Source organism: Leucopleurus acutus (genome assembly GCF_964270905.1).
Source record: "Leucopleurus acutus genome assembly, chromosome: X".
Lineage (NCBI taxonomy): Eukaryota > Metazoa > Chordata > Mammalia > Artiodactyla > Delphinidae > Leucopleurus > Leucopleurus acutus.
In genome coordinates this window covers 12,177,886-12,235,868 of record NC_139148.1, presented here as the reverse complement: position 1 = coordinate 12,235,868, position 57,983 = coordinate 12,177,886, and the positions used below count along the sequence as shown (strand labels likewise).

General features: G+C 42.1%; 2 protein-coding genes across 2 annotated transcripts; both read right to left on the bottom strand.

Annotated features, from left to right (window-relative positions):
* Window positions 1-2,308: 2,308 nt before the first annotated feature.
* Window positions 2,309-28,382, bottom strand: ZRSR2 (zinc finger CCCH-type, RNA binding motif and serine/arginine rich 2). Its single transcript, XM_082864564.1, is given in 12 exon segments — window positions 2,309-2,350; window positions 2,354-2,799; window positions 4,879-4,988; window positions 5,767-5,822; window positions 9,532-9,745; window positions 16,069-16,187; window positions 16,795-16,833; window positions 19,648-19,734; window positions 19,928-20,036; window positions 24,122-24,212; window positions 27,699-27,778; window positions 28,180-28,382. Coding segments are annotated over 12 exon segments (1,419 nt in total). The 5' UTR covers window positions 28,221-28,382; the 3' UTR covers window positions 2,309-2,323.
* A 6,812-nt stretch (window positions 28,383-35,194) lies between these two features.
* CA5B (carbonic anhydrase 5B) lies at window positions 35,195-55,954 on the bottom strand (the record flags this gene model as incomplete). The annotated part of the gene is given in 7 exon segments (XM_082864345.1): window positions 35,195-35,389; window positions 40,487-40,642; window positions 41,705-41,764; window positions 44,198-44,239; window positions 44,241-44,305; window positions 47,365-47,703; window positions 55,516-55,954. Coding segments are annotated over 7 exon segments (999 nt in total). The 5' UTR covers window positions 55,658-55,954.
* Between the last annotated feature and the right edge of the window lie 2,029 nt (window positions 55,955-57,983).

The following is a 57,983-nucleotide window of genomic DNA, read 5'->3' as shown; positions in this document are numbered from 1 at the left end:
CATGCAGCTATCTCTTCACTGAAAACAGGCATATGGCCTTCTGCTGGCAATGTAGAGTTGGAATTTTTGAATCATAAATAGTAATCAAATTGTAGGTTTAAAAAAGGCATTAATAAGTCTAAGTTCAAGATGGACATTTATCAGGATAATGACCCAGTCAGTGGTTTAAAAACTACTTCCTTCCATCCCTCTCATACTACCCATTAACACTTGAGGGAAAAGTCACCAACATCTCTACCTTGAGGACAAGCTGGTGTTCATCTCGTTTTTTCCTCCATGAGCTATTAAGATGAATATTCAGCTTTGAATGCCCACATTTAATTGTGTATGTCTTGGCTGTATTTAGAAAAGGATTGAAAAATTTTGAATTTAGTGAGAATTATTCAGCATTTGTAAATCCATTAGATACTTACAGAAAATTTTCAGTCATTTTTAGGGTAGAGGCATTTAAATTCTGGAACAAATCAAATTTTCTTTTTCTTTTTTTTGGCCACACCACATGGCCTGTGGGATCTTAATTCCCCGACCAGGGATTGAACCCCAGCCCACGGCAGTGAAAGCGCTGAGTCCTAACCACTGGACCACCAGAGAATTCCCACATTATCAATTTATTTTTTTCCACATATTAATTTTTAAAGTAAAATGTATTCTGGACCACATAATTCCTTTCCTTTAGACTACAGATTTAAAAACTTTCATTTTCCACAGATACCACTCAGAAATCCCAATCCTGAAGAAATTTCTTTTCCTATTTCTGTTAAACTCAGTATTTTGTGCATCCTTAAGTCCTTATTTCCAAATCTCAAGTTGCCAAATGCCACATACTCGGAAACTCGAGATCTCCAGTACGTCAATGGAGAGGAGGTTACCAAGAAAATAAAAAACTTATAAGGAAGTATGAGAGCATCTTTTCTTTTTTATGATCTGAAACCTAAGAATGATATTTTGTCTTAAGCTTTTTATTTATTTTTTTGGCCATGCAGGGTATCTTAGTTCTCCAACCAGGGATCGAACCTAGGCCCCTGGCAGTGAGAGCGTGGAGTCCTAAGCACTGGACCACCAGGGAAGTCCCTAATTTTTTTTTCAAGCAAGTTTCTCTGACCACTCTTTTTTACCAGAATTGCTTTAACACCAGGCATATTCAGTAGCAACGAACTCTGTAACACTGTAAAAAAGACGAACATCCTAATGGAAAACTATGGGGTAGGAGGGAGGGGAAAAAATTGACTCCACCCTTTAGTACTTTAAGAAAGTGAATTTTAAAGTAAAAAAGCTATTCGGCTATTAACATGTAAAAAATCTAACAATTATTAATAATTTGGGGCAAACAACCAAACTTAATACCCATTAAATACGGAAAAATGTGTTTGGCTCAGCCAATATGTGCAGAGATGAATAAACACATAAAATTTACCAAACCGGCAAAGGTTACAGTAATTTGGTGCAGGAACAGCAAAATTTACTGTTGACGGTAAAGTGTTTTGTAGTCTTTATGGAGGGCAATCTGGAAAGACTTATGTATTCATATTTCTTGATGTAATTTATCCTAGGGAAATGACCAGTAATGTATGAAAGTATTTAAGGAACTCCACCACAGGATTGTTTATAGCACAGGATTCTTTAATAGTTCAAAACTTAAAATAACTTAAAAATCCAACAATAGGGATACTGTTAAATTGTTAGATCCAAACTATGCAGCGAGTGAAAATAACAGTAACACTAGGGCTTGATGAAATAGGACAATGTTTGGTGTGAAAAAAAGTATATTCAACTGCAGATATATATGTTATCTTTGTGTTAAAAAAATGTGTACACACCCATACACCCATAAGAGAAAAAAAAGACTTAAAGCAATGCTCCAGTGTTAATTGGTTTTATGTTTTGTTTTGTTTTTTTGCGGTACGCGGGCCTCTCACTGCTGTGGCCTCTCCCGTTGCGGAGCACGGGCTCCGACGCGCAGGCTCAGCGGCCATGGCTCACGGGCCCAGCCGCTCCACGGCATGTGGGATCTTCCCGGCGGGACACGAACCCGCGTCCCCTGCATCGGCAGGCGGGCTCTCAACCACTGCGCCACCAGGAAAGCCCAACCGGTTATATTTACGGGTCAGGAGTATAAATAATTTTTGTGTTGTATACATTTTATGTTTTCTAGGTTTTCTATAGTAAGCACACAGATTACCGGAGAATAGAAGTATTTTAAAATAGGGTTCCAGGCTACATAGGCTTTTGCCAGACTTGCTAACCCACGTGAGCTGAGAGCCCTCTATCCAACTACGCAGCCGCCATAATAAAGGGTGTACAATCACTGAAGGACATGGTAAGTTTATTTGGATTTGGGGCTGTGCAGAGTTCAGTCTCGGCTCCCCGACGTCCTCCTGCCGCGGCTCCTGGACCTGGAGGAGCTCCGGCTGTGGCTGCGGCGGCTGCGGCTGCCCCGGCCACGGCTGCGGCCCCTTTTTCTTCCTCTGCTTCGGGAACTGTGCCTCTCCCGGCTTTTGGACGCGTGCTTGTGGGATTTCTTGCCCCCGTGGCTCCTCCTCCTCCTCCTCTCGGCCATCCCGTTCCTCTTGTAGGAGTGGGCCGGCCCGGGGCTCCTCCTCCTCCGCGGCCTACTGTAGTAGTCGTCGTGGCGGCCCAGCCGCTCTCTCCTCTCTGAGTTCTTACTGAAGCAGGAGCCAGTCCGATCCGGAGACAGGTACATGTCTCGATTCGCTTCCCAAAATTCATTGTTGGGATTTCTGAACACGTGAAGAAAGTTGCAGTGTTTCCCTCTTGGACACTGCTGTATTTCAAATAAACCTGCAGGGGCACAGTGAGGAAACGGCATTTACTGCTCGCACTTCATCCTTTTCAGAAGGTACATTTCTGATGTTCGCTTGTGATAGGACTATTTTCTCCTTACGTACATTGATGTCATAGTTTGGTTCTCCGAATTTCAAAAATATTCAATGCTCTAACAAAGGGCACTGTGAAAAGTAACAGATAAGAACTTTTAATTAACCAGAATGCCCTGTTCCCCTACTGGATTATGGTGTGGAGTGCAACCGAACCAATGGCGACCACATTATCTTTTCTAGGCTTTTACCATCCTGCTGACAATGCAGATCCCTAATTAACAGTGAAGAACCAGCCCTGGGAGTCCCCCTGGCAACATGCTTTGAGGGCACGGTGGTGGGAGGACCAAACCACTGACCAAAAGAAAGAGCCTATCGTAAGTAGAAGATCCTCTATTTTCTTATACTTCAAGAAGATGATAAACACTGGCCTAATGCTTTAAATTTACCAGGTGCTTTTAACATGGAAGATTTTTGTCAAAGGTGAAATCTACTTGAACAATTTAGAGATCTTTTGGGGATTTTCAAACTTTTTTAAAAGCGGTGAATTCCCTAAATATGTAAAAGAGTTAAAAGTGAAATACCTCCATACCACACACTATATACAAAAAGTCAGTCAAAATGGATCAGAGTCCTAAACGTAAGCTATGAAACTATAAAACTCTTTGAGGAAAACATACAAGTAAATCTTTGTGACACGGGCTAAGCAATGGATTCTTAGATATGACACCAAAAGCACAAGCAAAAAAAGAAAAAAAATAGAAAAATTGGACTTCCTCAAAATTAAAAATTTTTGTGCTTCAGAGGACAACATCAGCGTGAAAAGACAACCCACATGATGGGAGAAAATACTTGCAAATCATATCTGCGATAAGGGACCTGTCTGTAGAATATATCAAGAACTCTTACAACTCAATAAGACATATAACCTAATGAAAAATGGGCAAAGCATCTGAACAGACATCTGTCCAAAGATGATATACAGTGGCCAATAATCCAATAATAAGGACACGACAAAATGCTCATTAGTTACTAGGAAAAAATAAAGCTGTTATTTAAAAAATAACAAGTGAAATAAATAGTTTCCTGCTTTGGGGGAGTCAAAGTCACATTCAGAAGCACCTCACTGAAATGGAGAAAACAGACCCATCTCTTTCAGCACCCCAGTCTTTAAATCAGGCATAATGGTTCTTCTGGTTTGCCAAAGCAAGGAATTCTAAATTCCTTTTTCTTCTCCCTTCAGATAAATGGTTTTTAAGTGAGAGCATCCATTAAGACCGGGCTGCCAAAGATTCAGACTTTATAAATTATAGATTTTGAAACAAGAGGTTTTAAGCAGGCGAGTATAAAGCAAAGCAACGCAAAGGGTAAGGGAAGTGGTCCCGTAAGGCATGGGCAGCTCCTCTCGTAGCTCCCGGAGCACTTCAACAAGAAATGGTTCGGCAAAGCCCATCTGATAGAAATCAAAACAGAATGAGCCCTTCAAAATTGCCAGCTACTCAAAGGACTGACTCATTTCCTGACTTGGCAGCCACTGTCTGATGAGTCAGCCTGACTGAATGTGCCCTGACCAGGTTCTACAGCTATAATCAATCTTTACGACACAAAAGCTTGTATTTCAATAAGGCAGGAAGTGTCATAGGTAATGTTTTAGGTGGCAAAGATGACAGAAGGTTCATTAGGGATAAAGATGGGAAAAAACCCAGCCCAAGTGAGGAGCCAATGAATAGAAAACACTTCTGAGACTGCAATCAGGAGACGGCGTCCCTGATAGACACAACTTCTCAGGCTTCCTGCAGAGCCCAGGACTTCGAGCACTGACTCTGTCACCTATACATTGTGACCCCAGTCACCTCATCCATAAAGTGGCCCACAAGGTTGGTTACAGGTCTAAACTGTGATGTGCTTTACATAATGATCTCTGCTCATCTACCAGGTGAGGCAAAAGCTATGCTTCACACCTTGAAAAGGTTGGTTTTTTTCCTAAAACTATTCCTTTATATGACAGTGGAACAGTGGGGAAAAAAGTCACGTTGTATTTTACCACAAATTGCCATTTTCCATCGGGTCACTGGGCAGAATTCGCACTGAAGCTGTCTTCCCGCGTACCACCGTCCATTAAACAGAGAAAAGGCTGCTTGGCATTCTTCTTCCCTTGAAACCACAAATTAAAGGATGCACTTTAGAGTAACTTTCTAATATGCAGATTAACCCTACTGTTAATTAACCCTTGTATTTGTTTACTGTAGGACCACCTAGTTCACTGCCTTTGTGCTACCTAGGGAGTCCTTATTACAGCATTCAAGGTCCTGAAGCTCACCTTATTCAGGAATCGTTTTGTTTTTTAGTTTTTTTTTACTAACCCTCCCAGAGGTTTTGATGCAAGGAAATCTACTTGAGTCAAAGCTTCTTAAACCAAAAGATTGGACCATTAAAAATGCAGAAGTGTTTTCCATTGTCACTGCCTGTTCCTTCTCAGCTCAGATCGCTGTCCTTCCTATTATTCAATACAATGGTTAATTTATCCCATTAGCCATGGCAGCACAGGCAAACAGCAAGACGAGCAGAAACAACACACTAACTGCTTGCTCTCTTAGCGGGCCAAATGCACACTCAAATTATTTGGGGCTTTTATTTGGGGTTCTCTATTCTAGTTATCCCTTTTCAGTTTGTGTTTTAATTTTAAAATTATATAAGTAAAAAATTAACTATAATGCAAAAAATTAAAAACTCTCTAAGTATACGAAAAATGAAATACAAATATACAGTTTTCTAATCCTTTCCATATTTCTAGGTCAGCTCTTAATATTTACATTTTTAAAAATACCATGCATATGAAAGGTATATATTCAGTGGAAAAATCCCAGATGTCAATGTAATCACAACACTATATTGTGACAAATGTGAAGATGTTTATGTTTAGAATACTTACGATTGATATTGAACATACACATTGCCCCTCAGATGAGGTTCCAAGTTGCAGCTGACCTAAGGAGCAATGAAGAATTCCATCATTAGAAAACAAACAAAAAAGGCAAAAACCTAAGGAAAAGAAGCCCTCCAGTCATCAAACGCATTTTTTGTCCAGGCCAACATTACCAAAAGTTGTTATCAATCAAAGATTCCAAAATTAAGATACTACCCCACTCTTACGTCTATTTAAGGCATACTTCAGCAGACGGTAGTGTTGCAGGCCCCAATTACCTGATCCCTGTTGATCCTGATTCTTTTTTGTCCAAAGATATGAAATGCTTCACACATGCATAAAAATACAGAGACTATTTTAAAAAAAGAAAAAAAATACAGAGACTAGAAATCAGCCCCTATATACACCACCCAGATTTAACACTAACATTTTCCATTTTTGACTGAGAATGTTTAAATACATAAAACATGAAAGACCCAGTTGAAGCCCTTTCATCCTAGTCTTCTCCCTCCTCCATCACATAGGTGGAACACTATCCTGAGGTTGGGTGTAACCTTCACATTCCAAACACACACACACACACACACACCCCTATCTACACAGACACAATACCCACAGCCATACATACACACAGACAGGCATATACACATATATCATATGTGTGCCATAAAATATATACATATATTATGTACAGACATACAAAGAAGTGTGTGTCTGTTCTGTACGTATGGGTATACACATATTTATGTACATATATGCTAAGAAGCACGTATATATATTGATAAACAATATACAGTATGGCTTTGTACATTTTAAAATTTTATATAAATAATATTTATTTCACATCCTTTTTTCAAGATGTAATCATGTAAACTTAATGACTCATTTTAAACTACTAAATACTGGCTATATCAAATTATCAAATATATTTATCCACTCCTCTAATGATGCATATCCAAGGTGCTTCCAATTTTTCATCAACAAACAGCGATGCAGTCAGCATGCCTGAACGCCTCTCTGGGCAGTAGGACTTTGTCTAGTGTGCATGACCGGAAGTAGTATGCTGATTTGTAGGTTCCATGTACTTTCAACCTCACTAGGTACTAACAAACTGCTCTCTAAAGTGGTTTTACTAATTTACACAACGTCGCCCATGCTTGATATTAGAATTCATAATTTTTTTCCCGATGGGTATGAATAACATCTCATTTTAATATGCACTGTTCCCATTACTTGTGAGGGTGAACATTGACCATTTGTCTTAAAAAATGACAAATCTGATTTCGTTTTACATAACGGTATAAAAAGGTCCTTAGGGCTTCCCTGGTGGCGCAGTGGTTGAGAGTCCGCCTGCCGATGCAGGGGACACGGGCTCGTGCCCCGGTCCGGGAAGATCCCACATGCCGTGGAGCGGCTGGGCCTGTGAGCCATGGCCGCTGAGCCTGCGCGTCGGAGCCTGTGCTCTGCAACGGGAGAAGCCACAACAGTGAGAGGCCCGCGTACCGCAAAAAAAAAAAAAAAAAGTCCTCAAATACTCATACTAATGTTTAGCATTTCTTTTCAAAATGAATCTATCGATATAATTTTACAACTTAGTTGCAGAGTATTTTTATTAGAGCATCCCAAGAGAGGCAGGATGCGCACTGACTGACAGTACTGACTGACACCATCCTTAGAAGAAAGACTGGGGGGGTTTACCTAGTGGCACAGTGGTTAAGAATCCGCCTGCCAAGGCAGGGGACACGGGTTCGAGCCCTGGTCCAGGAAGACCCCACATGCCGTGGAGCAACTAAGCCCGTGCGCCACAACTACTGAGCCTGAGCTCTAGAGCCCATGAGCCACAACTACTGAGCCCGCGCACCTAGAGCCCGTGCTCCACAACAAGAGAAGGCACTGCAACAGAAGCCCACGCGCCGCAACGAAGAGTAGCCCCCGCTCACTGCAACTAGAGAAAGCCTGTATGCAGCAACAAAGGCCAATGCAGCCAAAAATAAAATAAATAAATAGATAAATTTATTGGAAAAAAAGAAAAAAAAGGAAGACTGGGGACTTTCCTGGTGGGCCAGTGGTTAAGACTTCACCTTCCGCCTTCCAATGCAGGGGGTGCGGGTTTGATCCCTAGTCAGGGAGTCGGGGAGCTAAGATCCCACATGCTTCTCGAAATCTTTAAAAAAAAAAAAAAGAGAGAGAGAGAGAGAAGGAAGACTGAAAGGCCCCAGGAGGCCATGTGAGCCGCACCAGGGCCCTTAGAGATCATTTAAGCCAGTGGTTCCCAAAAACCCGTTATTAATTTTCCATGATGAATTTGATGTTTTGGAAATTTTTCTACTAAAAGTTTATTAAACAGCTTTCCATTTATAACTGCCAACGTGATTAGCATGAGCCTGGCTGACAGAATTCTCAACAAAAGAAAAAAAAAAACTCCACGGTTAGTAGGTACGGCCTGTTGCAGATAATGGGGGTGATTTCCATTAAGCAGCCTGAGGTGTTGAAAGCTCCAGCACTAACTTCCCAGAAGCGGTATGATGTAGGGACCCCATGCGGGAAAACACTGATGTAGTCCAGTCCTCGCCCTTCAGGGATGAGGAAAAGGCACAAAGAGGCAAAGAGCCCACGGCTAGTCAGCACACCAGCTCCTCAGCGGTGCTTCTCACGTGGCACCGAGTCGTGTGTGGCCAGGCACTTAGAAGTACTGTGAAGACGGGAAAGTGCATGCAACAGAAAGAAAAGGTAAAGGGGAAAGAGAAATTTTGAAAGAATTTTTTAAAATCTTGAAATCAGTAGTAAGAAGGATAGCCTTGAATTTCACGAGGGCCGCAGTTGCTCTGTTTCTTAGCTGTTCCAAATTTCCACTGTCATTTCCAACTAGCAGAAAAAATTCACAGCTTTATTCCTATCTCTTTCCAAATTATGGGCCATTTCCCCCATCCTAACATAACAAAATCATTCAGGTTCGGATCTGATCAAATTGCAGACAGCAGGAGACTTCACTGTGCTAGGATTTGACCACTGGGCCCAGGAGCAGCAGCCATTACACCTGACTTCACGCTTGCTTTAAGGAATGTTTTAAAATAACTCTGTAATCTGAACACTTCTTTTACCCCCTATGCTGCATCACAAACCATGACTCTGGGAACACTATTTTCAGTATTGAGAGTATTCAGTGAATAAAAACAAAGTAAAAATAAAAAAGGAAAAGGAATGAAGGTTTATGTTCTTGGGGAGCTCCAAAAGAACATGCACCTTGGGTGGAAGCTGCAAGCAGGCACCATCAACACAATACAGTAACAACAAATCAACCACCTCGGTAGGTGGAGTAAGTAGACGATTGTCACACTCTGCTCTCCTCGGCTCTAGGGGAGACCAACCACGGGAGGGAGGGCATTCCGCATCATACGCAGCCCCTAAGCGAACGCTTGGATACCTATTTGCAGAGGACCTTATGCAGAGAATTCACAGGCTGCAAAAGAATGGGACCATAAAGGTACTGAATGGATGAAATATCTTTTCCCATCAAAACCTCAGAACCCAGGAAATGTCATGCTAGTACCTGTTTAAGATTTCAAGTAGTACCTCAACCGTACTGGCAATGAGGTGGATGGAGAGAGAGAGAGAAAGAATTAACATTTCCTTCCAACATGGCGCCAGGCCCTCCACCATAGCGCACGTCCCACCCAGGCAGAGAGCCTGTGCCCTCGCTTTCCCATCCCATCTGGTGCTTCAGAAGGAGGCGAACTAGTCCCGTCCTCCACGCGCACTGCATGTGCCCACCTTGAACTGTATCACCTTCCCCACGTTCTTGAACTCGGGGAGCACGTCGTCATAGAAGTCCAGGAACTGCTGGTAGGTTTCCTCTTCGCTGTACTCCAGACTTGCGTCGGGGTCATAGTCGTCCCTTCTGCACTGCTCCATCCCAAATGTCGTAAACATGCTTTTAATAAGAAGGGTGGGACTTGATGCCGGGAAATTGTGTTTACGTGAACACCTGCGTATGAAGGAAAAACTTCAGCATTCCAATGGTGAGAAATTACACATAAAAGGCTTGCTTTAAACTGTGAGATACTCAAGCAACTTAGCTGTTTCAACTGAACTGTAAGATGATAAACCCCATTCAGACTTTAAATTTCAACACTTAAAACTGTTCTAGGGCTTCCCTGGTGGCACAGTGGTTGAGAGTCCGCCTGCCGATGCAGGGGACACGGGTTCGTGCCCTGGTCCGGGAAGATCCCACATGCCGCGGAGCGGCTGGGCCCGTGAGCCGTGGCCGCTGAGCCTGCGCGGCCGGAGCCTGTGCTCCGCAACGGGAGAGGCCACAACAGTGAGAGGCCCACGTACCGCAAAAAAAACAAACAAACAAACAAACAAAAAACTGTTCTAAGGGCTTCCCTGGTGGTGCAGTGGTTAAGAATCCACCTGCCAATGCAGGGGACATGGGTTCGAGCCCTGGTCCGGGAAGATCCCACATGCCGTGGAGCAACTGAGCCCGTGCACCGCAACTACTGAGCCTGCGCTCTAGAGCCCACGAGCCACAACTACTGAAGCTCGCACGTCAAGAGCCCGAGTTCTGCAACAAGAGAAGCCACCGCAATGAGAAGCCCGTGCACCGCAACGAAGAGTAGCCCCCGCTCGCCGCTATTAGAGAAGGCCCGCGCGCAGCAACAAAGACCCAATGCAGCCAAAAATAAATATATTTAAAAAAATAGTATCCAGCATTAAAAAAAAAAAACTGTTCTAAAACTGACCAATATATTGGGTCTTATTAAAATGTAAGGTTGGGAATTATTTCCAAGTTCAGATGCCATTCAGCTGCCTTTTACTGAAGTTCAGGAAGGCTTACACATGTGGAAGCACCGGGAAAGAGATGCATGGGCATGACGGAGCGTGATGAAAGGCACACAGACACCGAGCATGGGACTCCGGACAAGGCGAGAACAGTGCAATCCTGGTTCCATACAATCGCCAACAAACCCGACACTTAGAGAAAAGGGTATTCTGAGAGTTTCAGCTAAATGGATCGCATTTCATAGTTTTCATGGCATTTTTATATTCTTTTTCTGATCCTTGCAAACTGTTAGGACAGCCAGGGCTAGTATTTTCTCCACTTTGAAAGAAAGAAAGTGAGGCCTAGAGAAGCACACGTACCCAGGTCACATGGCTGGGGAGAGAAGATCCCAGAGATCCGAGCTTATCGACAGTCTACTGCCTGTGTGTTATATGATGTGCTAAATGTAAGGAATTTCTCTTTAATGAAGGTTAACCATTGTGAAGAACAATTTTCTTTTCATAGCTTAAACTGGACCGGGTTGTAACTCAGTAATTTTAAAAAAAAATCTTTTATATGAGTTTACTTTCTTATTTACTTCCTTCTCCTCAAGTAAAATGAAGGAAAAAAATGCAGTTTAGGATTCCAAATCATCAAAATTTTCCTGATTAAATTTCTAGTTTAAAAATTAGTTAAAACAAGAACTTTAGAAAAAAAAATCCCCAGAACTTTGGAAGAAAAAAAGTTGAAAAACAAGGCAGGTGTTAGAAAAAAAAAAAATGGCCCTGAAATGAATAAATGTTTAACTCATGCTCACTTTCCAGTGTCTGTAACATACATCTCTGTACACCTAGTGAGACAATGCACACAGAATGCCCCGCATACACCATGCCCAGCTCAGAAATGGGCAATCTGTGTTCATTAAAGTGAAATTTTCTATTTTTCAAAGGACCCTCCTAGATTATTCGGTCAGAGACCTTGTAATGAGATCCATCTTCCCAAGGACAAATACCCACAGAAAAAAGAACGAGGATTCAACCTGGTTGGCAGTGTTAGCAGAACCAGAATTTTACAAGTATGGAGCACATACAGAATTAAATGAGAAACCAATTTAACAAGGTTAAAATTCTCATGGGATTATCATAACTGAATGAACTTGGCTCTATAGTACCCAGGATGTCAAATGAACATTTGTGAGTTTTGGAACAGCGCCAAAGTCCCCATCTAGGGAAAAATCCCACTTGGCCTAGAGATAGTCCATATAATCTGAGTGTATTTAAGGCCAGCCCTATAGGTTCTACTGAAAAGTCAGCTAAGACAAGAGATATTTGGGAAGGCAGTCTAAAGTTGTGGTATCAAACCCATGTGATTCTCAGAATCACCTGGGAAGAACTGAGATTTCTCAGGTCCTGCCCTAGACCATCTGTTCAGACCTCCAAGAGTGGGGAACCCATGTTTTCAGAGTAACTTCCCACCTGGTCCTGAAAGTTAGCCATGTTTGGGGACTCCTGGTTTAGGCCATGCTATTTACTCAGATCCTTGAATCAAGTAAGACTGCCACAAAATCATGTAGCTGGACATTACCTTAACCGAAGGACAGCCAATAAATGGCATGGGTCTCCAAATGCCCCCTCAGGTAGAGCTAACTGACTATGCCTCTTTTTCTTTTTTCAGGGGAGCACTCCAGGCACCCACTACCTTTGTCCTTTATAGAATCAAGCTACATGCTAAAGGTAGACTGTGATTATTTACTGAAGGTCTTTGTGAGAAATATTCTCATGAAAATTACATATGCAACTGTTAATAAAACATCTATCAAAGTTACTGTCCACCTTCCTACTCAATGTCTTTATACAGTATTCCACGGGAGAAATATTTAGACTCTGATGCCTGGAAAATCTTTGTCTTTCCAGAGATCCCACTCATTTCCTTTTTGGTAAGAACTACATAGCTCATTTCTGCCTGGGATGGATACAACTCCAAAGCCAAATGTATTGTACGTTCACAATAACTCACTTTCTTCTCCTTTCCTTGCTTTCAATTTCTTTTATTTTATTAAACTTAGTGTAGTAGATTGTGAGCCTTCTTTATTTTATTTTTCATAAATTTATTTATTTATTTATGGCTGTGCTGGGTCTTTGTTGCGGTGCGCTGGCTTCTCATTGCGGTGGCTTCTTTTGTTGCGGACCACGGGCTCTAGGCGCACAGGCTTCAGTAGTTGTGGCACGTGGGCTCAGTAGTTGTGGCTTGTGGGTTCTAGAGCTCAGGCTCAGTAGTTGTGGCACACGGGCTTAGTTGCTCCGCGGAATGTGGGACCCTCCCAGGCCAGGGATCGAACCCGTGTCCCCTGCATTGGCAGGCGGATTCTTAACCACTGTGCCACCAGGGAAGCCCTGTGAGCCTTCTTTAAATCACTTCTGGAAACAAGTGAGGTATAAATAACTACTCTGATTAATAAATTTTACTTTTCATCAGTGATTATGTTCTTTTAGGACCAAAAAATAAATAAAAATTGAACTCCCCTCAAAGCTGTGACTCCAAGTGCAAAAAGGTTCTAGAATCAAACTCGTACTAATTACAAAAACAAAGCAACCAAAGAAATGCTTAGCTTACGGGAGTGCTTGATGTTGTGACAGACCTTAACAGAAAAGAACAGTTGTATGATCTGGAGCAAGTCACTGGGGCTCTCTGTGAAAGGGGGGCAGTATCTTTGTTTGAAGGGATGGTGCTGGATTTTATAATTGCTGGTTTCATGGAATCTTATTTCACAACTGATCACTTGAATCATGCAAATACCCAAATTGCTCTCATACTTTTTTTTGATAGTTGTGATGGTGAAATTTCACATGCCTGTGAGTATATTAAGAAAGGTTCACAAACTAAGCCGACCACCGTCAATATTTCCTTGAAACGGCCCTCAGGGATGGGTTTTGAGAGCCTGACAGTCCATTCCCCTTTTCACAAATAAGTACTGTCAACTGATTTCCTGAAACCACTTAGGACATCTCCCCTTCTCTCACTTATGCCCAGCAGAAGACTCCAGAATCCGATGACCACAAGTCTTCACATTTAGGGAAATGTTAGAAACATATCATAATTGAGGACTCCTGCAGCTGGGAAACCTTACATACAATTTGGTTCAATCCCCCACCCCTACCCCACCCCCGCCAATGCAAAGGTGACTCACATTGAGTCTCAACTGTCTTTCAAAGCTAATTCACTGTACACTTTTTCTTTGGTGGGGGATGTTTTACATCAATCATTACTTTTTTTTTTTTTTTTTCGGTACGCGGGCCTCTCACCGTTGTGGCCTCTCCCGCCGCGGAGCATAGGCTCCAGACGCGCAGGCTCAGCGGCCATGGCTCACGGACCTAGCCGCTCCGCGGAATGTGGGATCTTCCCGGACCGGGGCACGAACCCGTGTCCCCTGCATTGGCAGGCAGACTCTCAACCACTGCGCCACCAGGGAAGCCCCAATTATTACTATTTTGATGAAATTAAACATACATTTGGGAAACACTTCTAAGGATACGAAGGGGGATAAAGTCTTTCTCCCCTCCTTAGTTCCCAGTTCCTCAAGAGGAGACTTTCACTATTGACCGGATCCTGTGAATCCTTTCACAGATATTCTGGGCATATACAATCCCAGCTATAAAATATAAGAGGAGTCACAAATACTACATTAGTGACTCTCAATCCTGGGCCCATCAGAAACACCTGAGCACATTTCAAAAATTAGGGTGCCCAAGTCTCAGAAACTCTGATTTAATCAATTTGAGGTAGGACATAATTTTTTTCAAGCTTTCTAAATGATTCTAGTGTGCATCCAGGGTTGAGAACCACTGTTCTTAAAAAATGTAAAATGATGTGAAGGCTTAAATTAAAAAAGAAAGAGAAAGCTAGAGAAGGTTCATATTTTCAAAGAAGGAAATAAAACAGCATGGATAATTTTATGAATAAAATAAACGAGAGACAACATATAGTTTCTCACTAAATACATATGAGTTTTCCTATTCATACCCCTTTTTATGATGAATAGGACACTAAGATATAATTAGATCTTTTCTTCTGCAGAATGAAAATAATTAGATTTTGCCTCAGATGGATTTACTCACCATTATGAATTATTTATCTACTTTAAGCTGTTCATAAACAAGCCAAATTATAAAACTCACCATTGCCTGGCATACGGTTGGTATTTAAATATTTGCTAAATGAATGAAAACATCAACACTTAGTTTTCCACATGAATGTCTTGTTTTAAAATCATTGATCCAAAAGAGGGAGGGAAGCAGAGTGTCTCAGAGAATAAGGGCAACAGTAACGAAATGAAAATACGAGCAAACACTCAGAACTTGCCATGGGCCTGCCACGTTCTCCCTGCTTTCCCTGCATTCACTCACAACTGCCTTAGACGAGGGGTACTGCTTTTTTTTTTAATTTTATTTATTTATTTATTTAATTTAGTTATTTTTGGCTGTGTTGGGTCTTCGTTTCTGTGTGAGGGCTTTCTCCAGTTGCGGAGAGCAGGGGCCACCCCTCATCACGGTGCGCGGGCCTCTCACTGTTGCGGCCTCTCTTGTTCCAGAGCACAAGCTCCAGACGCGCAGGCTCAGTGGTTGTGGCTCACGGGCCTAGTTGCTCCGTGGCATGTGGGATCTTCCCAGACCAGGGCTCGAACCCGTGCCCCCTGCATTGGCAGGCAGATTCTCAACCACTGCGCCACCAGGGAAGCCCGAGGGGTACTGCTTTTAATCCCCATTTTACAGGTGAGGGAACTAAGGCACAGAGGGCTTAAGTAACTTTCCCACCTTGACAGCCGCTAAAGCCAGATGTTGAACCTGGTGTCTGTTCCTGACTCAGAGCAGACTGAGAACACATATTAGAATTTTCCTCTACTCAACTTGGATCCTGTCTTTCACAGATATCCCTTTGGGCATGCCAGTTTTTGGTTTTTATTTTTGCGGTACACGGGCCTCTCGCTGTTGTGGCCTCTCCCGTTGCGGAGCACAGGCTCTGGACGCGCAGGCCCAGCGGCCATGGCTCACAGGCCCAGCAGCTCCGCAGCATGTGGGATCTTCCCGGACTGGGGCACGAACCCGCACCCCCTGCACTGGCAGGCAGATTCTTAACCACTGCACCACCAGGGAAGCCCGGCATGACAGTTTTTAAAGCCTCTTTTGTGTACAGTGTTTGCCATTCAAAAAATAAAGCCAGACTGCTCCAGTCTTTTGAAACAGATTATTTCCCCATCCCAGGTGTCCTATGTGGACTAATACAAGTGCAGAAAGGAAATAAAAGCAAAAGGTCTTCAGATAGCTGTGGGAGGAACGCAAAGGAAGCCCTGCCAGAGAACTGGACGAAGCCCACCCAGAGAAAAGGTATGGGGATGTGGAGGAAGCAGGGGATGCTCAGCTGGGGGAACCGGAGCAGCAGCAAGAATGCAGCAGATGCCTATGAACATTTCAAACTCCAGCCCGTGCCAACTCAAAAACCTCAACATTTTGAGTCACTTAACTCTGACACAATAAAGCAAAATTGGTTACCTATCTCCGAATCTGCAAGCTCCTGTTTTACTGTAGAATGGACAATTAGCTCGATCTTTTTCCATTATCCTCAATTCCATGGGTGGTTCTGGGTTTTGCCATGTGGTGCCATTTTCCAACTGTTAAAAATAACCATGACTTTACTTGGTGTTAAAAATCCATGAAGAAGTAAATGTTTAAAAGGTATTCGAAATATTTGGGTCAAAAATAAAAACAGATTCATGTAAGAATATACACATTCAAGTTGTATCACACAATCTAGACTCTACAAACAATTGTCGTGAGACAGGGGCTATATGTCTCTCCTGGCTCCCAGTCACTGCCCATCATCAGGCATCGATATGGCTACCAGGAGCAGTCACCAAAGTTTCCCTTCGGTCCATCCATTCCTAAAAGGGTTGAAGGACTTCTTAGGGAACCACCCCCTGAGACCAATCTAAGTTACTGTGAATCAAGTTAAACCATCCATCTGGGCGTAAGTGTGTGTGATGCTGGTTACACACACTTTAAGGACTATAAACAAGTCCAGTCCACCAGGGTGATCTTTGCTTTTGTTCATCAGTTCAATTTTGTTGTTGCTGAGGTACAAAGCACAGAGCCACGCAGGTGATTCCCACATTCAGACAGGATCTAAGTAGCTTACCACGAAATTAACATTATTGGAAATATTGTTTTTAAAGAAATGTTCATCGGTCTCAAGTTCTTAATGAAAGGTTTTGAAAATACCTCATTTTCAGCCTGCTCCAGCATCTTCTGCACAGCTTCCTACAAATGGTGCAAACATAGGACTAATGAAAACCTCAAAGTCAGGTAAGTCACATCTGGTTTCTCTGGTTAAGAATCTCATGTGTCACAATTTAAAAAAAAACTTATGCACACAAAAGGCTTCAGGTTCTAATTTGCTTTCTACAGCACAGATCTTCTGAAAAGCTTTCAAAAGACATATAGCTGAGAATCTTCATTCAACTAGGACATTTAACAGCACACATTGCAAAACATAGTCTTCTAATAATTTCAGTAAGAGTAGGATTTAGTAGATTTGAACATATATTCCACATTCTAGTTTTTAAGATGAAGTATTAGTGAATATCATAAAAGACAATGCTAGCTGAAACATCACAGACATTTAACAGACGCTACATTATGACATGAACAGCAGCAACTGGGATTGATAAAAAATCTCAAACTTTCCGATAAGGCAAAGTCAGTCCTGAAATATGCCAGTAAATTTTGACCTCCTTGGCATTTAAATAAGTTTTAAATTATGTTCGACAGACTTCTCTTCCCTAGCTCCTTAAAGCATTACATAGAAGACTCATATGTCTAGCTGCTTACTTGATTAACTCTGCCTGGCCATGTAAGGGTCCTCAGTAACTTAACGTGCTCAAAACGAACCTCACTCTTGCCTACCCCTCGCCCATCTAAATGCCCATCTCAGTAAACGGTGTTGCCATCTGACCACCTGCTCAAACTAAAAAGCTGAAAGTATGACTTGAATTCCCTTCCCGGTCCATTCAGCCTACCAGCTAGAGTTCCGCTGACTGTGCCACGACTCACCCCAAATCTCTGTACTTCTCTGTATTAAGCACTACTGTCATCCAAACCACCATCATGTCCTGTCTGGAACAGCAGCCTTCTAACTGGTCACCATATATCCACTCTTGCCTCCTTGGTCACCACTCCCCACCCCCATCCCCCATTCTTTATACAAAAGTCAGAATGATCTGTTAAAAGTAACGATAAATTAGATGAAGTCAATCCCTGATTAAAAACCCTTTAATGGCTTCCCATGACACTTCAGGTAAAATCCAAACTCGTCCTTCCCACCCAGGAGGCCTTACATGAATGACCCTGCCTACCCTCCTGACTTCCTCCCCACCCCTGCTGCTCTTTCCTTTGGTCTCTAGGATTCAGGCACCCTGACCTCCTTTCAGCTCCACGCTCAGGGCGTCCCCCCTCTGCCTGGAGCCCTTCTCTCTGAGATCTCTGCATTCAGGCGTCAGCTCACACGTCGGCTTCTCCCTGGAGAAGTCTTCCTTGACAGGCAATCGAAAGAAGTACTTTCCTACCCCAATCACTCTGTCACATGACATTCTGCCTTCTTTCTTTTTTTCTTCTAATGCTTTATTCCTTTATACCGCTTAACATTACCTCAGAGCACTTCAAATGACCTTGCTTGCTTATATTCAGTTCCGCCATCTAGAAACCGAACTCAATGAGTACAGATCTTTTTCGCTGCCCTATCTCCAAACCCTAGAGAAGCATCTAGCTTACAGGAGAAACAAAGAATGCAGATCCCTTTATATATGCTTAGAATCGACTTCATTTTACCCACTTCTCCTTAATGTCTCACCAGACTTCCTTTGAAACAAAAGCGTTAGCTTTTATCTGGTGCCAGAAAGACCTCAGTTGAAGAACATTCCACTGTTAAAATGGGAATTTATTACACTCTACTAAAAAAATAACAAGCTCCAAAAAATTTCCTGCCCCCTAAAAACTTAGCATGATCTCGCCTCATCTGGAAAGCAGTACTCAAATAAGGGTGGTTAAAATTTGCACTGGAATTAACTGATGGCCTGAGACAAAAGAAACAAAGGTTGCTTCTACCCCATCATGACCAGGATGTAAACAAATGCATTTTCCCCCGTAATCTGGTGATTACCCAATTTTATGCTATTCATACATAGCATTATCACAGAAAAGATACATCCTGATGAATCAGTCAAGGAAAGATGAGCTGTGATATCTTTGAAATAAATACACTGTTAAGGAACAGCAGCAAAATAGACCAAAGCAATCTTTAAAAACAATCCTGGAAGATATACAGGATATATACATATACCTTATAGATTCTTTGTGTGTGTGAGCAACTATAGGTTAGCTACAATTGCCTTTATAGCACAAGTTAGAAAGGAAGTCAAGATTTAATAACGAAAAATATTTCCTCATCCCTCAATATTTGAGTCTGATTTCTTTCAATCTATTAGTTCTTGCTGACATGTCCAAAGCAGTGAAGTCTCTTATGAATCAAACAAAGGTGGAAACTATATAAAATAGTATTCTCTAAGTAAGTCAACCCATATACAGCAAAACCTCCGAAGAACACCATTTGCTCTAGAGTGGTACAAAGTGTAAGGCAGGGGCCAGCTGCCGGTTTTTAATCAATACAACAATAAGGTTTTATTAGAACATGTCAACACCCTTCATTTTCGTGTTACCTATGGCTGCTTTCACGGGACACTGGCAGAGTTGGACATTTTCAACAAAGACCATACAGACCATAAAGCCTAAAATGTTTACTCTGGCTCTTTACAGAAAAAGTTGGCCAATCCCTGGTATAGAGAGTAAGATCGGCAGAGATGAAGAAAAACCTTCATTTAAGGCATCTGCCACAGCACCCACCCAAAGAAGAGCATCATAAGGAAACGCTAGTGTATATCCAAACTAAAAACATGACTCTAAAGAAAAAATCAAGTCCAAACCTGACATGCCTATAGCTTATCCTTCAAGCCTATCACCCGCCCCATCCGCTCACTAAGAGGATACGCAGTGCATCTATCCTCCTGTGACTGGAATCACCTCTCTTTCCTTCTTCTCCTGTAGCTTCTGCTGCTCTTCTTCTCTCTCTTTTCTCTGCTGTTCTTCCCATTCTTCCTTTAACTTTCTCTTTACAGAGGAAAAAAGAAAGAAGAAAGGTAATTATTTTTCAGACTCACTTTTTTACAACATTTCACATATGGGGCAAATAAATGAAAAACTTCAACACTGGTAAAATGGATAATATCCGATTTTTAAAGTTCAAGGTATGTAACTCAATGAGAGTCGTTTTGGTTAACTGGTTATCTGATTAATACCATACCTCTTGCTCTTCCTGCCGTTTTCTAGCTGCCTCTTCCTTTTCCTTCTTTATTCTGAATTCTTCTTGCGCCTTCTGTTCCCGCAGCAACCACTCCTCATGTAATTTTTGCCTATTGATGTAACGATGTGATCAGATAAAAGAAATGGGCACTAATCTACAAATACATCCACACACATATATGATAGCAAATGGGATTTTGGGAATGACGAAAGTATCATGAAAGATATTTTCTAGAAAGCAGTTAAGTGGAGGTAAGAGGATCAAGAGATGCGTAGTGATATTGGAAAAGCACTACATTTTAGCATGTCCTCCTAGAGGGTGACAGCATAAAATCACTACTTCTCCATTTCCTATCTGTAATATCTTTACACAAAACAATGATACTCTAGCTTTCCCTTTAGGTTGACCACAGTGATGTGTAGGTGCCAATAAAGTGAGTAACATCCAGCTTTTCACATTCAGGAAGTATTACCCTTCCTGTTCTATGCATTTTGAAAGTGCCCGTCGCAGGATTGCAGCATGATAAAAACCTGACATCTCCTGCTGTAAACCCTTGGACTGCTACTCTTCACAGCTGAGAGACTCCTGTGGTTTGCCCCAAGCACCTAACTGCTGAGAGAAGAAAAATAGAACTACATCGTGATCGTGTCTTTAAAATAAAGAAAGCTATAGGTTGTAAGAAAAGATGACAAAGAGTTACAAAAACAGATTAGTGGGTGTCTAGTTTATTTTTAGAAATGACCAATTATAAAGAGTGATCTTATCTTAAAATGGTGTCTCAGATATCCAATACCACAAGTTTCCGACTTAAAGATGGGTTATATTTCAAAAGTTTATTAGCCGATTAAGTGTTTAAAACCTAGACTGCATTTTCCCACTGAATTTGTAAAAGGAAAATGAAATATGAGAAACTGTTCTATATTACTTCAGGGACATTAGCAGTTAAATAAGGTTTTATGTCTAGTCTGGGGACCCAACCACAATTTCAAATACTTGATGGGAAAAAGTATTCCATTTCCAACTACAGATTCCAGGAACCCATCTTTTAGCCATAGTAGACACTGGCATGTTGCATGTGTCAACGTTCCTGTGTATGTCATAGAGTATATGTAAATGTTTCAGTGTGCAGAACTCTGATTCATGAACCTTTTGAGGAAGATATTCATTGTAAATAAACTGAACCAAAGTGTATATATATTTAAGACCACAAAAGAGTAAAATATTACAAACTTTAAAACTCAGTAACTTGGATATAATACTGAGAACTCTAGAACTCTGGGCACATAACTCTGTCAACCCCCTGCACTAAGAGACTTGAGCAAACTCTAGCATGCCTTTTAGCAGCATAAGGCTGTGTCCCTAGGATGACCCCATCACCTCCCACCCCCCAAGACATTAAAATGCCTGCCTGAGAAAACTCAATGCTGCCTAGAAAATGGACTGTTTGCTCTGGCCAACACCTGATAATAGGCCTCTGCCTTCCCTCTCCTAGAGCATTACTCAAAAGGGCTCGTAATTATGAATATGTGTCTCTAATTATGAATATGTGTCTCTAATTATGAATATGTGTCTCTTACAGCTCATAAGGGTCTCTCTCAAGGGCCTGAGAGCCATTCCTGGGAAATGCAGTCATTAAGAAGGATGAGGCCTCTGGCTCCCAGTCTCTGTGGGAGGATAAAGCCCTAACTTCCCTAACTGCCCACTAACGAACACAGCTTCCTGGTCACCTTCACAGGGATCAACTCCTGGTACTGTTCACTTTCCTCATTCTCCCTTTTAAATGCCCAAATCGCCTCTGCACAAACCAGAATGGAGCTCAGGTCTTCCCCTACTGTCAGGAGTTACTGAATAAAGTCTGTTCCTGCACTTTAATGTCCGGCTCTGTTTACCTTTGACACTATACACCTCCTTTTAAGTAGTACATAAAGCCATTCAGTATTTTCAAATAAGTTTCCTGCTTTTCAACAATAAAGTATTATGCAACTCGTATAGGAATAAACAAAAATCAAGGGAACACAAAGACATGTGTATGTGATTTAAAAGAAGCATCTAAGTAAATGGGAAAGCAAGAAAAATGACTTCCCTATTTCATGCTATACATATCATCTTTATCATTACAGAAATCTCTAGTAGTAAGAACAACCAGAGATATTACAGCACCTCCTATCTGCTCACACTACGTTAAGCGCTATACACTTACCACCTCATTAATCTCATTTAATCTCCCCAATTCTATGCTGTAGGTACTATGATTGATGGGTTTTTTTTTTTGGCTGCATCATGTGAGATCTTAGTTCTCCAACCAGGGATCAAACCCGTGCCCCCTGCAGTGGAAGCGTGGAGTCCTAACCACTAGACCACCAGGAAAGTCCCTGTTTATGTCCATATTTAAGGCGAGGAAATTGAAGCTTAGAGAGATTAAGCAACTTGAACACAGCTAGTAAGTAGCAGGGCCAGGACTGCAATGCAGATCTGGCTGAATCCAACTCCCTGTTCCCAATCATTACTACTTTTTTAAAATTTTTTCAGCATTTTCATATTTCCACCTATTTATGTGCTTATTTGGGTAACAGGAACTAATTACAAGAAAAGAAGCAACATTTCCAGTGAACACACTGAATAGCTAGACAGGACCTATAAAGTTTTTTCTCCTTTAAAAAATTATTTATTTATTTTTTATTGTGGCAAAGTATACATACCATAAAATTTACCATTTTAACCATTTAAGTGTACAGTCGAGTAGCATTAAGCAGATTCATATTACTGTGTACCACTTGGGGAATAAAAAACAAACTACCCCCTGAAAAATACCAAAAGAGAAAAAGAGCAGAATATTTTTGTCAACTTGGGATGGGGGCGGCCTTTTGAAATCAGACATCAAGGCTAGATATCATGATGAAATTGACGACATGGAGATCAAATTATGTGAGTAACACGATAAGCCAAGTTAGGACTGATGACAAATGAGAAAAATATACATCACACACAGGACAGATAAAGGATTAATATCCTTAATCAAGTAATAACATTGCTTGCACAACAAACTTAAAAAAAAATGAATCCCAAAAGAGAAAGGTGCAAGAACTAAGCAAGCTACAAATAGATAATATATAAAAAGATACTCAACCCTACTAATTAAGCAGTGTACATTTGAACTCTTCTCAATACTCTGTAATGGCCTATATGGGAAAATAATCTAAAAGAGAGTGGATATATGTATATGTATAACTGATACACTTTGCTATACAGCAGAAACTAACACAACATTGTAAATCAACTATACTCTAATAAAAAATTTTTTTTAAATGTACATTTGAAACAATGAAATATGACTTTTCACTAAAGGAGTTTTAAGAACTGATAATGCCTAGTGTGAGTGAAGGTGTGGAGAGATGGGCACCTTGCTTCACTCTTGGAAAGGCTGCAAACTGCAATCTGGATGCCCTTTCTACCTGCCCATCTACCTTTTACGTGTACTTCTCCTCTAGGCATTTTCCTAAGGAAATAATAGGACAATTACCATGGATTTATAATCATGGATACTCACTGCAACTTTTTTATAATAGTAAAAAGCCTGAATGTAAAATAATAATAAATTAATAGTAAATAAGAGTAAATTAATAGTACATGGTAAGTGAATGTTATTTAATAGTAAATAACCTGAATGTCCATCAGTAGAGAACTATAAATTATGAATAGAAAATAAATTATGCCAGTCATACAATGGATACTGTGTTGCTATTGAAATGGTTGAATTAGATCTCTGCACCAACACCGAAATAAATGTCCTATATAGCGAAAAAAGCAATTTATAGAAAAATAGGTATAAATATCATCCCACGATAGAAATATACATATATACTACATCTACAGTTTCTTTCTTACCTTCTTATTGGGGCTATCTTTGGTGTGTTGAGTTTACTGAAGCCCTTTCACTGTTTACACTTCTTAATTATTTGGATTTTTTTTCAAAAACATTTACCAATGAGCAAAAAGAGTGAATAATACTTTTGTTTTTAAAGACAATATCTTTTTTCAGCCCATCAGCTAGCGGTTTAAACAGTTTATCCAGGGTATTTTATAAGACCTATTTTGTATAAGATTGTATAAAGAAGACCCGCCCTAGTTAGCGAAGATTTAGGATATTCAAGTAAAATAACTGGGTTCGCAGGAAGCGCTTCAATCAGTGCTGACCTCTCTCTCTCCAGCAGCCTCTCTTCTTCTCGTCGTTGTTCTTCAATAAAGGCATCCGCCGCTGTCTCCTCCTCCTCCTTCTGTGAGAGTCCTGAAGGAATGTCAGTGTTTTAGTACACTATCTGTATATTACAAAACCTTGGTCAATAATTCAGGGAAAAACTTACATACAATTTTTCATCTTTACAATTATGGTACAAACCTGTTTTTAAAACTTGCTAATAATAAAGGGCCCCAATCGCCCAAATTGGAACAATGTGAACACTGAAAAGAACAATAATGGTAGTAGATAACACATTAAACTTAAAAAATTTATTGATGGTTCCATAGTGATACCCCAAAAGATGGTGAGGTGTGAGAGGGAACATCCACCTGTATAGAAGAATGGCAACTAAAAAATGTAGAAAGACTTAGGTAGAAAAGTCCTCACTTCTGCACCCCACTGTAGGAAGAGGATATTTATTTGGGAAGAGAATATTTATTTACACTATCTCAAAATATCAGCCCTCAGACGAGTACTAATTACAAAGGCAGGAACATCTTTTACAATGGAGCCATCTGATTGGCAACACTTAGACCACACTTGCATCATTAGGAGTGGAACAACTTGACATGAGAGGCCCCCTGATGTATGCAATGAGAGCTATACAGCATCAGCTTTGTAGTATTTTGCTATAGAGTGTAACCTGAAGCCAATCAGAAGACAGACTAATCTAGAATGCAGAGCATTCCACAAGACAACTGGCTTGAGCTTTTCAAAATAATCAAACTTGAATTGGGAAAGTTTAAATATGGCCTGTATATATATTACTGAATTAATGTTCCTTTGTTTAGTACTATGGTCCTTATTCTTAAGAGATGCAGGCTGAAGTATTTAGGGGTAAGGGGTATGGATATGCAACTGATATGCAAAGGGTTCAGAAAAAATTTGTACATATGGATCTATCTATATATAGAGAGAAAGTAAGGCAAAATGTTAACAATTGACAAATCTAGACGAAGGGTTCATGGATGTTTATTGAACCACTTTTTCAACTTTCTGTACATTGGAACATTTTCAAAATAAAAACATGGGGGCTTCCCTGGTGGCGCAGTGGTTGAGAGTCCGCCTGCTGATGCAGGGGACATGGGTTCGTGCCCTGATCCGGGAAGATCCCACATGCCGCGGAGCGGCTGGGCCCGTGAGCTGTGGCCGCTGAGCCTGCGTGTCCGGAGCCTGTGCTCCGCAACAGGAGAGACCACAAGAGTGAGAGGCCCGCGTACCGCAAAAAAATAAAAATAAAATGAAAACATGGGAAAATAAGTTTTAATATAATAAAAATTTATATCCTCTTCTACTCAGAATTTAAATGTGAGGGAAAAAAAGGAGGAAAACTGAAGTGATCTTAAGGAAATATAACAGAAGATCTCAGGCTAAAAGGAAAAAGATATTGTCTGTCACATATATTAAGTATAGGTCTAACCAAAGACTCACCCAGTCCTAGATAATCACCATACAGCTGACCCTTGAACAATGCAGTGGTTAATGGGCACTGGCCCTCCACGCAGTTGAAAATCCATGTATAACTTAGAGTCGGCTCTCCACATCCATGATTCCTCTGTATCTGTGGTTCTGCATCCTTGGATTCAACCAACTGCAGACCATGTAGTACAACAGTGTTTACTATTGAAAAAAATCCACATATAAGTGGACCTGAGCAGTTCAAAACCCATGTTGTTTAAGGGTCAAATGTATATCTAATTGTATTATACATGTAACTGTATATGGAATCATGCTACAATTTTGCAACTTGCTTTTTATCCTTCATGTTACCTTAATTTCTGATAATGCAGCTCGTTTCAGATTATTTCAAGTAGAACTGGGGGCTAAAGAGGCTACCTGTAATAGAGAGGTTGATACTACAGAAATTTCTACTAATCACTTGCCAATTCACTCTTATAGCAATCCTTACAGAATACTTCTATATTCTAGCCTTCTGTAATGTTTGCCCATGCAACGTGTGCTACAACCCACAGCAGCATTTGGTAGACCACACTATTCATGAAGCACCACTAAGTAAAGAATTGTGAGTTGGAGTAGGCCAAAGCAGGAGCAGCCATCCAGAGACAAGCGCTTAGTCTTGGATCTGCCATTAGCCATATATAATCACGAGCAGACCAGTGAGCTGCATCCTTCAATTGACTAAACTGCCAAAGGACACATCCACCTGCCTATTCACAGAGGCTCACTCCAAATGCACTTTACAAAGTTAAAGGGGAATAAAAAATCAATGGAATATGTTGGATTTAAAATATGTAAAGAAAAAGAAGAGTTTTTAAAAGTGGGGGCATGTTACAAGAAAACAGGTTAACAAAGTAAGGAAGCTGAAAACTTCAAGGAGGCTGGGAAATCACTAAGGGCATCAATAACGCCAACCTAACCTGTTTTTCCTTTTATCCCTGATGCTTTATCCTGCCTCTAGTGGGCCAGTTTTGAACGAATAAAACAGAGATGCTAATACAGGCTGCAGGGCAACGCACCGCCCCTTCCATTCTAAGTATCCCAAGTAATGCTACTGAAACAGTTACAAGGTAACTCCAATGGTAAGTAAAACCTCCATGGCTATTTTCTCAAGGCTGGAGAATCCTGGTTCCTTGAGTCTGTGGACTCCAAGAATTGTCTAGGATAATTTAACAGGCATATTCTGGCTAATGTGTATGGTAACCATTATAACTCAGTACTCCTGCGTGATTTCAGTGCTTTCGTCTGCATTTATAACTACACTATACAACTTTACAACTAAGTTCATTAAACAGGTAGGTTTAATATACAAATGTTAGATTCTGCCATGAAGGCCAAATGACACCACCATCAGTACAGATGAAGGTTCCACAGTATTTTAATAGGAAAAAAAAGTGATAAATAACCACAGGGCAACAGTAGTAGTGGCATTCCAAACTCCACTCAGTACCATATCCACGTTGTGAGCATCTATTTCCCATCATCCCTAACACTACATTAATGTAGATATGGGGACTTCCCTGGCGGTCCAGTGGTTAAGACTCTGAACTTCCACTGCAGGGGACTGGATGTATAATTGTATAATTTCACTTGGTTTTGTGATTTGTAAGTATATCGCTTTATAAGTCAAGTAAGTTTCACAACTAATTTTATGCATATATGTTTAAATAATGTCAACAAGGGGTCTCTCATGTTAGTGAAATTTAAGAAAAACTTGCAAAGTGTCTAAAACTGTCGACTCCTGCTGGTTTTACAAAGAAAACTATTCATTGAATACTTACTACGTGCAAAGGCTGGGCCAGCTACTGTAATTCGTAATGCCTGCACCTGTAATATTAGATACTTCATAAATACCTAACACGTAATCAGTGGGTGATGATTCACCGTGACTTCCCCCCCCCACCCCTTGAGTACGTTAACATTGTTTCTGACATGGGTCTAACACAACTTTTTGAGAGGCCGTGGCCACAGCAATTCTTTTTCGGATACGGTACTTGCTTTCCTTCTGACACTGGGGCCTCAGGACGGGAGTCGGGGGAGCAGTTGCATACACAGAAAACAGGATGAATCCATTACCTGAGTCTCTCAGTCGAGCGAGTTCCTGCCGACGTTTCTTTCGTTTCTCCTTCTTCAGGGCGGCCCTGTACTTTTTGTGGCTGGAAAAACAAGACACAAACACACTCCAGCGTCAGTGGCCGCACCTGCAACGGTGCCTGAGCTCCCCTCTCCTCCGCGCCCAATGACAGGAACTCGTTTGGGCGCTCGAAAGTGAAACCTTGCTTCCCGTGTTTTAATTACAGAGCATGCTGTTACCATCGCCTCGCCATCCCATGCGCAGACGGCAGGTCTTCTCCATCCCATCACCTGTACCCCTCCTCGCCTCCCTGAGCCCACAGACGCCCGCGGACAGTCCGGGGCGCGCCGAGGGAAGGGATCGAGCTGCCGCGGTGGCTTATCTGCTTGGCCCAGCTCCCTTTCTGCCTGCAAATCCTTCAACCCAGCCTCGGTCCGCTCCGTCCCCTTTTCTTGTCAGCTCACCTCCCCCAACCCAGCTCACCTTAGCTTCTCCGGAAACATCATTTTCTCGGACGCCGCCATCTTGCCAGCACCGCCACGCCCCGCAACGGTCGGCCGGAAGGGGCAGGCTTGAAGGCGTCCGCGGTCGCGCGCAGTCGCGGAGTCGCGGTCGCTGCGCGGCCTTTCGGGCTAGAGGGGCGGTAGCCTGTCTCCCCCTTGGCTGACCAAAGACGGACGACGGGAGGTAGGTAGCTCGTCTTCCAAAATCCTGCACAAGTAAATGTCTCCTTCTCGAAAAATCCTCTGGGCTCCTAACCCGTCTTGTAAGTACTTTTTCCCTCGTAGCGCTTCCCCAGTGCGTTATCACTCCCTCTCCCCACCTCATTGTGAGGTGTCTTGTGGCCAAGAAGTTAAAGCCACACCTCCCTCTTTCTCGTCCATTCACAAAGCCTCATCTCTCACGCTGCTCGCCTTGCTTTCCAGTCCGAGGCTCTGGTTCCTTCCATAGTTCGACCTATCAACGCCTTAGACAAAGCTCCTTACGCCGCCCCCTTCCATTCACACCTGCCGGCTCTATAGGCGAAATTAACTACCGAGGCTGCAAAGGTGCAACCTCTACTCCCAAGGAATTTACAATCTAGAGGCAGAGAAGGACCAATTCATAGATTAGATAATATGGTACAGGCAACTAAGATTACTTAACATAGTCCGCCTGGAGATTCAGGGAGAGCTTTCTGATGCCTGAGTTGCTTTGAAGGCAGACGACCTTTACTCAGGTGGAGAGGGTGGTAATGGAATTGCAGGTAAACCAGCATAAGCAAAGGCACTAAGAGGTGAAGCAAGGTGGGATCTGCCAGAACCGCGAGAATTTTGGCCATCGAATATAAAGGGCAATTTGAAAGTTTCAAGGAATACAGCGGTATTCCTTGAATACTGCTGCGGCTAGGTTGTGGAGGAGGGCCATTCCAAGAAGCCTTAATTATGCTCTGTAGGGAACAGAGAACCATTGCAAGATTTTAAGTTGAGGCTTGTTGTGATCATATTTGTGTTTTAGGTAAATTACTCTGGTTTGCAATATAAAGGGTACAGTCGGAATAACGCAATCTAGGTGAGAGGTGACAAGGAATTAAACTGGGGCAATTGGGTAAGGGACTGAGAAAACAAAATAAACCCTTCTAATAATTAGACCGTGATTTACACATACAAGGCCAGGGACAAGACCAAGAAAAAAGTGTTTCTCCCAAGGACAGGTTGCGACTGCAAAAGGATTAACAACCCCCATCTTTTGATAATTGGATAACTTCCCTGGCTTACCTTTTTCCCTCTCTCCTCCAAATCAAAATTACTGAGATACCCAATTACTAAGCTGCCTGTTTCCCTAGTCCCTCCTTGAAATCATTCAGCAGAAGCCCAAACTCTTCATAAACTGCCCTACTCCCTCTTAGAAAGACACTTGCAGTAACAAGCCTCCAAGTGGAGCTTGTCCAGCTCAGTGCATCGGTAATTAGGGACATAGACTTTGGAGTTGGATGGACTGGGAAACTCAAGGCTTGGCTCTCTGATCTTGAGTAAATTCCTAATTTTTTTTTTTCTGGCTGTCCTAACCACTGGACTGCCAGGGAACTCCCAGTTCCTAATGTTTAGTCTTCAGTTTTCTCATCAGTAAAAATCAAGGGAATGCTATATGTTGGCATAGTGCCTGGCAATAGTTAGTGTCCCCAAAACTTTATCTGTTATTAACGGCAGAGGCAGCGTGAAAACTTCCCAACCCCCTCAAGAGTGGGTTAGGTGCTTGTCCTGCGGGTGCTCTCAGCACAAGTATTTCACCTTTTATAACACCTATCACACTATACTGTACTTTGTTGCCTTCATAAGACTGCATCTGGCACTAAATCTTAAACTTCTTGAAGGTGAAGACTTGGCAGTTACGGCCTCTAACTAGAGAATGCCCTGGGTGGCACAAAATATAGCTGTGCAAATCTCCAATTTTGCTGGTTCCTGTGACCAGGGCTTATGCTGAGAATTGCTGCCATTCTGAAAGCATCAGTGTTTGGGTTGCTGTAACATTGCTTATGAATCAGACCAGACTTTCATGTCAGAATAACTAAGAATGTCTTCTAGGAAGATACTTCTAATTAAAAAGAGATACAGATTTCGATTTTATTCTATTATGATTTAGAAATGAATGCAAATCTCCTTTTATAGGAGTTAGAGGTTTATCTTCAACAGTTAACGGCTGCGTTCATTTTCATGAATAAGCTTAAATTGCTCAAGTTAATTTCATTACAGAAGTTACTCTAAAAGCCAATTCCATTTCCAAACTACAGTTACCATCATTTGAATTCGATAAATCATAAGATAAAAATAAGGTATGTAAAAATGTAATGCAAAGATACATTCTACTATGATATTCTGATAAATAGAACAAATTTATCTTTGTTCTGCAATGTAACATGTATTTTCTCTTTTTCTTGGTGCCTGAAATACAACATCTACTTATTCTCAAATATATATGTTTTGGTTTATCCCCTCTCTATGGGAAAAGGCCTAAACTTTTGTCTTATTTTGTCAGTAGAAAATAGCTGATTGTTCTTAAAAAGTTAAAGAAAATATTTTACTCATATAAATGATGTAATAGATACTGCTATTACTAAATATGAGGGTTTTGTTTTGTTTTTTTCTCGGACTAGGGATCAAACCCATGTCCCCTGCAGTGGGAGTGCGGAGTCTTAACCACTGGACCACCAGGGAAGTCCCTAAATATGAGTCTTAGTTATTATAAAGTGACCAAAGAATGATCCATAAATGTATTTTTCATTTATTGCAAGCATAAAGGGAGAGCAAGAAATGTCTACTTTCTGAATGCCAGGTTGGAACTCTTTAAATTAATTTGTTTTTTTTCTTGCTCTAGTAGGACAATGGTACTAGGACTCACCGAAAGGTCAATGCAGAAATTCTCAGGAAAGAACATTTCATTTCTCACCTACCATTAATTTCAGTATTAATCACCAGATTTATTCAAGGACATACAGTGGGGTCTCAAGTCCTCTCCAACACTCATTGCTATGCCAAAGGCTTTATATATTTTCTAGATTACAGTTATCACTTAAAATAGCAAGATAAGATACTTATAAGTGCATATTAATATGAAAATGCATGCAAATCTATATTTGTGCAACTGATTAAAAGTTTTCTTTGGACCAGGGAACTATCCAGTGGTAGTTATTCTTTATTCAATCAATTCTTATTCAGTTATTAGTGAATAAAGTTATTCTTCATTCAGTTAATATTCTTATTGATTCTTTTGTCCAGTGATAAGCTCAAAGCAACACAACTCCTGGAATGGTGGCAGAGTTGATATCCCCACCTAGAACTGAAACCAAAGTACCATTTTCGAAGAGTAGATTGAATTTGATAAGCAGGGATCAAAATGTACACAGGGACAAGTGTCTTAGTCTGTTCGGGCTGCCATAACAATATACCAAAGACTGGATGGCTTATAATAACAGGAATTTATTTCTCACAGTTCTAGAGGCTGGGAAGTCCACGATCAAGGTGCTGGCAGATTCAGTGTCTGGTGAGTACTTCCTTACTGATTCATAGATGCCCATCTCTCTGTATCCTCACATGGTGGAAGGGCTGAGAGAGCTCTGTGTGGTCTCTTTTATAAAGGCACTAACCCCATCATGAGGGCTCCAACCTCATGACCTAGTCACCTCCCAAAGGCCCCACCTTCTAATAGCATCACATTGGGGGTTACATTTCAACACAGGAACTTTGGGGGGATACAAACATTCAGTTCCTAACAACAAGAATGCATTACTATTTACATGCAAAGTAGCCAGTATTGTTAATATGTACTAATTACATGGTCAAATTGAGCTTATTTGCTTAATTGAACTGTTACCATTTTGATCAATAAAATTTTGCATGAAAGAACTTAAAGTTGAATTAAAAAGACAATAAAACATTAAGTAGAATAGGTATCAAAAGTTGAGTCTTCTAGTGAACAGAAAAATACCTAAAGTGATTACAATACTGTAGTTTTGCTAATACTGTGCCAAAAGAATGTGTCCCCAAAGTGAGCAAGGGAAGGACATCTTCCTAAACTGTTTTGAGGTGGATGCCTGGTTTTAGAATAGCCAACCTCACCCTAACCCATGTAGCCCTGGGAAAGGAGAAAGGGGCTAGAAGCTTGCCCTGATGTCAGCAGATTGTGCACTGGTTCCATAGTGAGCTGAGGAGCAGCGGGTGGATCTTTCCATTCCTGCCTCTCTAGTAAATCCCTCATGAGTTTTCCAGTCACTCTCTGATCTCACCTTGTCTCGCTAATTGTATAGATACCTTACATGCTCAAAAAAACTAATAGGAAGAAAAAGTCATTAAACAAATATTAATAGTGTAAAGAAAGGGTTTTATTATATTATTTAATGAAGATAAGCAGCAATTTTAGTACAGAATTCTTTCTCAAGCCCTTTGACAGCCCTCAAGCCCACTTTCCCCCTTCATGTCTAGGAAGGCACAAGTAAAACACTTTTTGGAGGCAGAAAAGACTTGAAAAGTTTCTCCTGAGGGTGTATCAGTAGCCAGGGAATTTACATCACCCCCTTGGGGGTCATCTGACTAAGGCATGGAAGAAACCACATCCCCAAGGCAGTTTCCATAACCTCTGCAGAGAAGGTGACCAAGAATTTGTCATGCAAAGCAGGACATGGTTGAGAGTGAAAGAGGGTGCTGTTAATAACTATACCAGAACACCAGATGTAAGTTGATCACGGGTGGCCAGCAGGGACACACCCTATGAATACATCCTTTGTATCTCTGAGATAGAAGGGCAAGTCAGGCATTCTGTGAGTCAATTTGGAAGACTCACTGCAATTGAATTTTGCATTAAGAATTTGCAAGAGACCTAGGAGGGAAGCCTGTGTGCCCTGAAAAATGCATATCTTGTGTGTTTACCTTTTAAAGATAACTATGGTTTAAAACAGAAAAAATATATAAAGTTAACATAACTTTTTCCCCATATTAATCTTTTAAAGGATTTTATTCATTTCCTAGAGCATATATGCTTCCCTTTTCCAGAGAAGGCATGCACTCTAGAAGCAATGCCTTTACCCCCTTCCTTTTTTAAGAGCAGAGATATGCCCCCAAACTTACACATACAACTCCAACCCTATTTTTTTCCCTACTGAATTTATTAGTTATTTTTAATGGTGGTAAAATACACATTAAAATAAAATTTGCCATCTTAACCTTTTTCAGTGTATAGTTCAGTAGTGTTAAGTATATTCATCCAACCTTATCTTGCAGATCGGATGACTAGCATACTAATGAAAGAAATATACTAGTAAATGCAGTATTGAATTTGAACACAGGCATAGGCAATTAAAAACATTCCACATATTTACAAGCAAGGGCAACAGTGGCATGGATTCCTCAGAATATGTAGAATTATCTAGGTTTTAGCCTATTTGACAGGTTTCTTTCCCTATTATTATAGCAAAAGTCTTCTAAATGTTTATTTTATTATTTATTTATTTTATTTTGGCTGCACCAGGTCTTAGTTGTGGCATGCAGCTTCTTAGTTGCGGCATGCGAACTCTTAGTTGCGGCGTGCATGTGGGTTGTAGTTCCCTGAGCAGGGATCAAACCCGGGTGCCCTGCATTGGGAGCGTGGAGTCTTACCCACTGGGCCACGAGGGAAGTCCCTGCAAAAGTCTTCTAAACCACTGTATAAATTAGGAGATTTATGTTGATCACCTGCCTTGCACAGAACCTCAACTAATGAAATAAGGTTCAGATAGTTTTAAAGGGAAGTCAAGATAGTTCTGTCATTGTGGAAAATATTGTATTCTATGAAACAATGTACAAACAATTCAAAATAATATTATAAACCATAGACTATTATATTACTAGCCTTTTGAAAAGTATTTCTGTAAATGGATCATGAAAGAATTTTAAGTTCTAGGCACTTAAAGCTTTTTCTTTAAAATATTCTGCATATGCTTTCTATATGATCAAGCCTTTAAGTAAAACATCTGACTTTCAGAAGTGCAAAAGGATTTCCAGATATAAGTAAACCCTTGTGTTTTTAGGATTACAAAATATTTTTTCTTTTTTTTAAAATAAATTTATTTATTTTTATTTAGTTTTGGCTGCGTTGGGTCTTTGTTGCTGCGCACAGGTTTTCTCTAGTTGTGGCAAGCGGGGGCCACTCTTCGTTGCGGTGCGCGGGCTTCTTATTGCGGTGTCTTCTCTTGTTGCGGAGCACGGGTTCTAGGCGGGTGGGCTTCAGTAGTTGTGGCATGCGGGCTCGGTAGCTGTGGCTCACGGGCTCTAGAGCGCAGGCTCAGTAGTTGTGGCGCACGGGCTTTGTTGCTCCTCAGCATGTGGGATCTTCCCAGACCAGGGCTCGAACCCGTGTCCCCTGACTTGGCAGGTAGATTCTTAACCACTCCGCCGCCAAGGAAGCTCACAAAATATTTTTTCTATATTATAAATTGATAGTAAGTAATCATGTCCTGTACTAGTAATGACAAGTGAAAATCGAGGCAAATATACCCATTGAGAAGGCCTTATAAAAGAATACTCATTCATGTTTTAAAATAAAATATACCTAAAACCATAGCCAATGTTCAGCCAAGAAGTACCAATCTGGGTCCTGTGGCTGTTTCTGAAAAGCCTGCATTCTGGATGCTCAGTGTCTGTGCCTTACCAGTTGTTAAATATTTTGATTATCATCCCTACTTATAACTCTGTAGAACCACCAATTGATAAACATATCAGTAAAAAGACAGCTCAAAAATGTCACACATAGAAAGACATTACAATTACCAGCAGGTTGCTATAAGAGAAATCTGTGTCTCTTGCTGGTACTTAATGATAAACATCATTATCAATAAAAGTAAGAATTTGTTTACCAAAGAGCTTCCCTCAAAGACTAAGGAGCGCTGCCATACCAAGAAAGGCACATCCATAATTATTAAATGCAGGCATTTAGAAGAGTCTAGTTAGCAATTTTTAAAGAACTAGTATATATTTAAGCAAGATACCACCTAGATAATGGCGTCTAAGGGGGTCACTTGGCTGGTAGACGACTTGGGTTTTGCTTGTATGTTCAGCACATAGTCGTGAGGGAAGGATGAGCGGACAGTGCAATTCATTAGGGGCTGAAGGGGGCGGAAGTTGTCCACCATTCTTTTCTCTTTCTCCCCCTCAGAAGTGAAGAGCAGGGTCCGAAATTGCTCAAGCTAGAAACAGAAACAGGAAGCATAAATAATTTCAATAGAAAAACAGCTTTACTTCATGAATAAATTACTTTCATTTTTACTACCCTGAAACATTTGTCTAAAATTGGATACAGAAGGAGAATTTACTTCTGGGCAGGAATCCCTTCACTGCTGGACAGGGAATAAAATGTTGTGTGAGGAGAGTAGCAGGACGTGGTGAAGCCAGTGGGGCACTTGGGATTCAAAGACTGGCGATCAAAGGCCCTGTCCCCCACGTATTAGCCATGTGCCAAGTCCAAGTTACTTCATCTTTGGTTCTCAGAAACCTCATCTTTAAATGGGCAAAAATAGCCAGGCTACAGGATAATAAATAAAAGGCTTGATGCATATAGTAACAGTGCCAAAAATGTTTTGTTTTTTCAAAATTTAACTGAATCCTTAACATAACGTAGTCTTGATTGCTTACCGCACCTGGGCATTGCGGACAGGGCAATGCAGGTGGAGGTCTTAACAGGCAGTGGGGTGCCTCCTGCCAGCACTGTCCAATAGAACTCTCCGTGGTGAAGGAAAGGTCCTAATTACAGCAGCCACAGGCCACAAATGGCTGGCTGCTGAGCACTTGAAATGTGGCCATTGTGACCAAGAACTAAATTTTTAATTTAGTTTCAATTTAAATGTATTTATACTTAAATTTAAATGCCCACACGTGTCTTGTGGCTAAGGTACTGAACAGTGCAGCTCAGTATAAAAGGAGTGATCCCAAATCAAAGGCTTGTTTTCCAGTGTGGCAGTAGCAACAATCAGTAGCCCCTTGGCTTTCTGAGCAAACATGTTATAGAACACTTGACTTCAAGCCAGCTGGAAAAGCTCTTTGTAGCATTTTCCTCACTCAATCAGGCACACTGTAGCTACAGAGAGGACAGCCTAGGGCACAGCAGGCAAGCATGGGAAGATTTGTCTGGATTAAAGACTTCAGGCCAAGTAGGCCAAGGACAAGCACCCAACACAGTGACCGTACTTGCAAATCACACATATACCCTCATTAATTAGGAACGTGTCTGAGTAGTTCAGGTTTATTTTTATGTGGCTAATTGCAAAAGATTAGAAATAGCCCAAGTATCAATAATATATTTCATTAGAGCTATAAAATGGGCTAGTATATAGCCATTAAAAATGATATTGAAGGTAATGTTTATTATCTATAAAATGTTCCACACATCATCGAGTGAAAAGAGCAACAAAATGGCATGTACAGAATGATTCCATTTTGTTCAAAAAATTGTATATATTTATATAGATGAAAGAACAGAAGGATTTATGTGTATCTGTATAAGTAAAAGACCAGAAGGATTTATCCAAACAATGATTAACACTTAGTGGTAAGATTGTAAGCAACTAGGATTATTGATGACAGCTAACATTTTTTTCTTACTGAATTTTCTATGTTGAAATTTCATTTGAAAAGTCCTCACATGGGCCACTGACCCTCTGATTTATTTATTTAATTTATTTATTTTTCAGTGTTATGTCAATTTTTAAATATGAAGGATAGTAGCGGAATAAATGTATAGGCCACCAAGCCCAGGCTTATGAGCAAACTCTGTATTCTGTCATTTGTTTATGGTGGTTTTCATGACACAGATTTTTTTTTTTTTTTTTTTTTTTTTGCGGTACGCGGGCCTCTTACTGCTGTGGCCTTTCCCGTTGCAGAGCACAGGCTCCGGATGCGCACGCTCAGCAGCCATGGCTCACGGGCCCAGCCGCTCCACGGCACGTGGGATCTTCCCGGACCGGGGCACGAACCCGTGTCCCCTGCACTGGCAGGCGGACTCTCAACCACTGCGCCACCAGGGAAGCCTGACACAGAATTTTTTTTTTAAAATTATGTGGTCTACCTTACCAGTTGCTATCTCTGTGACTTCTGGTTTTGATATATGGTTAGAAAAGCTTCCTCCATTTGGATGTATGAAAAGATTTTCCTATGCCTATCCTAGTACTTTTATGGCAGTATTTTTAATATTTAATATGTCTGGAATATATTCTTGTGTAAGGTTTGAATGGTCAATCCAACTTTTCACCCCCAAATGTCTGCTCGATTGTCCCCATCGCTCTTACTGAATAATCTCATCTTTCCCTTTCACTGGGCTGAGATGCAACCTTTATCATAAACTAAATTCTCATATGTACTTGGACATATTTCTGAATCTACAGTTTTCATCCTATGATTGATCTCTTTATTTGTGTACCAGTACAGCACTATTTAACTATTGAGGCTTTATAACTTGGTTGATTTAATCATCTTTCATTTTCTCTTTCACAATTTTCCCTGGCTTTTTATTTATACTTTTCTTTTTCCACATGAGGTTAGAAGTAGCATACCTATTTTAAAATCCTATTGGTATGGGCTTCCCTGGTGGTGCAGTGGTTTAGAATCCACCTGCCAATGCAGGGGACAGGTTCAAGCCCTGGTCTGGGAAGATCCCACATGCCACGGAGCAACTAAGCCCGTGTGCCACAACTACTGAGCCTGTGCTCTAGAGCCCACAAGCCACAACTACTGAGCCCGCGTGGCACAACTATTGAAGCCAACGTACCTAGAGCCCATGCTCTGCAACAAGAGAAGCCACTGCAATGAGAAGCCTGCACACTGCAACAAGGAGTAGCCACCGCTTGCCACAACTAGAGAAAGCCTGCATGCAGCAACGAAGACCCAATGCAGCCAAAAATAAAAAAAAATTTTTTAAATAAATTTATATTAAAAAATCCTATTGGTATATTTATCAGGATTATATCAAATTTATGAAGAATAAACAATTCATGGCCGATAACAACTTAAGGAGAATTGACATCAAAGGTGTCTATGATGTCTTCCTATTCAATAACATGGAATGAATTTTATCAACTCAAATCTTTTGTGTCCTTCAGAAATGTTTTAAGTTTTCTTGTTAAGCTGATTCCAAGGTGTTTTGTATTTTTTTTCCATTATAAATAGCATTCTTTCTTCCATTATATCTTTTTTTAAAATTCATTTATTTTATTTACTTATTATTTTTGGCTGCATTGGGTCTTTGTTGCTGTGCGTGGGCTTTCTCTAGCTGCGGCGAGCGGGGGCTACTCCTTGTTGCAATGCGCAGGCTTCTCATTGCAGTGGTTTCTCTTGTTGTGGAGCACAGGCTCTAGGCGTGCGGGCTTCAGTAGCTGTGGCTCGCAGGCTCTAGAGCGCAGGCTCAGTAGTTGTGGCGCTCGGGCTTAGTTGCTCCGCGGCATGTGGGATCTTCCCGGACCAGGGCTTGAACCCGTGTCCCCTGCATTAGCAGGCGGATTCTTAACCACTGAGCCACCAGGGAAGCCCTCCATTATATCTTTTAACTGATTGTGATGTATACATGTCCAGTGTACTGATTTCTAGAAATTAATATTGTACTCCACTAATTACTCAGTTATCTTTGCAGTAGTTCTTTTTGTTGTTTTTCTAATTTATTTTTTCTTTTCTGGTCTAATTATATTGACTACTTCCAAAATATAACTTCAGTTAAAATTTAACATAGTAATACTCTTTTCCGTATTAAGCATACTATATACTTTAGAACTGAGATCAATCTCTTTTATCAAGTTAGGGAAGTCTCCATACATTCCTATTTTATTGAAAATTTTTTAAAAAACTGAATGTTGAATTTTGCTACTGCTTCTTAAGAATCTATGGAAATGATTATTTTTAAAATATATTTAGATTCACTGATATGATGAATTAATATCATTCGTAATATTGAACCATCCTTGCATTACTGGAATAACTACTACTTGGACAAAATATATATTTCTTTTTTTTTAAATTTATTATTTATTTTTGGCTGTGCTGGGTCTTAGTTGTGGCATGCGGGATCTTTTTTTTCAGTTGCGGAATGTGGACTCTTAGTTGTAGCATCTGAACTCTTAGTTAACGCATGCATGCAGAATCTAGTTCCCTGACCAGGGATTGAACCCGGGCCCCCTGCATTAGGAGTGTGGATTCTTACCACTGGACCACCAGGGAAGTCCCTTTTTTTTTTTTTTAATTGGAGTATAGTTGCCTTACACTGCTGTGTCAGTTTCTGCTATACAGCAACGTGAATCAGCCATATGTGTACATATATCCCCTCTTTTTTGGATTTCCTTCCCATTTAGGTCACCACAGAGCACTAAGTAGAGTTCCCTATGCTATACAATAGGTTCTCACAAAGTATATATTTCTTTTAAGGTACTGCTGGCTTCTGTTTATAAAATATTATTTTAGCTTTTTTTTTTGGCCATGCCATGCAGCATTCGGGATCTTAGTTCCCCAACCAGGGATCGAATCCATGGCCCCTGCATTGGGAGCGTGGAGTCTTAACCACTGGACTGCCAGGGAAGTCCCTATTTTAGCTTTTTAGCTTTTTAAAAAACATATCCTTCAGACATACCAGTCTGTACATTTTTTTTTTTTTTTGGTCTGATCTTTGGTGGGTGTTGGTGTCAGTTATCCTGGCTTCATAAAAAAGGTTCTGGAACCTTTTGTTCTTGTGAAAATGCTTTGTGATTAATTAAAATCCCATAAAGCAAGCATAAGCAAATATTATTGCAGTTCAGTTATGTTATGAATTAAATAGAATATGTGCATTAACATAGTAATCACCACTTAGTTGCTAAGGAAAAAATAGACTCCAGGGTCAAAACAACTGACTTAAAATTTCTGGACAGACATTGTTGGGTTCTGCTTTTATCCTGAGGTTCCATAGCAAAATTCCCTTAAAGATTTTACAGGGTTTGAGCACATCCATTTTCAGCCTTCATTCTTCCTTTTAAAAGGGTCTTGTTTATATAGAGATTCATATTTATATATAAAATATACAATGCATAAAACATATGTCATTGTCAAATATGGAAGTAAAAAGCTTATGTTTCCTAAGTTTTACCTCTTCTCTCTAGTTAATTTGAAGCATTTCCTAATTCATATCCAAATTAACACAAGATGTTAGCGCATTTTAATAAAAATGTATGAGCATTACAAGATGTTAAAAACTGATGCCAAAGTTTGAGCCCAGCCTTGTTTTAAAGGGGCAGACTAGAATTTCCTTACATAGAAATGTGGAAAGAACGTACCTGATCATGATCAACCTCTATGGGCTGCTTCTTAATGATCCAAGTGACAGACTCAGAGAGTGGCGGGATAGTCAGGGACCCTGAGTAGGTCCAGTAATCTGGGCAGGTAGGCATCAGACAGGAAGGGTCGAATGACCCAAATTCCACAAGCATGTCCTGGCCAAGAGAAGGGATCATCGAGTTATCATTTTATGCTGAAAACCACTCAGGAATCAGATGATGTGGTGATGATTCTAGGGGAGTCTGAGGACCAGCAGTGGTCCAGATGAGCTCCAGGTACCTCTGGGCACCTTAGGACAGAATCATACCCATGCTTTGTTCCTGCAATTAACTATGTATTTCTGATAGTCCTCAGTGGGAACACAGCAAAAACCATTTTCTCCCTTCGTTCTAGTGAGCTTATAGCAGGTGCTGTCCTCTGAACTCTTTGGGAGGCATTAGGTGGTAGCTGGTGCATAAACAAGGAGGCTTTTCCTTTTCAAGAGAGATTAATAGAATTCACCTTTCTAAAATGCAGTGCAAATTACGAGGAGACAGGATCCTGGACAGAGAGAGGGACAGAGGGGAACAGGGAGGGAGAGAGAGGAAAGTAGATGGGGGTGGAGTGGGGGTGGGGGAGGGAGGAGGAAAAGGAGGGAGATGGAGAGGGAGGGCAGGGTGGAGACAGAGGCAGGGAGGGGAGGGAAGACAGACTTGCAGAGAGCAGCCCCTCTGGGATTCTGAATATTGAACAATTAACCTTGACAGCTGGACAGAGGTATCCACCCTGAAGGATGTGGGTAATTGTTCTGTAAAGCTGGACAAGCCAAGTTTCTGTCAGACTTTTCTGTGCCCCCTGCGTATGGGAGGGTAGCTAGAGCCCAGAAGGCTTCCCTGAGTGTTTGCACAGGACTGTGCAGGAGCAGCGGTCGGGAGCAGAGGAGGGGACTCATGTTCCTGAGTTTCTGAGTGCTCATTGGCATGGCAGCCAAACCAGAGCCGCCGTCTGTGCCCACCAACAGAATCATGTCTCTCCTCTGCAAAGTGTCCCAGGGCCAGGGGCTCTCTCAACACAAGCATCATAAATGGCAAGTTGTCTTAAGGGGCAGCTTTCAAAGAGAGCCTGAATTACACTGAGGTGAATTAACATTTTCCCTTTCAAAGTGCCGTGCTAGCGTCTCCACTCTGAGATTAAAACATAAAATATATTTCAAGGGATTTAGGGGGAAAAATTACCTAATGCGTAATTGATGCCGTAGTATCCACCAGTTTCTGTTGCTCTTTATGATATTTGCCTAGCTAAAGAACAATAGATGAGAAAATATTAAAAACAATTGACATCTCACTCTAGAATTGTAATAGAACGTGAATTAAAATCAGACACCTGGACTTCCCTGGTGGTGCAGTGGTTAGGAATCCACCTGCCAATGCAGGGGACACGGGTTCGATCCCTGGTCCGGGAAGATCCCACATGCCATGAAGCAACTAAGCCCGTGCGCCACGACTACTGAGCCTGCACGCTAGAGCCCGCGAGCCACAACTATTGAAGCCCACGCGCCCTAGAGCCCACACGCAACTACTGAGCCCATGCCCCACAACTATTGAAGTCCACACGCTCTAGGGCCCACGTGTCACAACTACTGAAGCCTGCGCGCCTAGAGCCCGTGCTCCGCAACAAGTAAAGCCACCGCAATGAGAAGCCCATGCACTGCAAGGAAGAGTAGCCCCCGCTCGCCGCAACTAGAGAAAGCCTGCGCGCAGCGACGAAGACCCAACTCAGCCCAAAATGAATTAGAAAATAAATAAATAAAACATATTATTAAAAAATAAGATAAAGTCAGATACCTGGTGATTACCTAAAAACAGTCCACAGTACTGGAACTGCACTTAAATTGACAATTTAGAATGTTATAAACATCACTGAGTGAAAGTAGATACAAAACAAATGAGCAGGCTGTTTGCTGATAGGCTGGAACCCACAGTCTGCAGGAAAAGGTGTCCCTTACTCCATCAGCTTCCCCCTCTGGGTCTCACTGGTGCTTGGCGCACAGAGGCTCTGGAGGCTGAAGCTGTCAGGGCAAGCCAGCGCGTAGTAAGGCCCAGCTTTCAGTTCAGGCCCCTGAGTCCTGAGGAGCTTCAGTGCAATAACTATGTTTTCCAGTTTCTATATTTGATGCTTTGATATCTGAGGCCTTGCTGATGCTAGAGGGATCACCTCTCCCAGGGTTAGTCAATTGCTAGAGAGAACAAACAACAGGGAGCATGCCTTTCATGTACAAACCAACCAATCCAGAGCTCAGACCCCAACGACTTCCTTTTTGGGATTCTTAATACTCTGAGCTACTATTCCTCTGCCCTAGTCACCCCAGGGCCACATACCAGACAACTGGGGGAAGCCTCTATGCCCAGAGCCTGCTGAAATTATCCAAAGTGGCCAATCCTAAGCCTGCTTATGTTGTCTCACCCATTCCTTCCCATGGAAACCACAACAAAGGTTCTGTCCATGTCTTCCCCTGCCCTCTCTGCCTCCTGACCACCCCTGGTCCTTCCCCATGTGGCCATGCATGGCATGCCGTGTCTCCTCTTTTTAGGTATTTGTGAGTATAATAAAATTCTTCCTTCATGATAGCCATTTCCATGTGTGTGTGTCTTACCATACTTGACTAGACTAAAACCTGGGTATCCTTAAAACACTCAGCATCCAGAGTGGACTAAGGCAGGGAGCCTGCAGGAAGCCTGTACCTATGGAACCTGCAGGAGCTCAGAGGTGCTGTGCAGAGTATGGTCCACAGATCTCCAGTCTAGTTCTCCAGGTGCTAGCTGAGTGACCTGGCAGGAAAGCACTTAACCTCACTGACCTTTACTTTCTCCATCTAAAAACGGAGATGAGGGTCCACCACAGAGACTTCTATGGGAGATAAATGAAGCACTCAGCAAATGTATAGTCACATCACACTCTTAAATGTTTAGTTCCTTTCCTGAATTTCCCTTAGTTGTTTGCCTTTATCTTTTTACTCCATTTAAAATACATTCTTATCAAATCTCACATTTTAACTGATATTTAGTATTATTTGCTTTTATCCTTTTATACCAATGCCTAAAAATAGAAATGTAATGCAAACCACAGAGGTAATTTTAAAGCTTCTAGGAGCTCCATTGAAGAAGTTAAAAAACAAAAAACACACAGGTGAACTTAATTTTGAAAACATTTTATTTTACCAAATATATTCAAAATATTGTCATTTCAACATATAATCAATGTGAAAAGTTACTAAGTCTTGAAAATATGTTGTGTATTTAATACATACAGCACATATCAATTTGGATGCTAACTTTTCATCAGAAATACTTGATTTGTATATTTTACACTTGAAAATGTAGATAACATACCCAAGCTGTCCCAAACATTTTTAAGTTTTCCAGTAACTGAATTGTCAGTTCCTAAATTTAAATGACAATCAACTGAAGCAAAATTTGAAGTTCGTTTCCTCACGTACAGTAGCCACATTTCAGGTGCTCAACAGCCACACATGACTTGTGGCTACCATATTGGACAGCCCAGTTTCATACCATTTGAAATATATTCTTAACAGTCTTGTATTTTAAGCATTGTTTATCTTACCAATGTATTGATCCCCATATTCTTAAAGTAAATAACAATATTCTAATGTTCTATCTTTTCATTCTAGAATACAACACATCATTTAAACTTGGTAAGGTTTTTAAAAATAGTTTAAAAAATATTCCTACCATAGCCAAACCATCTTCCTCCAGTTGCTGCATCCTCAAAGCTTTCAAATTGGATTGCATTCTGATGTACCAAGTACAGTTGAAACACCACTAAAAGAAGTACTGCCTGACCATATAGGATTGCTCCAAAATAATTCAGCAGCCTTATTCAGCATACACTATTTAAACATGTTTCCCTACCTAAAATAAAGCCACTGGGAAAGACATGACAATCTGATGCAAAATGAGATAGAAATAGAGAACAGGAAGAAACTTATGCTGGAGCAGCAATTAATTCCATGTGGATTAATATTACTTTGGAATAAAGGGATTTATTTGGGGAGAAAAATTTTTTTAATTATATAGTAAAGTGAGTAACATTTCAGTGAGGGATCAACATTTGTTCATTCCCATCTTGATTTGCAGGAAATACTAAAATCCAAAATCCATTTGCATCAAAAGGAGAGAAGATGCTTATCTTGAGAGAAATAGATTCTCCTTATGGGAATTGGACAGGAGTTGAAGACACATTTCTTTTTTGAGGGGTAACCACTTAAAATGTGTTTCTTTCTATTTTTAACGTAACATTTAAAATTAAATTAGGGGAAAAGTTGTAAGAAGAAATTTTATTTCCTTATATGCTCCCTATACTTCCCTACAAATTATCCTTGTCCATCATTCATGAACTTTCTGGCATTGCCATCCCCAGAGCCTCCCAAGTGAGACACCTCAAGGTCATGGTTAACTTTGCCTTCTCACTTTGAAGCCTTCTCGTCTCCAAGTTCTGTTGCTTTTATTTTAAAAATGCTTGCTAAAACTTGCTCTCTCTCTTTCAACTGCCACAGCCTTCATTTAGGCTCCCACCGTCTCGCATGTGGATTAAGCTGTCCTGCACGGTTGCCTGGGTCAATCTCAAAAAATAAAGCAATTGACCAATTATTTAGATGATATCATGCTATGCCACTCTGTTTAAAAATAACCAGTGTCTCATAAGCCTGCCTTCCACCTACCCTCTTTTTTAAAAACTATATATTTTTTAAAATTTTATTTTATTTATTTATTTATTTATTTTTGGCTGTGTTGGGTCTTCGTTGCTGCGCGCGGGCTTTCTCAAGTTGAGGTGAGTGGGGGCCACTCTTCATTGTGGCGCGCAGGCTTCTCACTGCGGTGGCTTCTCTTGTTGAGGAGCACAGGCTCTAGGCGCGTGGGCTTCAGTAGTTGTGGCACACGGGCTCAGTAGTTGTGGCTCACCGGCTCTAGAGCGCAGGCTCCGTAGTTGTGGTGCACGGGCTTAGTTGCTTCATGGCACGTGGGATCTTCCCGGACCAGGGCTCGAACCCGTGTCTCCTGCAATGGCAGGTGGATTCTTAACCACTGCGCCACCAGGGAAGCCCTCCACCTACCCTCTTAATCTTCAATGATCACCAATCTTCCCGCTTCTTCCCACAACACACATTCTCATTCTGGCCACTTTGGGTTTTGACCACTTTCTGAACATCTGCTTCTGCACATGGTTTTCCTTCAGTCTGGGATGCCCTTCTAATCCTCTTGGCAAACTCCTTTTCATCTTTCAATACCCAACACAAATGTCCCCTCCTTAGTGAAATCATCGTAGACTCCTCTGAGCAGTCTACATCACACCCTCCTCTGTGGTCCCACAGCACTTTTAGAAACCCTTCAAATCACACTTGCTTTATCATTTTAATTTAATGTGTGCTTCTGTAACTAGACTTTGAACTCTGGGAGGTCAAGAATCGAGTTGTTATTCCTAGCACTCAGTGCAATGTCTGACACATGGTTGGCACTTAGTAAATGTTGAATGAATAAATAAATCAATGAATGACAAAATACATACATGTTATTGGGTAACCACAAATATAAAAGGCCTTTTTCTTGCCCGACTAGCCTTTTGCCCTGTACAGTTGACCCTTGAACAACGCAGGGGCTAGGGGTGCCAACCACCTCGCAGTTGAAAATCAGCATATTTAACTTTACAGTTGGCTCTCCTTATCCTCGGTTCTGCATCTGTAGATTCAAGCAACAGCGGATGGTGTAGTACTGTAGTATGTAGTTATTTTTTAAAAACCCATGTATAAATAGACCTAAACAGTTCAAACCTGTGTTGTTCAAGGCTCAACTGTATTGCAATTTTATCATTTAAAATCTGACTAAATAGTATTGCTATTTAATATAAAAGTTATTTGTAAAGTCAGCAAGCAGAGGAACATTACCACATATTCAACACACACAGAAAATAAATTTCTAACAAAGTTTTAACTTCACGCCCTATCTTCTACATCAGTTATAGAATCTATACACAGAGATATATGTATTAACAGGAAATACTGTTTATACTAGTAGATGGAAATGTGCATAAAAATGAAAAGAGACATTTTTCATACACTCAAAAATGTCCAAGGAGGATCCAGCAATCCCACTTCTGGGTATATACCCAAAAGAATTGAAAACAGCATCTTGAAAAGATATTTGTACACCCATGTTCACAGCAGCATTATTCACAATAGCCAAATGGCGGCTGCAACTCGAGTGTCCACGAACAGATGAAGGGATAAACAAAATGTGGTATATACAGCTGACCCTTGAACGACACGGGTTTGAACTGCGTGGGTCCACTAATACATGGATTTTTTTCTAAAGTAAATATTCCAGTACTACATGATCCCCAGCTGGATGAATCCGAGAATATGGAGGAATGCAGATATGGAGGGCTGGCTATGAGGTATACTCAGATTCTCAACTTTGTGGAGGGTTGGTGCCCCTGACCTCTGTGTTGTCTATGGATTAACTGTACATACAATGGAATATTATTCTGCCTTCAAAAAGAAGGAAATTCTGACACATGTTACAATACGTATGAACCTGGAAACATTATGCTCAGTGAAATCATCCAGTCATAAAAAGACAAATACTGTATAATTCCACTTAAGTGAGGCACCCAAAAGTCAAATTCATAGAAACAAAAGGAAAATGTTCATTGCCAGGGGCTGGAGGGTGGGGAAAAATAAGGAGTTATTATTTAATGGGTACAGAGTTCTGAGGATGGATGGTGGTGACAGTTGCACAACAGTGTGAATGTAGTTAATACTGTTGAACCATATACTTAAAAAAAGGCTAAGAGAGTACATTTCATGTTATGTGTATCACACAACGAAAAAAAGAGTCCAGTGAGTCCCGTGCCACTGCTAACAAAAGAGGTCCCCGCTCCCATGGAGGCCTTGCGATGTGGCCTGTGCTGACATGAAACTGTCCCTTTAACTCCAGATGAGACCACAGACAGGTCTGGCTCTCACCTGAGTTATCTGCAGAGTCTTCAAGTTCCACGAGGAAAGAGTACCCGTTATTCCAGACGCGGAGGCAGGTGGTCGGGTCGTAAGAGACGGTGAGCAGTTCTAAGCCAGGATCGTAGACACTGTCCCTCCACCGGACGTTGATGGGCGACTGGCGCTCACCCCCCGGGACCAGGTCCACGCTCTCCCAGAGAGGGTGCACTAGGAGAGAGCACATCAGGGGCTGTCCTCGAGATGACACTAGCTGGAATCCCACTGGGGGGATGATATGGTCCATGTAAGCGTGTATGCTGGGTTCAGCTCTTATGTGAGCCAGCTGTGAGGATTAGGCAGCCATCCTGCAAAGCCTGTTAGCATTGCTAAGGTCCCTGGAGTCCTGCCACATGAATAGCTATGACACTGTATATATTAAGGTGTACACGCACACTCTGTCCCACACGGGTGCTGGTGACATCACTAACGGTGATTTTTCTACCAAAGAGTCGAGCGCCAGGTCTTTGTGGCAAGTCCCTGATAAATCTCAGGAAGCTTCTTACAACAAAGAAAGAGCTATCCACACATGATGGATAGAACCCACATGTATAATTCGGGTGGTCCAGCTCTCTGCCCTTTAGAATCAGCACGGATGGGCAGAACCGAGACCAACAGGAAAGCTGGACAAAATACGAATCAAGATAAATCATTACCAACGACCCTCTGCACCTCACCCCACCACTGAGAATGAGTCTGAGGATTGGTGAAAGTGACAAGGCAGCTGCTGCCCAGTCAAACCCCCCTGTGCATGGCAGGGTCACTGGCACTCCACTTGTCGTAAAAAACAAGCTTGCCTCTGGTTTCCTCTTACAGAGGAGACGGTTGTCTTCCTGAGATAGCTGCGCAAAGCAGGATCTTAACCTTCGATTTTTTGGTACAAGTGCCCCAGCGGCATAGACACAGAGCGCTCCAAGGCAGTTTCTGGACCAGTGGTTCTCAAAGGAGGGAGCGATTCTGACCCCGGGGGACATTGGACAATGTCTGGAGACACTCTCGGTGGTCAAAACTGGAGGAGGGTGCTACTGACATCTAGTGGGTAGAGGCTGGGGATGCAGCTAAACATCCTACGTATATAGGCTGGGCTTTCACAGGAAAGAATTACGTGGCCCCAAATATCATTAATGCCAAGGTTGAGAAATCTTGGTCTAGAGCAGAAAGCAATAGGCAAACTCAGGGCATTCCCTTTCCCCACCCCCTGCTCAATTTTTTCATATAATGCGGTAATCTCGTCTCTAGAGAGGTCTGAACCCAACGTTTTGGGTTTTCTCCCTTAGTGTAAAATAACTTCTGAACAACAAGAACTTACTTTAGAGAAGGAGGACTTTCTGTTTCAGAAATCTAAAATGAAAAATGCATATGAATTGGTACAGTAGTCATATTGGTATCAGATTAGAATGCAAGTTCCTTGCAGGGAGGAGCCATACCTCCTTCCCTTTTTTCCGTGCCCTGTAGCGCCCTACTGGGTATATGCCCTTTGAGTATTGATTATCCAAATGCTATTGTTGGGATAAAAAGCTGTATTTGATTAATTTTTTAATTGTTTTTTTATTAATTTTTATTGGCGTATGGTTGCTTTACAATGTTGTGTTAGCCTCCACTGCACAACAAAATGAATCAGCCATACTGATTAATTTTTAATTTGATATTTTAAAACTTCCAGAAACCCCGAGAACAGCCATGATTCAGTCTTAAAGCTGCCCACCGGCACAAAGAAACCTGACAACACTGTCCGCTCTGAGATGCTCAGACTGAGGCTGAGGGTTTGAGCATTCACACCCTTCAAAACCAGCTCGCGTGGGTCTCGTAAGGAGACTAGGGGAGAAGGGAATACAGAGCAGATCCCTAAGACGATGCCCTCTTCCACCCAAATCGTCCCCCACTTCATTCAGGAAATGGCCTAGAGTCTACTCTCTCACCCAAACAAACACCAGCCCAAGGAAACTGGGCCTGTTCCTTCAGCTGCTCTTGTATGGTCATAACGCTCCCGTCAATTTGTATGCCCCTCTATTCACAAGTTCAGCTTCCAGGTTTTCTTTCCCCCACCCACCTCCTCCTTTAGGAACCCAGAGCATCCCCCCACCAGGGAGCCCTTGGTCACTGTCCCCTTCGTGAAGCCAGCTTTTGCCCAGGGCTCGTTTTGCTAAAGATAAATTCACATTTTTGTTCTCTCCTCCCTTCCTCTTCCTGCATTTTAACAAAATACAGATTAAAATGATTTCTTGGTAGTTACTCAGACTTCCCCTCAAAGTCGGAAGGTGATTTCGTCTTCTGACTAACGGAGCCTGTGTTTCCAGCTTCTTCTCATGTGGGGAGAATGAAATGAACAGAGTGATTCTGTCAGCCATGGTTTAAGGGCACGACGTCACACTGTCGTTAGGAAGTTGTCACTAATGTAACCCTGAGAGCAACACAGTCCCTTTAGATTCCACAGTGAGGATGTGCTCAGCTTTGGTTCCTGTTTACATGACTGGTCCTGTCTTCGATTTACTTTGTGCTTGTACCACCTTCAGCTCCAGCCTCGGGGGTGTCCGTCTTTCGGGATCATTCCTGTCTCAGCCCCTCAGTTCCTGCTCCTTCTCAGAAATCAATCTCCCCTCATTCAGCTCAGGGCTGGCTCCTCTTCTTGGCTTGTCACCTCTTCAGCAAAAGTGTCACCTCCGCACCTCCCTATCCTCTTATGCGATCCCCTCTTGTTTTTTATTAATCATAGCATTCTGATCTTTTCCTTCAAATCGTTTATTACATGGGTATGATGATAAGTATATGCATATATGCTTAGTTATCTGCACCCTCACGGCTCTGCAAGCCCCAGGAAGAACTGAGCTGGCTTTCAGTCCCTGCTTGTGGATTGCATGTATAAGATAAAGAGCATTACTGGGAAGGGGTCATTCCCGTTTTATCTTTATTTGCTTTTACTCTACTGAGCGCCGCATTGTTTTCTCCTTAAGGATCTTTGAGGTTTATCTCTTCTTTGTCCAGCCCATGACCACCAGCCTCATTCAGGCCCCTGTACCACAGACTTTTCCTCAAGGAAAGGTCCTCTTGCTCACTTTTCCTCCTCTCTTACTCCCCTCTACTGTGTTTTGCCATCCATCAGTTTTCCTAAATTACCACCTTCATCATGTTGTTCCCATGTTAAAGACTATGTGAAGTCCAAGCTTCTGCATCCAAGCATGAGGTTTTCCTAGTAGGAACCCATCTCGCCCATCTAATTTTATTTCTCCTCATTCTTCCCAAGCTCTGCTCTTGCCACGCTATTCCAGAACCTTGCCAGGCTACTCCCCTTGGTCAGTCAGTGAGATGTGCTGAAACTGTAGGATACCTCACTGGGCTTTGAAGACTTAGGAGAAAATCCTGTAAACTACCTCACTAATAATCTTTATATTGATTACATGTTACAGTGATAATATTTTGGATATAGTGAGTTAAAGTATATAACTAAACTTAATTTCACCTGTTTCTTTATCCCTTTCTTAGTGTGACTGTTAGAAAATTTAGAAGTGTCTATGTGGCTCGCATTATGTATCTTTTGGACATTACTGCTCTATACCATCACTAGCTTTCTCTCCAGTGCCTTGCCCTGTACTGTCCTTTTTCTTGAGATGGGCTATTTCCTCGTCAAATTGAACACCATCCTAGCAGGCCTAGGGCTTATTGCAGTGATGGGATACACAGGGACCCTCCATGTGACTTTGTTGGGGATGGTCACAGAATCACAGAGTGCCTTGTTAGAGCATCAGGGTTGTAAAAGGCACTTTCATGCTGAGCCCAGGTAACCACAGCATCACATGCAGTTACCAGTGCAGGAGACTAAGGCCCACGTTTCCTGGTGGTCAGTTCAGGGCTGTTTGTTAGTTCACTGTAGCTGCAGATACCCCTGAGGCCGTTACTGTAATTCCACAGGGCTAATAGGTCCACTGTTTCTCAAGATTATTTGAAAATTAATGGAAGACAACACAGTCTGGGTATCCCAGCCTATATTATCTGGGGATTAACGGAATTCTCTGTGAAGACGTTGCAAAACAAGCTTTTGAATACTCTCGTTCTCCAGGCTTTATTAGTGTCCTTCAAAATGAATTGGAGAAATAATAGAACAGTTTTCTAACACAGGTAAGTTATAATATAGACTTGTCCTGTCAAATAGAAGTTTCTCTGATGATGGAAATTTCTAATATAGTAAGTGCTAGCCACAGGTGGCCATACAATTTGAATATATTTACATGTACATACACACATGGGGCTAGTAGCTACATTTTATACAGTGCTATTCTACTGAGATTTGTCCTAAAAATAAATGTTCCTTTTACTTCTAAAACTAGGGAGATCATGAACGTTAAGCATCAATAGAATAATAACAAATCTGTACCATTTCCATTCTAGATGACATTCTTTATATTTCATTAAATTAAAAATTAATATTGTTAAACTTATTTCCCTATGGTCTAAGATCTCATGCCTAAATCTTTTTTTGTTTTTTTTTTTTATTCAAGACCCATTTATTCTCTAGTTCTGCCCACATGGAGACACCCTCCTCGAAAAGGCGTTGAATCCTTCCGTTCACTTTAACACCTTGTGCTGAAGACACGTGTTCCGAGGTTTCAACTATGAGATCCACATTCTTAAAGCACTAGTTCTTAAACCTCATCTAGATTTCTCCCCTTGGATGGGGGGAGATGACCCAAACACAGAGAAGAACAGCTCAGGACTGTGGGCTCTGCTGGTGCAGAAGACCTTGCAGCTCCCCTGACCACCCGGCTGGAGCCAGGATTAGGGCCCTGAGACGAGGGGCGCCTGCTGGGCTGCCGCCCCCGCCCCCTGCCTCTTCACTAGGCTGGCTGTCACCTCTAGTTTCCCTGGAGTTTGGGGATTCTAGACGGTCTCTGCTCACACTTCTGCATCACGCCTGCTGCCTCAGCACTGCTGATCCACACCAAGGGGGAAAGGCACACAGAACTGCTTTTCAGCACACCAACGTTCCACACAAAAGTTATTCTATAAGCCTGCAGGTTCTTTTTCATCAGAGGACATTCGCAAGGCCATGACTTCCCCCGGCTCCCCACTGCCCTTGCCAGCAGACTGGACACGCAGGGCGGCCGTGCTGAGTGGTGCACACGGCCCTGGCTCCACTCAGGCGCACTCTCCTGGAGAACTGAGGGCGGTGCCCTGGGCTCATCAGCAGGATCTGTCCCGAAGCCAGTCCTAGAGTGACAAGAGCCACACCTGCAGGTCTGTTCCACTGACCAGCCGCACAGGACCGAGCTGGGCCCACGGACCTTGGTCTGGATTGTGTTGGCTGGTCGTTCTTGCCTAGGTTCACAGGCCAAGAGCCAGTGTCCTTCCTTTCCTGCTCATCACCGCACCAGCGGCTCACTGCTACCTGCTGCCGTCACACGCCTGGCAACCTCGTGTTCCGGGGCCAGCCAAGAACTGAGACCCCAGCAGGCCCCTAGTTCCCAGCAGGCCAACTACCCATTAAACTACTGCTGCCTAGCCGTGTTCTCGAGGCTGCAGAGCCGGGAGGGTGCGGAGAGCATAGCAAGCCGCGGGCGCCCCCAGCCCCAGACCCGAGGTGCTCCGCGGAGGCGCCGGAACCTCGCCGCAGCCCCGCCCCCCCCAAACACAAACGACCTCTGCGCCCGCCTGTCCTGCGGACCCGGGCGCACCTCCGACCACCGCGACCCAGGATGGAGGCGCGGGGCGCGGGGCTCGGCCTGCGGCGGGCGCTGGGGCGGGCGGGGGACCCGAGGTCCGGCCCCGAGGCCGTGCGGCCCGCCAAGCCCACCTCCGTCCCCGCCGCCCGGAAACCCTAAATCTTTTTTATGTGATAGAAATTTAGGCTAAATTTCACTAGATGATACAAGAAATGCAAGTGATTTTATTTTCATTGTGGGTAATAGATGCAGGCTTTCATCTTTATTTTATCATATCACCAGTCTGCAGGGTTAGGACTGTCAACATTTACTGTCTGCCACTTGAGATCACAGCCAACAGCAGTTTGAGTTGATGCCAGTGATTCCTCTGGGAGAGGGATGGTGCGGAGTGAAGGCAGAGCACAGGGCACAGGCCCCTGTGAAATGCTGTTTCTAAATTCGCCGCAGCCTCCTCCTTCCTTCAGTCACTCCCTACTCGGCTCCAGGATCCTAACAATGGTCAGACATCTGAGGGAGGTGCTGAGCATATGACAGTGATGAAGGTGGTGATGATGATAACGACTGTGGTACTAGAGGTCGCTGCCAAGGCCGAGTTCTCAGTGTGTGGCAGGCGCTAGCTAAGGACTTTCCACATTAACTAACCCTCAGTGGTCTTGCGTCACTCTGGGTCACAAGTGTATTGGGCCTTCCGCTGGGGTACTGAGCTTCCAGAATCAATGAGTATCGTCTTTACAACTACACAGATGAGGGACCAGGATATACAAATAGGACATGCGCAGTGGCCCAGGGCAGCAAAGACCAAATATTCTCCTGGGGGAAACAAGGAGGGACAGTAATATTCGAAAACCAAAATCAAACGGTGACTGTGACCTGTTTCTTCTAGTAAGTTACAAACAAGAACATTTCATCTGATGTGGGAAATTAATCAAGAGAAGCCCCTACCTCCCTAAGCCAAAACTTTCTGGGTTCTGTCAGCGCTAAAAGGAGCAAACTATCCTAAAGACACGAGCATACTGGATTTACCTCCATCTTTCTGTAAATAAAAACAAATACTTTCTGTAAATATAAACAAACAAGAAAATAAGGAAAGCACTCACACAAAATTTAGTAACTAGATAAATATGACTACTTTTTTCCATTTTAAGCCTTAGACCGCAAAGTGCCAGTGTTGAGAATAAGCCAGTCCGGGTAGGATGGGGGCCTGATGGTAGGAAGCCGCACCCAGCAACCAGAAATTTATTATGACTCAGACCAGCTCAGTTTAATGAGAACACAGTCAACATCGGAGGAAACAAAATAAACTTACAGTAAAAATATATTTATGAAGCAGTTTCAAGGCAATAGATTTAGCTAGATTAGCATTACTAATAAATCCCTTTTGTAATGTGCAAAACAGGGTCAAAGAGAGTAAACCCAAGGAGGAAAAGTTGAGAAAGCTAGAATCTGGAAGCAAACCAACACTGGAAAACTCTGTGTGAATTCACTGTGAATGGTGGAAAATACATAACTTCTTAGCAGATATGCTTAACCATTTCATTAAACTCATGTCTCCACTAACACATTATCCTCTCGGATCATCTCAGGGGTTCTGTACCAGGGTTACTTGGCCCCCCAGGGGACACTTAGGGATGCCATGCAGCATCTGCCGTGCACAGTCCACCCCGACAGCACAGGATGACCCACGCCCATGGCAGTAGCGCCGTGGTGTCAGGGAGGACCATCTGCTGCCTCACTTGATCTGCTGGGTTCACAGCGGAGCTCACACTGGCGAGCTGGTCACCTAGAAGCACCTCTTCTGCAATTTGTAACGACGGACAGAATATTCCGGAGTATGAAGCTACTGAACTGCTTGCAAACATGAATATGCAAATTCCAGAATGTTCAGACTCACAGAAATAATTTGCAGTCCGTGGATCAATTTTAGCAAAAAGACGGTTGCTAACAAAAAACAATAAAGAACAGGTTCAAAGTATTTGAAACTTGGGACTTCTTTGACCTATTTCTGCATGACATCATTTTAACAAGTTAAAATTGGTGAAGAAAACACCTTTCCACACGACACCGTGGTAATCATTTCACAGTATGTACGTGTATCAAATCATCATGATGTATACCTTAGACTTAGGTCAGTTATATCTCAATAAAGCTAGGGGAGAAAAAGGCTTTCCATATTTGAACAAACAGAGAAATAATGGGTTATTACTCTCAGTTCTCAAGGCATCTAATCCCAGTCTGGAATGCCACTGACATCAGAGCTGCAGACACTCAACACATGTGACTGTTAGGAAACAACCAGGCTTCTGCTCTCTCCAGGCAGCCATGTACTCACAGGCTCGGTTCCGGGTTTTGTAAGTACAGGTGTAGAGGCTGCAGGGCCTTGCTAGCATGGACCTCGGAATCTGGAACCTTCTCCACTGTGCCTTGCATGGAGAGGCTTGAAGAATGACCCTCAGGCGACTCATCATCACCATCTTTAGCTTGAAGTCTTGATCAGCTCCCAAGTAACTTGAAGGAACCTAATAACCCAGAGCAAAAGGAGGACAGAGGAAGAAAAGTCGCAAACAACAGAGGTGGCCGATCACGTGGAAAACATCATTCAGATTATTAGTATGCGGGAGGGGGAGGTAAATACAGCAGGAGTGGAGTGAACCAGGCAGAGGGTGGTAGGAGGTGAGGTCCAGAGGTAGTGGATGCCATATCAAGGAGACATGTAGGCCATTGTAAAGGCTCTTTCTCTAACTCAGGGTTTCTCAGCTTCGGCATTGTTGACATTTTGACCAGATAACTCTGTTGTAAAGGACTAGTCTTAGCACTGTAGCTTGTTTAGCGGCGCCCTTGGTCTCTACCCACTAGATACCAGTGGCACCTTCCTTCCATTTGTGACAACCAAAAACGTCTCCAGGCATTGCAGATGTCCCTTGGAGAAGGAGAATCACCTCTGATTGGGAACCACTGTTCTAAGAGAAGTGGGAACACAATGGAGTTTTCGGAGTAGAGGAGGGACATACTCTGATTTACATTTTTTTTTTTTTACATCTTTATTGGAGTATAATTGCTTTACAATGGTGTGTTAGTTTCTGCTTTATAACAAAGTTAATCAGTTATACATATACATATGTTCCCATATCTCTTCCCTCTTGCGTCTCCCTCCCTCCCACCCTCCCAATCCCACCCCTCTAGGTGGTCACAAAGCACCGAACTGATCTCCCTGTGCTATGCGGCTGCTTCCCACTAGCTATCTACCTTACGTTTGGTAGTGTATATATGTCCATGCCTCTCTCTCGCTTTGTCACAGCTTACCCTTCCCCCTCCCCATATCCTCAAGTCCATTCTCTAGTAGGGCTGTGTCTTTATTCCTGTCTTACCCCTAGGTTCTTCATGACATTTTTTTTTCCTCTTAAATTCCATATATATGTGTTAGCATACGGTATTTGTCTTTCTCTTTCTGACTTACTTCACTCTGTATGACAGACTCTAGGTCTACCCACCTCATGACAAATAGCTCAATTTCATCTCTTTTTATGGCTGAGTAATATTCCATTGTATATATGTGCCACATCTTCTTTATCCATTCATCCGATGATGGATACTTAGGTTGTTTCCATCTCCAGGCTATTGTAAATAGAGCTGCAATGAACATTTTGGTACATGACTCTTTTTGAATTATGGTTTTCTCGGGGTATATGCCCAGTAGTGGGATTGCTGGGTCATATGGTAGTTCTATTTGCAGTTTTTAAAGGAACCTCCATACTGTTCTCCATAGTGGCTGTATCATCAAAAAATCTAGAAACAATAAATGCTGGAGAGGGTGTGGAGAAAAGGGAACACTCTTGCACTGCTGGTGGGAATGTGAATTGATTTACATTTTAAAAAGCTCATTCACAGTGCCCTACTGGAAACTGACCAGGATGAAAGAAAGAAGCAGGGAGCCCATTCAGGATAATCCAGGGGCTGGAACTAAGGATGTCACAGTGGACGTGGTGAGAAGTGGCTGGGGTACTGGATGTATCTTGGGGATACAGCCCGTAAGATGTGAAAGAAAGCAGTCAGAGATGACTGGCAGATGCTTGGCCTAAACAACTGCAAGGATGGACTTGCCACGAACTGAGATGGGAAGACTGTGTATGGAAAAGGTTTTGGGTGGGAAATCAGCAGCTCAGATTTGGGCATGTGGAGTTTGAAATGAAATTCCAGTAATTCAAGTGAGGAAATATGGTAGAATATTCTACCTCATGGTAGAACGAGGATGAACCCCTGAACAAAGAAACAGAACCCGGCACAGGAGCTGGCGGGGAGGGAAAGATGGCACTCTTACTACTAATTCTATTGGGTTTGAGGTGCCAAGGGGGCAGGCGAGAGGAAAGGTCTAGGGAGAGTTGGCAGTGCAGCTCTGGTGCTCAAGAGAGGTTGTGAGGCTAGAGAGAGAAGGAACATCCCCTCCCCCCAGGGGTAACAGGTGTATAGAGACCAACAAAATGGAGTGATTAAGGAGGCCAAGAGATGGAGAAGGAATGGTCAAAGGCAACCAAGGAAGGAATGGAGCATGGAAGGTCAGGGGCAAGGAGGGTTCCAGGGAAATCCTAATAGAAAGAAACTTAATTTAGCTAATGCTAGGCTACAATACGTGTAACAATATGTGAGATTATTAATGTCCAGGTATGTGCTTCGGAAAGAAAGATGCTTATCAGAAAAACGTTTATGAATTTGCACCTAGACTATAAACTGCAAAATTTAGCATTACAAATAAACTAATACTCATTATTAAATAGGCCCCAGGTGAACCCTGGAACGTATAAA